General features: G+C 41.1%; 1 protein-coding gene across 1 annotated transcript; it reads right to left on the bottom strand.

The window, feature by feature from the left end:
- Positions 1 to 24,051: 24,051 nt before the first annotated feature.
- DPT (dermatopontin) lies at positions 24,052 to 60,339 on the bottom strand. Its single transcript, XM_040263564.1, has 4 exons — positions 59,954 to 60,339; positions 40,987 to 41,112; positions 29,645 to 29,752; positions 24,052 to 25,175 (listed from the first exon to the last, which is right to left on the bottom strand). Exons 1-4 carry the CDS (start codon positions 60,256 to 60,258, stop codon positions 25,109 to 25,111), a joined length of 606 nt encoding a protein of 201 aa, XP_040119498.1. The 5' UTR covers positions 60,259 to 60,339; the 3' UTR covers positions 24,052 to 25,108.
- Between the last annotated feature and the right edge of the window lie 11,750 nt (positions 60,340 to 72,089).

The following is a 72,089-nucleotide window of genomic DNA, read 5'->3' as shown; positions in this document are numbered from 1 at the left end:
GAGCAACTGAACTGAACTGAACTGAACTGAACATATATATGGAATTTAGAAGATGGTAACGATAACCCTGTATGAGAGACAGCAAAAGAGACAGAGATGTATAGAACAGTCTTTTGGACTCTGTGGGAGAGGGAGAGGGTGGGATGACTTGGGAGAATGGCATTGAAACATGTATAATATCATATAAGAAATGAATTACCAGTCCAGGTTCGATGCATGATACAGGATGCTCGGGGCTGGTGCACTGGGATGACCCAGAGGGATGGTATGGGGAGGGATGTGGGAGGGGGGTTCAGGATGGGGAACATGTGTACACCCATGGCGGATTCATGATGATGTATGGCAAAACCAATACAATATTGTAAAGTAAAATAATAATAATAATAAATAATAAAAGAAAAACAACAACAAAAAGAATTAAACAAAAATTCTGGAACTGAGGGACACAAAAATGAATTGAAGAACTTTATAGACTGTTTCAAGAGCAGGCTAGAGCAGGCAGAAGAAAGAGTAGGTTAACTCAAAGACAGATTTAAATTATCCAGTTAGAGAATTTTAAAAAAAAAGCACAAAAATGGAAAAGGGAGAACAAAGCCTACATAATCAATAGGATAACATCAAAAGAACCACTTGCAAATTATCACACTTCCAGAAGGAGAAGACAGAAAGAAAAAGATAGAAATCTAATTTAAAGAAATAATGAAAAAAATTAATCTAAAGAAAAAAAAGAAAGAATGGCTGAGAACATCCCAAATCTGGGGAGAGATTTGAATATTCAAGTTAATGAATCAGGTCACAGACAAAATAAACTTTAAAGAGATCCTCTCCAAAGCATATTATATTAAATTTTTAAAAAATTAAAGAAAGTCAAAGAAAGAATCTTAAAGGCAGAAAGAGAGAAAAGCAAAGACTTGTAATTCACAAGGGAACTCCCAGAAAGCTATCAGTGGACTTCTCAGCAGAAATCTTACAAGCTGTGAGAGAGTGGGATGATGTATTCAAAGTGCTAAAAGAAAACAAAATTGCCATTAAAAATACTTTAACTTGAAAAATTGTCCTTCAGAAATGAAGGAGAGATAAGAACTTTTCTAGACAAACAAAAGTTGAGGGTTTTCATCACTAGAACTTCCTTAAAAGAAATGTTGAGTGGAGTTCTTCAAGTTGGAATGAAAAGATACTACTTAGTAACATAAATCATATGAAAATATGCAACACACTGGTAAAGGTAAACATATAGTCACATTCAGAATTCTAATACTGTAATATTATGGAGTACTCACCATGTAACTCAAGTATAAAGGTTAAAGAACAAGACTATTAAAAATAACTATAGCTATGAGAGTTTGCTAAAGGAAGTAAAAGAGATAAACTGTGACATCAAAACTGTAAAAGCTCAGGGAGTAAAGGAGAGAGTACTTGCATGTGATCAATTTTTTAAAATCGGAATAAGATAAACTGTTATGAGATGTTTTATGTTTGACAGGATGGAAGAAATAGGGAGTTGTTGGGCCAAGAATTAAACTTGCAGTTATAATATAGATGCATTCTGGGAACCTAATGTGCAGAATGATGATTATAGTTAATAAAACCATATTATACACTTAAAAGTCTCCCCTGGTAGCTCAGTGGATAAAGAATCCACCTGTCAATACAGGAAAAATGAGTTTGATTCCTGGATTGGGAAGATTCTCTGGAGAAGGAAATAGCAACCCATTCCACTAGTCTTGCTTGGAAAATCCCATGGACATAGGCGCCTGGCACATACAGTCCATGGGGTTGCAAAGAGTCGGACATGACTTAGATACTAAACCACCACCTATACTTAAAAGTTGCTAAGAGATCTTAAATGTTTACACCACAAGAAAGAAATGGTAATTATGTGATATGATTGAGGTGTTACCCAGTGCTACTAACTGTTTTACATAATATGAATATATTCAATTAAGACCTTGTATACCTTAAATTTATACAACGTTATATGTTAAGTATATCTCAGTAAAGCTGAGAGGAAAATGGTTATTTACAAACAGGTACAAAGAGGGGAATAGTTAAGGAATTAAGGTTATTCATGTGATGTACCATTTAAAAAAGAAAAAAAGGTTTAACCCATGGAGGATCCACTTCCAAATTACTCATATGGTTGCTGGCTACTCTCAGTGTCTCATTGCTTGGTCCTCTCTATATTTACCTTCAAATTCTTCTGACACAGCTTATGTCTTCCCTCTGAGTGAGTGATTAAAGAGAGAGAGGAAAACAGAGTACTCAAGCTGATAGCTACAATTATTTCATAACCTACTTCTCAGAATTAACACACACTACTGCTACAATATGTTATTCATTAGAAGTGAGTCCAGTCCACACTCAAGGGGAAGGTAATCAATCTCCACTTCTTAAAAGGAAGGGTATCAACAATTTTCTGCACTTGTTTTATTAATCTACTACAGTCACATAATCGGTTGAAAGGAGACCACACAAAGATGTTAAAATATTGGACTGCCATAAAATATTTTTCTATGGCCCACAACAATAATAGCCATCTTTTAGAGACATGTCTAAGAAGGCTATCTTCTTTTATTTTCCATACGGTAAAATATCTCTTTAAGTGTTTCTGTATACTGAAAGGAAACAGTAAATTGACCAGAAACTTTCATTATGAAAACCACAATTTCACAGATAGGAAATCATATCTGCTTTTAGCAGTGTTGTGTATAAGGTATATATATGTAGTAAGAAGATCTTTCCATTTTCTTTGGTATAGAAAATGGATTTTAGTAAAATTTACATTTTCACTGTCTGCCAAACATGCAGGTACATGAGCAAAGTCTAGTTTGTGTTTGGATAAAATATTAAAAATCTTTAAAGAAGAATGTTTTCTGTGGTTTAAAAGCGTCTTCATAAAATTCAAGAAAATGATTGGCAAATCCATTTTTTAAACTGAAATACTGAAGACACAGAGGGATTCTTTTTCTTTTTGTCATTGTTGCCTTGATTCAACTCATCACTTGATAAACTGTAGAAAGCATGGTTTTCAGTAAAATTGGACAGAATCAAGTCTGTACTACTCCCTATTATCCAAATGTTCTATATTATGCGACAAAAGCCATTTCAGTTGTAATCAGTGAATCAGAACATGTAGCTTTTCTCAGTTTCATAGTGAAATCAAGGCAAAGATATGATAATGTATGGTCATTGGTGTGGTGTGCCTATGCTAATTTTCTACTGGAAATTGGTATCTTTTTAGTAGACAAAACAAAAACAAAAAGTCCTTTAATTGAAAGAAATACTTTTCTGTCTCATTCTGGACTAGATTCAGTCTCCAAGTTAGTGCTTTCACCATAAATGCCCCTTTGCCATGCCAGCTCCAGATTATTTTCTCAGATTGTGCCCTGCTTTCTATTTTGGTTACTTACACCCTCCCCCGCCCCCAACCCAGTTGCTCTTGTCCTTCCAACTAACATTAACACAGCGCAGTAAGTTAGACTTCTCTTTTGGCAATGCTTGGGTCATATTGCTGTAAGTACTGCCATCATTCTCATTTTCATTATCTGATCGCTTAGGAAACATGGTCACAACAATCACGATGTGATAGAATTTACCTCTGTTTTGATACCACGACTTCCCTGGTGGCTCAGTGGCAAAGAATCCGCTGGCAGGGCAGGAGACCGAGGAGATTCACTCCGTGGGTTGGGAAGATGCCCTGGAGGAGGGTATGGCAACCCACTCCAGTCTTCTTGCCAGGGAAATCCCATGGACAGAGGAGCCTGGCTGGCTACAGTCCATGGGGTTGCAAAGAGTTGGACATGACTGATATGACTGAGCACATACACGTATATTGACACAAAGTACAAGTGATCTATGAGTGTGAAGTCACATCAGTTGTATCCAACACTTTGGGCCCTATGGACGGTAGCTCTCAAAGCTCTTCTGTCCATGGGATTCTCCAGGCAAGAATACTAGAATGGGTTGCCATTTGCTTAGGTAAAATTAAAAAAAAAAAATGGACTACTAATGTTAATGATTATCATGCTTTTAAGTTGCACAGTTCAGTATTATCACCTGGAGTAATGCCACAGTGGATGACTGTTATAGTGAGCTACAAATACATAATCATTGCCAAAATCAGCAGTTGCTATGATTTGAATGACTGTGTCCCTCCCAAATTCATGAGCTGAAACCTAATGCTCTAGGTGAGGTGGTTGTCTATACAATCTAGACAAAGAGGCTTGTGACTGTTGGTAACAAGGCAGAGATGAGCCTGTGCCATGGATAATCTGATCACTGACCTCTTCCATATATTCGGATACATGCAAAGGAAGGAGCTTGTCCTTTTGAGCCAGAGTTGTCTGTGAAAAGCTCCCATTGAGGCCAATAAGAAAAATAGGCTCTTTTCCTCAGAAGGGTCATTGAATGTAAGCACTTCTAGCTCTATCACTAAGAACCACCTTTGTTCTTCACTTCTCTGTACCTTTTACGGAATTCTTTGTTTCTTAAGTCTGCCTACAATTGGTCCTCACCACTCATCTCCAGAAATGAACTTACCCTGATTTCATTACTGATGAGGTCCCAATCCCACCTCTCCATGTAGGGGCTTAAGTCAGGATGGAGTGTGCTATGTGACACTTGCTTGACTATTTGAATTTGAGGTATGGTTTGCTTATATGACCATTGTACACATCTTCATGCCTCTGCTCATCTTTTTACTCCTCTATTTCTGCTTATTTTTACTCATGGTGATTACTCACCCTTCTTCACTGCTCAGCTCCTACCGAGGTGCACAATCCAAGGAGGCATTCGGAGCTCTAAAATCTTCAGATTCAGTTGAGTGAGAGGCTAAATTTTGCCCAATAGGCCTATTTTTCTACAGCTGCCTGTGACTGAGAGGCACTGCTTACATTTCAGAAAAAACTAACAAAAAGCCTAAATGAGGACTTCAAGAATGCTAATTTTTTTTTCAGGATTTAAAGAAAATTATTATCTTCTCTGATTTTGTCCTGGGGGAAAAATACTTCCCCTTAATGACTTGCTGTCTGAATTCCCCCCACTTTTCTGTGTTGTCCCTTTATAAAGGTATGTGTGTGTGCTCAATTGCTTAGTCATGTCTGACTCTTTGCAACCCCATGTACGATAGCCCAGCATGCTCCTCTGTCCATGGAATTTTCCAGGCAAGGATACTGGAGTGGGTTGCCATTTCCTCCTCCAGGGTATCTTCCCAACACAGAGACAGAACCCACATCTCCCCTGGCTCCTGCATTGTAGGAGGATTCCTACCACTGAGCCACCAGGGGTAGCCCCTTTATAAAGGTACTTCGTAAAATCAAAATGTTTATGCAAAACTTCGACACTTTTTTGAACACCAAACAGAGTGATCTAAAACAGCAACAAAAAAGGACATAGAGTTCTTGAATAATATTTCAGCCACACTCAATTACACCATGACTTATGAGCATGTTTCTGAAACACAAAAATACCTTCAGGGATGACAAATGGCATCTGGGTCAAATGGAGAGAGATGTTGTCTAACAAGCCTCCAAGCCTGTGACTTTCATCATCCCCATGACATGAGACTGCTCAACCTAATGCAGCCTGCATGCAGCTTTCACACAGAGGAAGAGCTGTTGTGGCTAGGTGGAAAGCTTTTCCTTTGTTATTGGGAGATTTTCAGTTTCGTGGTGGGGACAGAGGTGGAAATGCCCAGACTTGCCAGCTAGAACTCAGCACAATATTGAGAAAAGATGTTTGGGTTGTTAAAACTGTATTTTACCCACATGTTGTTAATAGAGAGTAGATCTCACAAACCTAGCAGGGCTTTTCTAACTGCTGCCAGGGATCCTAGCCCTTGGCATTGCAAAAATGCTAAAGAAGGCCTCTTACTTGGCTTCCAGGAATGTTCATGGTGCCAGGCAAGGATCCTTGCTTCTGCCTTTCTCAGAGTTTTTAATTTGGTCACCAGTGGTTTTCAAACCAAGGAACATTCCATGTCTGAAATGTTTAATGCCCAAGTGTTCAGTCACTAAAATAGAATAATGAAGGTTATATCCCAACTCATAGAGAAAACAAAATTACCAAATAGCTATCCAATTTTATATGTTTCTCTCCTAAATGTTTCCTGATCTTTGAACATCTGAAAGGACCAGTAGCTCATGAAAAAATAAAAGAAAAAAGATGCATTTTTAAAGATGATTGAAAACATGTCTCTTGAAATCCTCACTCTGCCACGAATGCAGGCAAGTTAATCCACTGCTTTAAAGCTTCGGTTGGTTTTATCATCAGTAAAAACGGAATATAAAATTTAACTCACTGGGTGGTTATATTAAATTAGATAACATATGTTTGATAATATCTGTAGAGGTCTTAGTACAGTTATCTTGCACATGTTACAGACCAGACTCAAAAAATGTTCATCATTTTAAGCTAGACAGAGAAGGAGAAATACCAGATGAAATCCTTTATAAGTGGAATCGCGGACTTATAGGCTTAGAGAGCCAACTTATAGTTGCCAGGGGGAAAGATGGGGGAAGGGAATAGTTAGGGGGTTTGGGATGGCAATATACACATTGCTATATTTAAAATGGATAACTAACAAGGGCTTACTGTATAGCACATGGAACTCTGCTCAATGTTATGTGGCAGCTGAATGGGAGGCCTCAGTTTGTCCTTTAGCCCTGGTCTCAGCTCGGGAGTGGATCAACTAAAGGGTGAGCTTTCCCACAGTTTAATCTGTCCAGATGTCCACATCTGCACCCAGCTCATATTCCTCTTTCACAAATCTTTGCCTCATCACTGTCTACTCTCCACCTCTGCTATGTATTTATCCATCCATGACGTTTCATCTAATTGGCTTCAAACCCACATTAGCCTGATTTGTTGAGTTTGTGTTTCTTTTGTATCCATATCTTCTCCATGACTATATCATGCATGAGGTTCTTAAGATTAGGGTTACCATATATTTGTTCCTTCATTTATTGTTAATCCTTGTAGTTCCTAGCAGAGGGTGGGACTCAAACTTGGTACTCAATGGATAACTGCTTACAAATTCTTCCCTATTCAAAGGGGAAAGCATTTAAGGGATCTGAAAAGAAAGGTTTCCTCTGGCACTCCCGAAAGGCAGAGCAGAATGTAACAGTACTAATAATGAAATCAGCGTATGGTATTTACAGCCTGTTTTATCATATCTAAATTGGCTCGCACATCAACTCCGTGAGGCAGGGAGGGATTAATGCAGTTATCTTCGTTTTACAAAGACTTTGACTCCCGAGGACTGAGTTACTTTCCCAAAATTGGCAAGGCAAAACATTATTGAGGCAGAATGAGACCCAGGTGTCTTGACTCCGTATCCCATACTCTCCCAGTGGTGCTGAACTTCTCCCTTCCCAAGTCAGCTGATAAATTATTTCCCTATAAAACCAAGGGAAACCAAGTTTATATGATCCAAGGCACAGAGGAGCCATACTTTAGAAGCAGGAGCTCTCATTGTAAATAAATTGTTTTCCTGCTTTTCTTTCCTTAACTAAATTTGTATAAGACTTGTGGTCCTGGTTAAGGATGGATTGTTTTCACTTTTGGTTAAAATGTTGTCTTTCAGAGAATAAGATTGTCTTAGAATGTAGCAACTAAACCAAGTGTAAAAGCTTGAAAGTCAGGCCAGATGTTTAGAATGCAGCTGACAGATACTCAGGGGGCATCTTAGTAGCTGCAATCCAACACAAAGTTGTTGAAGGCAAAGAGGCTGATACCTGAGCGGTACACTTAGGAGGTCTCTCTTATTGTGGTATTTAAAAATCATTCTCACTGATATTTATTATTTGAGGAAGCAGGGACACACCCTAGGGGAAAAGAAAGCTGTAACTTTGCCTTGAACATTTGACACTGTCTTCCCAAATAGTGTGGAACTAGAAGCCCCAGAAGGTTCTCTTCATGGCAATTCAGATTAATAGTCGTGTCATAGAAAAGTGGAACATTCTTGTGATTATTTAGTAGTTACATAATGTTCAGGTCATAGTGATATTAATATATTCAACAATGTATTAAAAATTAAAGAAATAAATAATAGGATATTGTGTAAGAGTACAGAGATATGAAAGAAACCAGAAGAGACTATCTGAATATTTTTGAGTAGCCAAAGTACTTTTTTTTAGAACCTCTAATAGCCAAAATGCAGTTTTAATGAGGGCATGGTGCTCAAAAGGAATTCAGCATATTATTTGTCATAACACTGAAGGAATGAAGTCATATTAAGTCTGGCTAAGACTATGGTTTAGTTTCACTCTTAAATGGTGTAACTGTTGTGGTTAAAACACCCAGTTAAGAAAGTCAGATATACTGTTTATTTCTTCATTGCCCTGGTAGGTTGGTTGATGGAGCAATTCAATCATAATGGCTGCTTTATGGCAGAATTGGTGCCCATAAATACGGTCTAGAGAGGACTAGAGATTAGAAGCCATAGTATATACTTCCTTGTCCACTATCTGTAATCAACTGTGCTTTTACAGATCTCATCTATAAAATCTCATGCTGGAAGGGATTTGAAAGGACTATCGGCAAAATTTGACCTTTGCTTCTTGCATGATGCTTGAAAAGAGCTTGGGCTTTGAAGTCGGAAGAAGTTCAAAGTCTTGGTCCTTTCTCAGTAACTATGTAAACTCGGTCAAGTCACAATCGCTGGGTGTCTACTTCCTCGTTTGTAAAATAGGGGTAGTAATACCTACCACACAGGTCTATTGAAGAGCTATATGGATGTGTCTTTTTTCGGTTGCATTATTTTTAGATTCCACATATAAAAATTATCCTTTAGTATTTTTCTTTTTCTGTCTGATCTACTTCACTAAGTATAATATTCTATAGGCCCATTCATGCTGCTGAAAAAGGCAATATTTCACTCTTTTGTGGCTGAATAATACACACACACATATCTTCTTAACCCAATTGTCTGTTGATGGACACTTGGGTTGTTTCCATGTCTTGAATATTGTAAATAGTGCTGCTATGAACATTGGGGTGCATGTACCTTTTCGAATTAGAAGATTTTCTTTTTTTCTGATTATATACCTAGGAGTGGAATTGCTGGATCAAATGATAGGTCTATTTTTAGTTTTTATTTATTTATTTATTGGTTTATTTTATTTTATTTTTACTTTATTTTATTTTACAATACTGTATTGGTTTTGCCATACATTGACATGAATCCACCATGGGTGTATACGAGCTCCCAATCCTGAATCCCCCTCCCATCTCCCCCGCCCCCCATATCATCTCTCTGGATCATCCCCATGCACCAGCCCCAAGCATCCTGTATCCTGTATTGAACATAGACTGGCACTTCGTTTCTTACATGATAGTATACATGTTTCAATGCCATTCTCCCAAATCATTCCACCCTCTCCCTCTCCCACTGAGTCCAAAAGTCCATTCTATACATCTGTGTCTCTTTTGCTGTCTCGCATACAGGGTCATCATTACCATCTTTCTAAATTCCATATATATGTGTCAGTATACTGTATTGGTGTTTTTCTTTCTGGCTTACTTCACCCTGTATAATCGGCTCCAGCTTCATCCATCTCATTAGAACTGATTCAAATGTATTCTTTTTAATGGCTGAGTAATACTCCATTGTGTATATGTACCACAGCTTTCTTATCCATTCATCTGCTGATTTTTACTTTTTAAATGAACTTCCATACTGTTTCCCATAGTGACTGCACCAATTTACATTCCTATTAACAGTGTAGGAAGGTTCACTTTTCTCCCCACCCTTCCCAGCATTTACTATTTGTAGACTTTTTCATAATAGCATTATGACCATGTGAGGTAATAACTCATTGTAATACAGAGTTTCTTTTCTCTAACAATTAGTGATGTTGAGCATCTTTGTTGGTCATCTGTCTTGTTTGGGAAAATGTCTATTTAGGTCTTCTGCCCATTTTATCAGAGAAAACAATGGCACCCCACTCCAGTACTCTTGCCTGGAAAATCCCATGGGTGGAGGAGCCTGGTAGGCTGCAGTCCGTGGGGTGGCTAAGAGTCGGACACAACTGAGTGACTTCACTTTCCCTTTTCACTTTCATGCATTGGAGAAGGAACTGGCAACCCACTCCAGTGTTCTTGCCTGGAGAATCCCAGGGAAGCGGGAGCCTGGTGGGCTGCCGTCTATGGGGTTGCACCGAGTCGAACACGACTGAAGTGACTTAGCAGCAGCAGTAGCCCATTTTATGATTGAGTTCTTCATTTTCTTGATGCTGAGTTATACGACCTGGTTGTATATTTTGGAGATTAATCTCTTGAATCTCTTGTTGGTTGCATCACTTGCAAATATTTTCTCCCGTTCCATAAATTGTCTGTTCATTTTGTTGATGGTTTCCTTTACCAGGCAAATAAAACTTTTAAGTTTTATTAGGTCCCATTTGTTTACTTTTGCTTTTGTTTTTTTTTTTGGCCTTGGGAGACTGATCTAAATAGATATTGCTACAATTTATGTCAGAGAATATTTTCCTGTGCTCTCTTCTAGCAATTTTATGGGGTTGTGTCTTATATTCAAGTCGTTAAATAATCTTCAGTTTATTTTTGTAAATGGTGTGAGAGGGTGTTATGATTTCATTGATTTACAGGTAGCTATTCAGGTTGTTATGCCTGTGTTCATTAGTGATAATCATGAATAGAACACATATGACTGTGACCAGACTAGCCCTTGGAGGTGGAGATGAATTTGCACTGGACTCTTAGTTTCAATGTCTATGTGATAAATGAATAAAGAGACAAACAGATGAAGCATATATTGACTCTCAAATCCTATAAAATATTTTTTTTTCTATTTCCACCTATCCAAATCACTTCCACTTTCTCCATTCAGCTTTTAGTGACTGCCTCCTCTCATCAGATTTGCAGTGGTTAGCTTCTGAGCTTTATATTTATATATTATCTTTTATTGCTCTTGGGGAACTCCTTCCACCCAGATTATGAGCTGCTTAAGTGCTGTTATTTCATTATTCCCCCACTGTGACCACGTGGTGCTGTCCCCACAAGATCCTTTTAGTAAATTCTTGTTGACCAATTGACTGGAACCTTGCCTGATGAGAGGGGGCCTTGTGGGGTGGCAAATAGTGAGGCAGAGCATGTAATGGAATGCAGTCAGCCGCTGTTTATAGTAACCAATAAATGCAGTGATGCTAATGTTATGTGTTATTAGTTTTGAAACTAACAAACTAATATTTTAATTTTCTACTTATTTTTTATGGTATAATCAAATTTCAATTTGTGAAGCAGATTGTCTTCAGTGGAAAACCTTTGATGAGAAATACAAGTCCCTTACCATTCTGAGATACATTAAATTTAAAGACTCCTGGAAGGCCTGATCTTTGTCCCAAAGTTTGCTTTCCTTTGCAACACTTTTCTGGCTATCTAACTACTGTGTCTATTTCAAATATTATTAATTCAGTATCCATTGATGAGTACATGCTCCAACAGAAGCTGTAGTAGCTACTAGGGATTCAGAGATAAATGTGACACAGTCCCTGTCCTAAAGGAATTTGTTCTGGGAATGGGAATATCACTTTAAGTAGTTGCCATAAAGTATCAGGAGACTCAGTTTCAACCCCTGGGTTGGGAAGATCCCCTGGAGGAGGAAAATGGCAACCCACTCCAATATTCCTGCCTGAGAAATCTCATGGACAGAGAAACCTTGCAGGCTACAGTCCCAAAGGTCACAAAGACTCAGACATGCCTGAAGAACTAAGCACAACACACTGTGGCAAAGGCAGGGAGGGTGTTCTGCACACAGTATTGTGGGGTCCCCCATGAAGACCTCCTAGCCAGCCTGGGAGAGATCAAGGAAGGCAAGGAAAACTCTGATGCTTTATTAGGAAATGGAACTTAACCCCATGCACTCTAGGGAGCATATAAAGTAAGAGTCAAAGATCACTATGTTAGATCACTCCCCTAGCTGTGTATAGGTGGCATTTGAAGGAGGCAAGTCAGAATAGGGATAAGGAGACCTGATAGAAAAATGTCGCAATAGTTTGGAAAAGAGAGGATGAGTTCTAGTTGTAGTTTTTTCATGGAACTATAGAAACTCTCTGGTGTTGGAAGGCGCTCCTTTCATTGTTTAAATATTTGTATAGCTAATAGTTAACAAATACCTACAGTAGGTGGGACAGTGGATACAAAGAGACAAAGAGAACATTTAGTTTTGTCAAAACAGGAAAACGCAAAAGTATGACAAGTGATGTAAATTAGGAATTATGGCAGCACCCCAGAGGGACTTCTAACACACCAGGAATCAGGGCATATACCACTGCGAGTCAGCCAGGGAAAGAAGGCCCAGGTACAGAGGCTTCCAAGTATGGAAAATAGTATATAAAGGGTGCAAAGGCATAGAGGAAAATGACAATGTCTCTTCAGGGAAATGTGAATTATTTGGCATGACTAGCACAGATTTATACCTGGTGGGCAGTGTGTGAAGGAATATATGTCTTTAGAAGGAATGTGTTTAAGAATCATGTGAAGATTTTAAGCAAGGACACAACATATTAGATTTACGTTAGGAAAAATCTTCTTACAGCTGATGGATGGATTTCCAAAGTAAAGACTGTAGCTAAGGAGACCAGGAAACAACGATAAGTGTTTTTAAAAAGTAATATTTTGAGATTAAATAAAATAGATCAAATCCGAGAATTGCTCAGGAAGTGAAAATTATAACTGCTCCGATGATTCCATAGTGCTTGGAGCATGTGAGAATGCCTGGTCCCCACTAGAGAAATGCAGGGAAAACTAGGATTTACTTAAAGCAAGGAGGTAGAGCATGAATCCATGAAAACAATGGAAGATGTATGGCTCTTTATTTTCTTTTACTTTTTTTTTCTTTTTTTAAGCTTTGGGATAGAAGTTCTAAGAGCCTGTGTGTGTGTGTGTGTGTGTGTGTGTGTGTGTGTGTGTGTGTGTGTGTGTGTGAGTCGCTCAGTCGTGCCCGACTCTTCGCAACCCCATGGACTGCAATCCACCAGGTTCCTCTGTCCATGAGATTTTCCAGGCAAGGGTACTTGGAAAGGAAATGGAGTGGGTTGCCATTTCCTTCTTCAGGGGATCTTCCCAACCCAGGGATCGAACCTGGGTCTCCTGCATGGGCAGGTGGATTCTTTACTGACTGAGCTACAGGGGAAGCCCTCCAGTATAATGGCGTGGGGATGTAAGAATGAAAGGAATAGCTAGAGAATATGATTGGAAGAATATTAATAAAGAGTATGGGAGAATGGCATTGAAACACGTATAATATCATATGTGAAATGAATCGCCAGTCCCGGTTTGATGCATGATACAGGATGCTCGGGGCTGGTGCACTGGGATGACCCAGAGGGATGGTATGGGGAGGGGGGTGCTAGGGGGGTTCAGAATGGGGAACATGTGTACACCCATGGTGGATTCATGTTGATGTATGACAAAACCAATACAATATTGTAAAGTAATTAGCCTCCAATTAAAATAAATACATTTATATATATTTTTTAAAGTATGGGAGAGAAAATATAAAGGGGCTGCTGCTTAGTTCTTCAGCAAAGAATATTCAACAGAATCAGTCATTCAATCATTCAACAAATATATTTTGATCTCCAACAATGTACTAGGTACTCCACTAGGTGTTGGGAATACAGTAAAGGACCATGTGTATCAGGCAGAGACTGACTGCCTTCATAGTTTCATTTGTTGTGTTGACTTGGTGCTCATACTGGCTGAGGCCTCAGATGGGGTGAGAAAGGATGAGATTAGCCTTCACAGCATTGCCTACAGAAGGCAGCATAGCTCAGTCTACATTGGAACGAACACACATGCACTGGCCTCAGCCAGGTCTGGTGAGTAGAGTGTGCGGTCTTGAAAAACTAACTCAATATCTATGAGTCATTTTTCTCATTTGTAAAATGAGATTAATGAGAGCCACCTTGTAACTCAACTTACTATGAGTTTTCAAATGAGGTTCATTTAAAGGTCAAGTAAGGTACCTGGCTCAGAGAATGTATAAAAATAATTGTTATCATAATCATGATTTGATCTCTATTTAGAGATACAGATAAAGCAAAGACTTGGTTACTTCAGTACATGAAGATCAACTGTGAATTCATGGAGGCCTGTGTGGATTGAAGCTTCACATAAAGTCAAAGGCCGCAGCATCCTTAATGATGACTGACTTCATGTGGAAGGACCTCAAAATTGCCACTACCTATAAATTTGCTTATTTTCTACTTTTCTTTTAGAAGTGAGATCCTTATAATATCTGATGAAACTGGGGCACACTATTTTACTTCCTGAGATTAGGTGTCCAAATTCCTTCATTGGGAATTAAAGATAATAAAAAATAATTTATATGTCTATTGAATTGGTTGTGATGACCAAATACCAGTGATAAATTTGATTTATGATGCAGGTAACCTTCATCCTTCAAGACAATGTTGGAGAAGAGCCTCAGGAGATGAAGTGAGCTAGAGCTTTGATATCAGCCCAACACATTTCTGCTAACAGACTGGGTATCCTGGGGTTTAATCAACTGAAGAGAATAGTAGTGCTTATTAAGCATGATGATGATTCTCTAGGCAGAAATCTTCCCGGGGCACGTGCAGCAAAGAGAAATGAGTCTGAGACTCTGTGTGGAACTGAAACAATTATGGAGGCTGGGAACAAAGAAAAGATGAGAATGTCTCAGCTGTCAGAGTAATTCTGCCTAGCTGGGTTAGATTGAATTTACGGAATTGAGGGTTTGTGATGTAGGAGTCAATACAGAAGGCAGACAACACAGAGGTATTGTAACTACAGGAGATGTTGAATCTGTTCCTGATTTTATTGGGATGGGTAAGGTCTAAAGTAATATGAAAAAGCTGAGTAGTAAGGTTATGATTTTCAGGCCACCCATCTGACTTTCTAGACCTCCAACAATGTTCTCTCACTTACCTTACAACGTACCTCTCTCTCTAAAGGTAATATGTAAAATGTTGGAATAAAGCTGTAAGTCTTTTCTATTGTAAAACATTTAGCTATGGAATAATAAGCAGTTTAAAAACTTTCTTCCTACTCTCAGTGGAAACCCTTGGCTCCAGGTTGACATAGCAGAGAGAAGCTGGGCTTCACAAACAGCCAGACTTGCATCCAAAGTCCACTCTCACTAGCTGTGTGACCTTGGGCAAGTAGCCTTCTATTTCAGAAACTTTTGAACTGAGCTATAAAATGGCAGTAAGAAAGCCTATGCAGAGTAGGTGCAAGTGTTAAATGGGAAAGCCTGTTAGAGCACAGAGTTCAAAGGCCTGAATCTCCCTTTCATGTTACCTCACTAAACCACTGTGCAGGGACCCGGAAGCATACATCACCGAGCTAATAGCCCAGAGCCTTGAATTCTAGATCTGACTGTGCCACTTACTCATGGGGTGTCCTTGAGCAAGTCATTGACTTCAGTGGGCTCCACTCTCTCGTTAGTAAGACGTAAGAATTGCACGCATGGTTTCCCTCAGCTCCTTGAGAAGCACCTCGCTTCCATAGGTCTGCCCAGGCAGTCTCCACTACTGAAATGACTCTTACTCTTCTTTCACTTGTTCTGATGACTTCTGTTTCATCAGCCTGAAACTGTTTACCTCAGATAGGGACTTGAACCCATGTGCCAGGACTCAAACCAGGCCTAAACTTGAACTGGGACTTAAACCCACATCTTTTAATTAGAATGATTCATCTGGCATGTAGATTTACTGAGGCTCAGGTTCTTTGTGTCTCAGCACAGAAGGAATTCAGCCAGAGGCAAAGTGATAGTCGAGAAGTAGATTTTTTAATATAGGATGCTTGTAAGAGATCCAAGTTGGCAGGCAATGGAGCTCTGCCCCCGAGGATTAAGTGGGCTATGATTTTATGATAAAAGGAAAGTGGGGGAGGGGGAAAAACCACCTTATTCAAGAAGATGTCAGGCTTACATCACTAGCTCCTCCTTTATACCAGGCAGGAGAGTGTCTGACCCTATGAGGTCAACTAGGATTTTCATAGTGCTTATTCAAATCAGTAGAAGGGTGGTGACATTTTTCTAGCCCCTAATGGCCTGGGCATATCGCATGCTTTTATTTATGGCTTTATGGTTAAGTAAGACTGGTTCCTTCCATGACATTCCAAAAGTTTCTTGAGTGCTCATTAACTCACAGTAGTCTCTCCAAGTTTCCTGGGTTTACCTCTCTATCTGTAATCCCCTACTGAGACTTCTCTAACTACCTGTATAGCTATCTGATTCTATTCCTATCAGGCACATAGTGATCTTCCTTTACAGTATGTCACTCACTATGCCTTTGATTGTCACTCACTAGGCCCTTGATTGTAAACAGCTTTCTTTTGATTTCTAACCTTCCTGGATTTTAGGCCTTGGCTCCCCAACTAGAACAAAATTCTTCCTGAGGAAAGAAGTATGTTTTAGGTTTTGTGACTTCCTTCAGAGTGTTCCAGGAACACAGTAAGAGATTAATGATACCTTGTTGAAGTTACAGTCGACATTAAATGTACAAAAGCCCAGATGTGTGGAATTATAAATTTGGAACAAGCAATGGTGCTATTCTGGGAAGGGCTGAGTCTGATGCCCCCACCACCAATAATCCACTCATCCACCTTTTTTTTTTTCTATCCCTCTGCAAAGGTTTTTATCAAGGCTTACTTATGCACGTAGAGAATTAAGCTTGCCTTGGCTCTGAATCTCTGTGAAGTCCTTCTCCAGCTTGAGCTGTGCTGTTTTACACTGTGAGAGGTGTTTGGCGCCTTTCTCCTGGAAGCCATGGGCAGAACTAATTTGCATGACATTGTACTGTCAGTGACATTATACTGTCTCGGTAGGGGACAGGCAGGTATGACTCAGAGCATGTTTGATTTCCAAAGACATCTTTCCAAGGGGTAATGGCTAATGAGCTCAGCTTTGAGTCTGCCAACAAAAGAGACCTGGGAGACACTCAGGTCAGCTGAAATATACCAGACCCAAAGAGGGAAGACGTGGCGCACAGGCATGGTCTATGGATGCCTGTCAGGCAACCTCATGAACAGGAAACCCCGACTCTCAGAAACTGGCTTCACTGCTTCAGCCCAGCTAATCACCAGCTAGTCTCACAAGTCAACTCTTTGTGGGAATAACAAGGAAAAACAAGGGTCATAAAGTGTATATTCACAAAATTTTAATCTGTGTTATTGTTTGTCTTAGGGCTCTACTTGTGTTTATTTATCGAATGTTTGTTGTATAGGGGATACGTCAAACAAAAATCACTGCCCTCCTATTCCCTGGAACTCATATGCTATTATAAGACTCAAATGCATCCAAATTCATACAGAGCTTACCAATTTACCAAGTGCCCTTTTGCCCTCAGCCCCTCAGTCTCTTCAAGGGTTAGTTACCTAGGCTCTACCTCATGTTTACAAATGCCTAGTCCTGTGCTTCCCTGGTGGGTCAGTGGTAAAGAATCCACCTGCCAGTGCAGGAGACTTGGGTTCTATCTCTGGGTTGGGAAGGTCCCCTAGAGAAGGAAATGACAACCAACTCCCTTATTCTTGCCTGGAGAATCCCATGGACAGAGGAGCCTGGTGGGCTATAGCTCTTGGGGTCACAGAGAGTTGGACATGACTTAGCAACTGAGCAACACCAACACGTCCTGTACTTGTTGCTCAGATGTTGATTTCAATATAGTTGAAAAGGTCATAAAAACACTAAAATTCACATTCTGGTTTTTAGTATGGTGACACACTTTCTGAACATGTAAGTAACAATTGTGACTGACTGGTATGCTTTCCAACTCATTCATCATTAGTGAATAGCTCTTAGAAGGATGAAATTAATGATTACCTAATGATGTTGAAGAGAAAGCGGGAAATGGCATTGCGTGTATGAATGCTAAATTGATTCAGTCGTGTCTGACTCTTTGCAACCCCGTGGATGGTAGCCTGCCAGGCTCCTCTATCCATAGGCTCTCCCAGGCAAGAATACTGGAGTGCATCGCCATGCCCTCCTCCAGCAGGAGAGAGCCTTAACTCCCTTCTAAACCACACATTATCAAAATACCATGCTTCTTAGTACAGCTATGCAATTTTCAAAGTGCTTTTACACATTTCCAGTTATTGATTCCTTAAAGCTTTGAGTTTGTTGTTGTTTTAGTCGCTAAGTGGCATCTGACTCTTTTGCAACCCCAAAGACTGTCGCCCTCCAGGCATCTCTGTCCATGGGATTTCCCAGCAAGAATACTGGAGTGGGTTGCTATTCCTTTCTCCAGGGGATCTTCCTGACTCAGGGATGAAACCCACGTCTCCTGTATTGTCAGGCAGGTTCTTACTACTGAGCCACCAGGGAAGCCCCAGAGCTGTGATAGGTCTTCCCAATAAAAACTGAAAACCAGCTGGAAATCCAGATTAATTTTAAAGCATAAGTCTTAGATGCCCACTATATGTAAAAACATCCTGTGAAGCACTAGAATAATGTGTGGTTTAGAAGGGAGTTAATGCCCTCTCCCGCTGGAGGAGGGCATGGTGATGCACTCCAGTATTCTTGCCTGGGAGAGCCCATGGATAGAGGAGCCTGGCAGGCTACCATCCACGGGGTTGCAAAGAGTCAGACACGACTGAATCAATTTAGCATTCACACACACAATGCCATTTCCTGCTTTCTCTTCAACATCATTAAGTAATCATTAATTTCATCCTTCTAAGAGCTATTCACTAATGATGAATGAGTTGGAAACAAATAAGTCAGGACCTCCTCCCTTAGGGGAATGCAAACAAAGACTGGATTACTGAGGAACCAGGAAGGGACCCTGAACCAGTCTTAGCAAACACTGCAAATTTTCTGGGGAAGCTGAGTCCCTTGCTTGGTCCTGAAGGGCAAGCAAGAGCAAAGGCACTTCAATGAGTAGAGTTTTAAATATTTGTTTCTCATTGGCCATATGACAGAATGAACATCTGTTCCATTGTCTCTGGGGATTGTGAGAGACGTTGGAAAGAGCAGGTAATTCTGCCTATTAAATTATAACCCACTAGGCGGACTGTTAGATGAAAGAGTCTGGTTTTATAATCTCTCTCTTTCCATGAAGTCACCATATGCTCACCTTTCAGCTGGAGCAGAGTCCTAAGGCTGAACTGTTTAGCAGCTGGTGACTGTTCTTGTCCCATAAGATTAAAATTACTTTAAAAAAAATTATAAACCCAATCAATGGTAATTGTTTTTCAACGTTAGGAAAGGCAGAGAAGTATTAAAAAAAGAAAGAAAGAAACAGTAATGCTACCATTCAGAGAATTCAGAGGATATAATAATTTATATTTTTTAAAAGATGTTTCTATTCAGCAGTTTTCACTGATGTGGATATTCATTCACATGGATAACTGGGCTTCTTCAGGGGGTATTGGGAAGAGGAGAAGAAGGTTACAAATGATACATTTCCAGTGCTTAAGAAGGCACAGAGGAACCTAATAAATAGGTTTTAAAATACACAGGTAAGGACCTCCCTAGGGTCCAGTGGTTAAGACTATCTCACAATACAGGGGACGCAGGTTTGATACCTGGCTGGAGAACTAAGATCTCACAGGCCGCAGGGCCAAGCCCTGTGCATTGGTAATGGATAAACACCCCAGTTAGATCCAGACCCCATTTTGCAAAAGATTTCACTTACCTTCATGTCTCTGGCTCCCAGAATGGTAACCAGGCTCTGGTAGTACTTCTTAACACAGTGGTTTAACTTCACAAAACTAAACAGAAGGTATAGCTAAAATGGACTGGGTCTTTGTAAGATCTTTTTTTTTTCTTTTCTTTGATTTTCTTTGTGAGAGTAGATGCTGTAGACTCTGTGGCCTTTGCTTGTGTTGGCCACCTGGTGTGCATACCCGTTTGGATGCAGGCTGTACTGAGTGACAGTTTCCTTCACTAATAGGGGGAGAAGAACCTGGGAGTGTAAGGAGAGAACCAAGTAGGTTGGAAGCTAGACAAGGGACCAGCTTGAAAGAGGGAAAACCCCTGACTACATGATGAACAATAAATAAACATGGAAGAAGGAAATTATTGAGTCCTGCCCCAAGGCCACCGAAGCAGAGCCTAGAACCAAGGACACCTCTGAAGCTAACTGAATCCCTTTACAACTACCACCAAAAGCCTCCTAATCATCACTAACAAGCCTCCTGACTCCAAATTAGGCAAAGATGTCCACTCCAGTAAATTCCCTATAGTGCTCCCACCAATCACCTAATGCCAACCTTCCAGCAGTAATTTTCTTTGTCTCGAGGCTGTAAAAATCGGCTACTTATCCATGAAAACTGTCAGCTTTCCCTGGTCTGTCAGGAAGTCAGTCTAGTGCATTCACAGTGGTCACATTATTTATGCTCTTTGTTCTTAATAAACTTAATTCCTTCTGAAATGCCCTGTGTTTGGAAATTCTTTTCAAACCTGCGTTCAGACTGCCTCAACCAAAATGTCTAAATTTTTGTTTTTTGCTTTTTTAGTTTGAGTTTGTACATTCATTAATGCTTTTATGAGAATACATTCTTCCGTAGGAACTAAAAAAATGCTGAGTTTCTAGTCTGGGTCGAAGCAGTTGACCCATAAAGATAATACATATGGATGAACACCCAGAATGGAGAGAAAACTCCCCAGGCCATGGCATTGTGCATCTGGGTGCATGGAGCAGAGAGAGGATTTGATAAATTCCCTCTCCCTAGATTTCTAGGAGGCCTCAGCTGCAATCTGAGTTCCAGATGCCATAATTGTAATTATTAATATGCACACATAATGGAATGCTTTATGGTGCTGATGTGAGCTACCTGTACATCCTTAGGGTATTTGTGACTCTGTACTGTGCCTCCCAGACACTTTGGTGGCATCAGTGTTTTCTACATCCTTTAATGCCTTCCATGATGTTGTTCCCATTGCCTGAAACACCACTTTCCCTTTTCCCACCCTAACCTCTCACCGCTCTCTCTTGCACCGCTACCTATTCTTGACTCACCAACCTGGACTGTAATGATTTGTTTGCTTGTTTGACTCCCTTAGTTTATAATCCTCTGGAATGCAGGAACTCTGCCTTGTGAAGTGGCTGATATATAATAAGCCTTTAATAATTTATTGGTTGAGTGACCGAACGTGAATAAATGAATAAATAAGTGAATGATAGCAAAGCTGATCTCACCTCTTCTATGAATTTTCCTATTCTTCATCTATACCAATATCCAGTTCACACAAGGAACATTATTTCTAAAGTATGCTAATAAGTTTGCATTCCCACCAACAGTGTAGGAGGGTTCCCTTCTCTCCACATCCTCTCCAGCATTTATTGCTTGCAGATTTTTGGATCGCAGACATTCTGACTGGTGTGAAGTGGTACCTCATTGTGGTTTTGATTTGCATTTCTCTAATAATGAGTGATGTTGAGCATCTTTTCATGTGTTTGTTGGCCATCCGTATGTCTTCTTTGGGAGAATGGCATTGAAACATGTATAATATCATGTAAGAATCGAAATGCCAGTCTAGGTCTGATGCAGGATATGACACGCTTGGGGCTGACGTGCGGAGATGACCCAGAGAGATGTTGCGGCGCCGCCCCCCCGCGCGGGGCTCATGTTTGGGAACGCATGTACACCTGTGGTGGATTCATGTCAATCTATGCCAAAACCAATACAGAATTGTAAAGTAAAAATTAAAAATAAATAAATAAATTAAAAAAAATAAAAAAAGATAAAGTATGCTAATAATATTCTATTTCTCTTACATTTATTGGGTCCTTATTAGTGCAAGACACTATGAGATCTTATTTAATCCTTACAAGAACCCCACAATATGGGTACTACTATTGTCTTTGTTGTTGTTTAGTCACTAAGCCATGTCTAACTCCTTGTGACCCTATGGACTGTAGCCCACCAGGCTCGTCTGCCCATGGGATTTTCTAGCCAAGAATACTGGAGTGGGTTGCCATTTCATTCTCCAGGGGATCTTCCTGGCCCAGGGACTGAACTCACATCTCCTGCTTTGCAGTGGATTTTAGTAACTTTAATTATAGAGTTAGGATTCCAAAGAAAAAAAGGTTTTGTTGTGTTGTTTAGTTTCTAAGTAGTGTCCAACTCTTTTGTGACCCCATGGGCTGTACTATACTTCTCTATCCATGGGATTTCCCAGGACACTGGAGTGGGTTTCCAGTTCCATCTCAAATTATTGTCTTTACTGGTAAGGAAATAGAGTGTTAGGGAAAGTAGGTGATTGAGCCTTGGTCATGCAACTTATAAGTGATGGAACAAGGATCTGTGCCCTGACTGTTGGAATCCAGAGCCCTCTTGCACTCCCTTGACAAGTTCTATGGGTCCTTCAGGGCCGACCATGGGCTTGGCTTCCTCAGGAAACTTTCCTGCACTTGTGTCTTCATTGTCTGTTTTCTCATCTCTCCTTGTCAGACTGTAGGCCCTGTGAGGCAGGAATCAAATCTCTTTTCTTCCCATTTTTTTGGTGACCACCCTCTTGTGAAGTTACTGGAAAAGGGACTCCTGCTCATACCAGGCAGATGAGAAAAGAGCGGGCTTAGGGATCTGTCTAATATTACACAGCCACTTGTTGTCAGAGCCAGGGGCAGGACCTAGGTTTTCAAATCCCATCCCAGGCTTCTTCTCTGGAAGAAAATGCCTTAGGAATTTGTAAACAATCTGGGACAGATTGTTCAGCATTCACAGGATTTCTGGGTTGCAAGAAACCACAATGTCACCTAGATAAATTCTTCATAGAGTGGGGAGGTGGTTTGTCCAAGGTTGTGCGCAGGTTACTAGAAAGATTGGAGTAATGAGAGCACAGAGGGAGATCACAGTCAGAAGATCCTGGATGAAGCCTCAGTCTGGCACTTAGCTTCTTCTGATTGAGGTTAACCAAAAAAAAAAAAGTATAAATTCAGATTTGAACCAACTTGATGATGACTTTCCTGTTATTGTCCTTGGCCTATATGCAAAAATAGCTTTTCTCTTAGTTCTTCTCTCCATTTATTCTACTTGGCATAGACATATTGGATTGCTGTATTATTTTTTTTCCTTGACTCGTGGTGTCTGGCAGTCTCCTGGACTGCTCATCCCAGTTGTACCTCTCCAACCCGAGCCTCCAGCTCCCTGGTGCCCTACTCCCCCACCTCCTCCCCAGCCTTTGGTTTCCTTCATGGCTGCTAAGTCAGCCAGTCTGCATTGCTTGTCTCTCTTCCAGCTGTGCTCCACACATCCAGCTAAGTCTATTTCCTGGCTGCCATCCTGACCCAAAGCTGTAATTGCTAAAATATTAATGGTGCCCTTTGTGAGAAAAAACACAGGGAAGCTTGGTATAAATGAAAATTGCCAGAGACATGGAAACAGTGAAATGGAAGAAATAAAGCAGAAACATAAGGTGAAAAGGGGCCTCAGCGTTAAGTCAAAGGCGGACATCCTTAGCTCTGCCTTTCTCTTCCTAACACCAAGGTCTCACTGGGAAATGCCAGCTTCACTGGCTGAGATTCACTGTCTTGGCCACTTGGATGGGTTGCCTAATAAGGTAGGTGATCCCTGTGGATTTGCCTGCCTGCCTGGGTCTCCTGAGAGAGAAGAGAAGGGAAGTATGGCACAGATCTGGAAAGAAAAGGCAAACTGTGTGGATAAAGAAAGTAGAGGCTCCCTGTGGTCAAAAATTATGTGACACATTGGCATGAGGAGATCCGTAGGATGCTGAGGACAAGTCAGGCTAGATTCAAAGGCAAAGAGATGTGATTCCGCCCTTTATCCAATCCTTAATGAAAGCACTTAGCACTTTATGCTTTATTTATTGGATTTCTCATACTCTGTCATTATCATTATTGGATTCCTGGTGCCCTGCATGGTGCTTGGCACAAATCACAGTGAGAAGCTATATTTTCTGAATAATCAGAAAGGGGAGGAGTAGAGAGCAAAATGGAAAAGGAAAGGGCAACTCACTGCCGTATTCTTACCTGGAGAATCCCATGGACAGAGGAGCCTGGAGGACTACAATCCATAGGAGAGCCAAGAGTCGGACATGATTGAAGTGGCTTAGCACAGAGAGCAAAAAATGACCCTTAACATTCGCAACATACTGAATGTTAATATTTTTATTCTTTTTGTGATAAAGAGAGTACAAAGGGCTGGGGATGGGGACATCACAGGAGGAGGAAATATAGCGCCACATCTGCAAGAGACACCCCTAAACTACACGTTGAAAAGAAGTAGATCCCCGGAGCAGCCGGTCCCATCCGGAAACCGGAAACCAATCAACATGAGTTTGCCAGTAGCTTGCAGTAGGGCATATGCCCGTTTTTCCAGGTGCTGGCGAGTCAAACTCTTTTCTCGGTTTTCCTCCAGGTTCCTAACTTGAGTCCCATTCTCTGACCTCTCTCATCCTCCTTGTTTTTGTCTTACTTGAGACTGATTCTCACAGGTTTCTCTGATTCCTGTGCTCATTTTCATTACTGGGCATGCTAACACTCTTCTTCCAGTTTAGCAGATTCTTCCAGTCCTCAGTCTTTCAGGCCCAAACAATTTCATCTCCCCACTTCACCTCCCAGTCTCCTCCCTCCTGGAGCACAGAGCTCTGCCCTTGAACTTCTAGGCAAGCATGGCTTACATGGAGTGGGAGAGTGGAAGCAGGTCGCCCTAAGGCAGAAGGTCTGTTCTCTGTGAATATCCTAGGTTTCCTTCAAACAGACAGAGCTCCAGAGAGCATTCCTGGCCCCCTTCTTCAATTTCTGCCCCTTCATTCCACTACTGAACCTCCTCACAGGTACTGCTCAGCACCAGGCAGCTCACTGGGTAGTAAAAGCAACAGCAAGGCTGAGACAGGTGCTCAAGCAACTAGGCTTGTTTTCAGGCTGTGCATGTGCACACAGAATATATGGTGTGCAACAGAGCCATTGTCACTCATACAAAAGGGTTTCTATGGAGCATGTTGAAAGTGAGAAATTAGGGATTTTATTGTAAGCGTGATACTAATCAGAAGGCCCAGAAAACTGGCATTACAGCGACCAACCAGCTTGAGCAGAAGAAAAGAGAGCGATAGAAACCACTTAGGAGTCCCTGCTGATGTTAACATCTGTGGAGTCCTCAGGCCTCCCTGACCTCTTCCCTTCACTCAGATTGGTAGGTTGCAGGTTTAAACATTTGCAAATTCACAGTCATAGTCAGTCATTCGGCACATGATGAATTTCCACTGGCGATCCCTGTAGGGAGAGAGTCAGAGAGCTAATGTCAGTGAGAAAAGACACCTTAGGAAGAATAAAGCAATGAGCAATCTTTGGAGAATTTAGGAACTTAAGGGACACCTAATCTCACTTTCCTCTCAGGAAACATCTCTAAGAAGTCTCAAGAAAACCTATTGGTAATTGTCTATGAGGTCAGGACTCCTGGACACCTCTTCACCCAGTTCAAGGTGCATCTTGGAGGGGACTACCTAGGTTGCCGGTGTGTTTAGGTCCTGTTTATCACCAGTGATCAGCGGATCACTGCTCAGTCTCAAAGCACCTTCTTGGACATACAGGTTAACAGCTTGGGATAAAAGCATTTATTTAACATTTTCTTCATTTCATTGTAAAGAATCATCTCTTACATAGGCTATCCATCTGCTCATTCTTTCTTCTTCTGAAAACGTACAATGTGCTGGGCTCTGGGCTGTACCCTCTTCAGAAAACACTATTACAGGGAAATGGACACAGAGAAAACAACTCTAAAAGCCTTAACATGAAAAGGAAAGTGCCTGTTATTTTTGCATAACAGAAACTGAATTGCATATTTGTTTAGATGGTCAGGCATAGGTATGGTATGAGGAAACATAGAATTGTTTAGTTTTGAAAAATATAGTGTGGATGCATTTCAAGGAACATTCTTTGCTAAGGACTAGCCCAAGTCTTTTGTTCACCTATTTAACAAAAATATATTGAAAGCCTACTCTGCATAGCACTCTTCTGGTCTGATATTATTTAACAATGATAGCAGTGATGGTAATGACAACTGTAACCACTATTTGCTGAGTCCTCCAATATGTCCCGCATTGCACTAGATGCTTTACATATTTTCTCATTTAATCCTCACAATATGTCATTGTTTAGGTGGAGAAGTGGACTCAGAGAAACATGAACTTTATTAACATAATTAGGTGACAATTTCAAGTTCCAAGTTTGTGGAACTCAAATCTTGCTCTTTATCTGATACCACAATGACTCCGTGACTTGACACCCATAACTCCATTGAGAACACAGCTGTCCTATCTTTTGCAAAGTCTTGATGAAGGGCAAAAAAGTCATTCTACGTATAACCACGAAAATGTTTCCCAAGCACAGTGGGGTCATTTAACCTTAGAATATTCTTCTTCCTCTTCAGTCTGAAAGGCCTCTTGCCAGATCAATTTTTCTTAGACACCAACACTGCTAAGATCTTCATCAAGCTGCAAATCTGGAAAGTGGGACTGACCACTCTCAAGTTCTGGGAGGTAACTCTTGCCAACAGCTATAGAACAGGCTGCTCACACAGTAGGGCAGGCTTTGTAATTTGAGTCTGCTGCTCCAGGTTGTTTAGAGTGATAGGGCATAGGATCTCCAAGTATAAAAAGTTTTCAAGAGCCTGGGTAACCAATTATTTATTAGTATTTATTCCTTCAGTTGTTAATAGAGAACATGGCTTATTTTAGATGGAGGTTAAGAAATCGGTGGCATGTGAGTTTATGAAATAAAGTTCATTATTGTAGACAAGTCTGATTTATCTCTATGCCAACAGACATAGCTAAATAAGATCTTGAGCCAGGCATTCACACTGCTCTTTCAAAAGGCTTTAATTGATGCTAAGCAAAATTTAGACTTGGTTGTAAAAGAACCAAGTTATTCGAATCAGGCTTAGTCTCTGATTTCCCTCCTGGATGGTGGTTTTCAAGAAGGGGCAGTTTTGCTCCTCGGGGTTTGTAATTGTTGTTGTCACAACTCTGGGGGAGGGGAGGTTGCTATTGTCATCTAGTGTGGAGGGGTCCGGATGCTGCTGAACATCTGGAATGCAGAGCAAAGGCTCCTCCAACAAAGAGCTATCTGTGTCCCAGCTGGGCAACTCCATTCCAGGAGAAAACCACTATGATCTGCCTGTGGAGGAAAAGCTCCTGCCCAATGAGTCCTACACTGAAAATATTTCTTGAAGGTGATGACCTCAGCATCTTTCAGCAGAGCAGGAGAAATCCAAGTTGTGGATCTTCACACCACTGATTGTTAGTGACTGTGGCAAAATTGCATGGGTATATTAATTGTAAACAAACGCATGATATAATAGCTCAGTTTTCCAAGATTTTAGGTTAAACTATATAACTGAAAATGTCCAAGTCAATAGCCAGTGGACATTTTAACTGTCAAAATATATTTATTTTGAGGAAATTTTGGATGGTGTACTCTCTTTACTGTATTCCTTCCTGTCTCCTTAAGCAGAAAATGCCGAACTAATTTTCTCGTTGACTTGGAAACATCATTAGGAACATTGAGCACCTTCTATACTGTTGTCCAGTGTTGCCCTTCTGGGCTTTGAGTTCTTAGGTCTTTCCTTTTCTTTTTCTTAAATATGGTTTTGTGTGTGTCACATCATTCAGCTGTTTTATTTTAACTGGTGAGAAGTAATATCTTCCCTATTTGTTAAAAAAATTTTTTTAATTGAAGGATGATAGCTTTACATAATTTTGTTGTTTTCTGTCAAACATCAACATGAATCAGCCATAGATATACATATGTCCCCTCCCTCTTGAACCTCCCTCTCATCTCCCTCCCCATCCCACCACTCTAGATTGTTACAGAGCCCCTGTTTGAGTTTCCTGAGTCATACAGCAAATTCCCATTGGCTATCTATTTTATATATGCTAATATATGTTTCCATGTTATTCACTCCACACATCTCACCCTCTCCCTCCATAAGTCTATTCTCTGTGTCTGTTTCTCCATTGAAAGTGAAAGTGAAGTCACTCAGTCGTGTCCGACTCTTTGCGACCCCATGAACTGTAGCCTACCAGGCTCCTCTGTCCATGGGATTTTCCAGGCAATAGTACTGGAGTGGATTGCCATTTCACTGCTACCCTGCAAATAAACTCATCAGTACCATTTTTCTAGATTCCATATACATGCATTAGTATACAATATTTATCTTTCTCTTTCTTACTTCACTCTCTGTAATAGGCTCTAGGTTCATCTACCTCATTAGAACTGACTCAAATGTGTTCCTTTTCATGGCTGAATAATATTACTTTGTATATATACACCACAGCTTCTTTATCCATCCATCTGTCGACGGACATCTAGGTTGCTTCCATGTTCTAGCTATTGTAAATAGTGCTGCTATGAACAGTGGGATACATGTGTCTTTTTCAATTTTGGTTTCCTCAGGGCCTATGCCCAGGAGTGGGATTGCTGGATCATATGATGATTTTATTCCTAGCTTTTTAAAGAATCTTCAGACTATCTTCCATAGTGGCTGTATCAATTTACATTCCCACCAACAGTGTAAAAGGGTTCCCTTTTCTCCACACCCTCTCCAGAATTTATTGTTTGTAGACTTTTTGATGATGGCCATTCTGACTGGTATGAGGTTATAGCTCACTGTAGTTTATTTTTAATTTGCCCCTTCTAGAAAATAATAACTAAGCTAGATAAAAAGGTATGTAAAATGCAAACAATTAATGTGTGAGAATTGAGGGGGTTTTCTGTGAATAAATGCAAGGGATTTTGTTCATGGAGCCTGAAACCTGTATTGCATCTTTTCAGATTTCCTTCATGTTTGTTTCTTTGTTTAATTTTTTTTTAATTAAAGGTCATATTAAATAAGTTAACTCCAATTAGGTATGATATGATTGCACTTAAAAACATAAATATACACAAAAATGTCCCACCCAAATTTGTCATTCTATTCTTTAATGAATTAATGAGTTAGGTTTTGTTCTATTTGCTAAACAGTTACTGGTAACTTTTCAGGAATTCATTTGCTGTGTAAAGTGATGATCACCTAAGTATAAGTAGGTCAAATCAACCTTTTAACACCTGAATTTATTCATATCTCTTTCTTTATTAGCAGGGAGAAGAATTTTTATTTTCTTCTTATTGTTTTGCTTTGATGTATTTGTGATAAAATCGGGAACTGATTGTGAGAGAATGGGGATTAAAAAAATTAGTACTGTCTTTCTCTGAAGTTCTCCTTTTTTGTTTCTAAATATCGTTGGTGAGTTTTGTGTGTTTCTCCTCTCCAGTCCCCTCTCTTTCTCTTTTCTCTCCCTTCCCGCAACCCAAAGTGAGGACCATATAGAGAAGTGGTATTGGAGAGGGTTCATTTCGACAGTGGGCACTCTTTCAATCACTTTTGTCCTCTCTAACACGTTTGGTAGGAAAAAAAAATGCTTTTTGAGACTGAATAAAAGGAAGAGCATAAACGATCATGGAATACCAACTTGAGCATCTCCTGCTCTGAGCAATCTGGAACCCATCCTCATCTCCAAGGGTGAGCTGCTCCATGAAGTAGGTTCAATTCCCATTGTTTTCCATTGTCCTGTCAATATTTTAGTTAACCTAGACCAAGTAGGAAACTAAAATAGGGAAAACCCCAGATCAAAAATCCTGCTGATATGACCCTTGCAGGGAGCTGGTCCCTGACCACTCTAACCTTGCCCATGGGGAAGGCTCACCTTTCCACTGCAGAGAAAGTGGTTGTTGCCCCTCGCATATAATAATCATAATTGTAGGAAATCATGTCCATCTCCTCACCATAGTGGCCTGGATATTCTGTTGTCAGCCTGTGTGGGAAGAACAAAAGGTTAGAGGGAAAAGGTAAAACTACTACTGTTGGGAGCAAACAGGAGACATGCTATAGAGAAGAGATACAGCTTCAACATTATGGGGGACCCAAATCAGAGCTGGATGGCCTCTGCTACACCATTCCAGGCTGCAAAAAGACGGACAGTTTTCTCGCACGTCTCATGTTCCTTCTTGCCACTAAACTAGACACTAAAAAAGATATAGCGAGCTCCTCAGGCCTTGAGGAAACATTGACTAATATCAGTATTAGTTCAATCCAATCAAGTCAACCAGAACCAGGCTTTCAAAATGTGGGTTGTGACTTACTAGTAGATCATGAAATCAATTTATTTGGTTAGGACCAGCTGAACTTTAAAAAAGAAGAAGAGATTGAATAGAAAATATCAGAGACTGCATTGTACATACTAAAGATAAGTTCTGGTGTACATACTAAAGATAAGTTATTGTGTATGCAGATAAAAACTTTGTTTCAAATATATGTGTGTGCATGTATTTATATATTATTTGTATAGTCTGATAATATGCACTTTTTTTTACTGTATTTGAAAAATATTAAAATAAAATATAAGCTGTATAAAAGTAGTTTTTACCTAGTCTGCCATTGTTTCTTTGGCACCTAAAACAGTTCCTGGTACATAGTATTTGTTGAATAAATAAAGAGCCTTGACAGAGTCATTTAATCTCAGCTTCCTGGTCTATAGAAGAATGAAGGTTACCCTATAGGTTTGTCATTTGGGCTAACACAAATAAGTATGACACGTGGTAGGACTTGAATTGTTAGGAGAAATTTTGTCTTCTTCCTCCACATTTCCTTCTTTCTCCTCCATTATTAAGTCAAGCCCTGGCCTCTCCCTGGCTCGTTGTGGTCCACTCTGGAATAAATCTAGAATTTCCTGGCTCTTACAATGCTTCACTACCGGGGATCTTCAGGATCAAAATAGTCCTTTTGGTATGATATGTGTTCCCCAAAGTCTTTATCTGCACCCTCAAACTGCTTGGGAAACAAATAGTGTCAGTAATTTAATCTGATTTGGGGTCATAAGTCATTGTATGTTGATTATATAAAGATCTCCCTCTATGTAGACTTAATACTACAAGGATTGTCATGAAATCTTAAAAAGCCAGATTCATAAACTGGAAGGTCTCTTAGAAGATTCTCAAGCTTTGATGCAACAAGTTAACACAAGATAACCTGAGTTATTGAAGCTGAAGTTGCTCAGTCGTCTCCAACTCTTTGAGACCCCATGGACTATAGCCTACCAGGTTTCTCTGTCCATGGGATTTTCCAGGCAAGGATACCAGAGTGGGTTGCCATTTCCTTCTCCAGAGGATCTTCCCAACCCAGGAATCAAACCCAGGTCTCCCGCATTGCAGGCAGACGCTTTACCTCTGAGCCACCAGGGAAGCCCAAACCAGAACCTAAAACTTCACTCTCTTTGTTCATAACCATTTGTTTTCCCACATTATGCACTTGTTCTTCTTCTCTGATTCTTCTCAAGACATAATTATGCTCTATCAGAACGTCAAGCCCTATCTAGAGTGGGTTTCATGTGTTTCTGCTTAATATTTATGGAAGGAAACAGGCTAAGGCAGAACCGTATTTTGTGCTTCCCAGGAGACTCAGAACAAGGACTTTCTCTTCCTAATGAAAACATTAAATGACTCATAAATGGCCCTAATAGGTTTTCATTTGGATTCTGTTGGTTGTGATCCCTGAGGATTCTAACAAGTGCTAGATTCAAGTTTACCCAAAGGAGGAAGGATTTGTTGATAAAGAAAATTAGGATTAAAAGAGATGGAGTAGAATGTATTTTTTCTTACATCAGGGAGCACAAAATATTTTCCAGAATTTTTAGAGCACTCTTTAGATACAATATATAAAAGTTAATTGCCAAACATTTTAAGATGTGCTGAGGCAGAAATCTACCTAAGGTAATAGTGTGTGGGAGTCACTCAGTCGTGTCTGACTCTTTGTGACCCCATGGACTATAGCCCACCAGGCTCCTCTGTCCATGGAATTCTCCAGGCAAAGATACTGGAGTGGGTTGCCATTCCCATCTCCAGGGGATCTTTCTGATCCAGGGATTGAAACTGGGTCTCCTGTTTTATAGGCAGATTCTTTACCATCTGAGCCACCAGGAAAGCCCCAAGGCAATACTACATTAAGCTAAATCCAGTTCCCAGAACTATTGGAAGTCATTATGCTAGACTGTTATTTTTTTAAGTTTTTACTGATCTACTTTCAAATTATTTCGATAGTTAAATACATTTGGAATGAAATGGGAAAGAGAGGCTTGCATTTTTTTAAAAATGACATTTTAAGCTTCAAAGGGGGACAAAAGTTATCCATTGCTTTTTTCAACTAGCAGTTCCTATGGCTTCATTTTTGGTAGTGACCAAAAGTCTCCTGTTCAACTGACAGTTTGACTCTAAGGTTTCTCTGTGGGGGACTGCTGTTGAGTAAATTTCTAGAATACCCTCAGGAAGGTGTCATATATGCTTATTTGTGTATTTCCATCTTGGTCCCAGCCAGTTTTTTTTTGTTTGTTTGTTTTTACCTGATATTGGGGATTTTCATGCTGTTTTGTTTTTGTTATAAAATCATAAGGTCAAGTGTAGATTATTTTACAGAATCTTTGATTAAGAGGGTAAGGCAAGAGTTTGGGTTTTGGTAAAAATTACTTCTACTTTATGAAAGTTAAAAATACAGAGGAAGAAAGAACCCCAATCAATAAGCCTCCCAAACACCATTCATAGAGGGAACTGCTGCTTCAATACAGTCAGGATTCTGAATTTTAGAACAAGATAAGTGTGCCTCCATTTAGTTTCTGAGGATGTCATGCACACACAAAATATTCCAATAAGTGAAAGCCCTAGTAATAACTCCTCAGAAGGAAAAAATAGAATTTAAATGTTCAGAACAAGACACGGGGACAAGGGCATAAGGACTTGTCAGGAAATTAAAAGAGACTACAAGGAAGCACAAGATCAGGGTTTCATAAACTATGGTGATGGGCTTCCTGAGGGCAGAAGGGGAGGAGTTCAGTGTGGTTCCAGATTCCTTGTGGATTACCAGGTCACTGCAGGCAGTTTTATGGCAAAGTACACTTCATATTGAGCACTGCCATACATTTCCAGACCAATTAAAACAATCAAACAGGCTTTCCCTTGCAAGAAGAAGAGAAAGTTCTGTCAGTAACATTGCTGTTGTTCAGTCACTAAGTTGTGTCTGGCTGTTTGTGATCCTATGGACTCCAGCATGCCTGGCTTCCCTGTCCTCCACTCTCTCCCCGAGTTTGCTCAAACTCATGTTCATTGAGTAGATAGCATCATTGGATGCTATCTAACCATCTCATCCTCTGCTGCCTCCTCTTCTTTTTGCCCTCAATCTTTCCCAGCATCAGGGTCTTTTCCAATGACTTAGCTCTTCACATTAGGTGGCCAAAGTACTGGGGCTTCATCTTCAGCATTAGTCCTTCCAATGAATATTCAGGGTTGATTTCCTTTCAGATTGATTGGTTGATCGGCTTGCAGTCCAAGGGACTCTCAAGAGTCTTATCCAGGACCACAATTCAAAAGTATCAATTGTTCAGTGCTCTGTTTTCTTTATGAACCAACTCTGACAATCCATACATGACCACTGGAAAAACCATAGCTTTGATTATATGGACGTTTTTTATGCAATTTACTGAAATGAGTTTACTACTGAAGCTCTTCTATCAGGATCCTTATATATCCATTTACAGAGTTAATTGTCCCTCTGTGTGTGTTTCCCCTATCACTTTTAGATGAGTGGCTACTGGTGCATACTTTCTCACTTTAAACTACTTTTAATGCCATCTGTAAGCAAGAGTATGGCATCACTGACTCATTGGACATGAGTTTGAGCAAGTTTTGGGAGTTGGTGACCAACAAGGAAGCCTGGCGTGGTGCAGTCCATGGGGTCACCAAGAGTTGGACACAACTGAGTGATTGAACTGAACTGTAGGCAAGGGGACAGGACCAGAAGGTTGTTTCAAAACTAAGTAAGAACTTGATAACATAGAACCACTTGTACAGTTTCTTGTATTAGATAAGTTTGAAGAAGATAGAAAGAAATTAAATAATGTCTTGGTTATGAATTGAAAAAGGCCCATGCAAATGGAGAGGATTTTTGAAACAGATATAGGATTTTCTCATCTAAGATTACTAAAGCTCTGAAATTATCAATGGATTCAGCTAGAATCAATAAATGATTGCTGTCCAGTACGTTACCACAAACTGAGCCACAGCTGACAGGTGGCATTCTCCTGTTCTATGAGAATAGGACATGTCACAGAGCTTACTCATATATATGTCATCACATTCATTTTAAAAAGGAGAGTAGAGATAGAATTTAAAGAGGACAATTTACTTATTGTTGGAGGTTTGCTCGAGAACTTATGCAATTTTTAATAGTTAAAGGAAAGGGTTTTGACTCTTTCTTAACAGAAAGTGACTCAGTATAGATTTTATCAAACTTCACCTTTATTATTGATTTATTTTGTTTAGTTGCTAAGTCATGTCTGACTCTTTTGCAGCCCTATAGACTGTAGCCCACCAGGTTCTGTCCATGGGATTTCCCAGACAAGAATACTGGAATGAGTTGCCATTTCCTTCTCCAGAGTATATTCCCAACCCAGGGATGGCACCCTCATGTCCTGCATTGCAGGCAGATTCTTTACCACTGAGCCATTCAGGACGCCATTTATTATTGATTACTGAGACTTGAACACAAGGTCAGACCTTGTAGCACCAGCATCTATTTGTTACAGTCTGAACTGCCAGCAAGTAGGACAACTGGATTCTTTGGGGGTCATCCTAGAAGCTCCACTTTTAGGCTGTGTACCTCACTGGTGTGCACAAGAACAAATGGGGCCATGCCCTATGGTCCAGCATCAGTTAGTATCATATCCTCAACCTTATCCCACTTTGTGGGATACCAGAGAAGCACACACCACAGATGTCCTACCCTAAAAACTGGAAGAAAACCCAGAATCTACAGGTTAACAAACCAGAAGGGGGTGCCTAAAGAAGCCATACATCAGCTTTTTTCAAAACAAGAGTGAACAGTGTTTCCCATCCCATTCTTTAGCACTCAGCCCATCCTCAAACAACATTTTAGAGAAGCTTCTTCTGGTCAATCCAACCTCTAATTCTGTCTTACTTCTATTTTCTATGCTTCCCAGAATTCCCTGGTGACTCAGATGGTAAAGAGTCTCCTGCAATGCAGAAGACCCAGGTTCGATCCCAGGGTCAAGAAGATCCCCTAGAGAAGGAAATGGAAACCCACTCCAATAGTCTTGCCTGGAGAATTCCATGGACAGAGGAGCTTGGTGGGCTACAGTCCACGGGGTCGCAAAGAGTTGGACACGACTGAGCAACTAACACGTCACTTTTCTGCTTCTCAATTAACACCTTGTTTAAAATACCCTATTCTAATGTTCTGGGCCTTGCAGGTGGCTCAGTGGTTAAAAATCTGCCTGTGGTGCAGGAGACATGGGTTTTACCCCTTGGTCAGGAGGATCCCTTGGAGAAGGAAATGGCAACCCACTCCAGTATTCTTACCTGGGAAATCCCATAGACAGAGGAGCCTCCCAGACTATAGTTCATGGGTTCACAAAAGATTCTAACACAACTCAGTGACTAAACAACAACATTCTAAAGTCCTATTACTTGTCAACACCACATATTTAGCTTTTGATTAAAAAACAGAATACTGTATAGCATCTTGTTTCACAATGGTGATCAGTACAGTGAGCTCTTTGAGGGGTCATTAGTATATGACAAGCATATACACTTTTATAATCTAGTTCAGCTGTGGACGTGGAAAAATTCAACACTTGTAGACTTGGGATATGTTGAGATTGACCTACATTCTACAACCAGTCAAAAAGAGGACACCCCTTTCTGACAGGCAAATCACTGAAAAGTGTCTTAAATAAACAGAATCTGCTTGTGATCAATCCTCTTGCTTAATAAATGCTTTGCTAGGTAAGCTACAAAGAATGAGAAAATTGTAGGTGAGACTAATTTGCCAGTGGCCTGGCATCCCCAACAGGTGCTATATCTGGACCTATTTGAATTAATTTTGCAAAAATGAGAAAAGCAAAACCCAATTGCAGTTATGCATAAAAGAAAGCAACCTCAGAGTCAACTGGCTTCTGCAAAGAGCTGGGGGAAGAGTTCAAGTGGGACTAAATGACTCTGGAGTCACCAAAGTGCCCTTCTCTGCAGAGAGGCCCTGAACTCTGGGGGTAGGAGAAAGAATTCAATACGGTCATGTCTGTCCTCTTGTGGCATTTTGGAGCACTATATATCAAAGTGTTCAAGTATGTATCACAACAGGGGAAACACAGTTCTAGAGATATCTGTGGTTTTAAATTAGAATAGGAAAGTCCCTAAGTATTTTCCAAATTGCTGTCTTGGAAAAGAATTTCCAGCTCACCATTGCAAGCCCAGGGCTGGTTAGTAAGCACATTTGTTTTGACTCATGTTAGTTTTCACTGGCCACACTGCGTCATGGTTGCCCTGATCCTGCAGTTGGTGGAGACAATTCCAGCTGCAGTGTCTCCCCTCCAGCTTAAATAACCACTTTCTTCTCTGTTTTCACTATGAGATGCCCACTGTATTGTTACCTAATACTCCATCTGTCCAGGTCTTATTTTCTCATCGAGATTCAGAGGACTCAGTCCTGTGCAAAGCATGTGGGACCTGGAGGCAGATAGACCTGTTGGAATTGAGTTCAGAACTTTGAACAAGTCACAACTTCTGCACCCTGGTTCTCTCATCTGGGCTATAGATCAAGATTTCTGTGCATCAGAAGTAAATGAGCTAACAGGGTAGATTAATAAATAAAATAAATAAAAATTATCATCATCGTTAGGAATTGAATCAAAGTCTATGAACTGTACTTATATCCATTTATATTCAGTCTGATTAAGTGAATTAATGAATAGAGGAATGAATGATTATTTCTAGAATACAATAAAAGAGAGCAGACAAGAAAGTATAGAGCCACAAATTTGGAATTGTAAGGTTTATTTTGTTCTAAGCAGCAAGTAGAACCTGGTCTTATGTTACCCAATACTTACTAGACAACCAGCCACATCTCTGAAATTTCTACTCTTGAAGGTTGAGCATAGGAAGGGAGGAAGCACTGACATGCAGGCAGCAAATACATTTCTAAATTAGATATATGGCACAATGATTACAACAGCCACGCCACCCCAACTGATGACAGATATGATTGATTTTGCTGAAGCTCAAAGGGTCCATCGACCCCTAAAATGAGTGCTTTGTGCTTCATGCAGTGCCAGGCAATGGTTGATCTAAGGCCCAGAAGCATCTAAACTCATGGCAAGCTGCTTAAAAATGTGACATCCAGTCTTACTTTCTCAAAATGTGGGTGTCTCCATCTCTATAACAGCTTCCAACCTGCTCAGAGGAAGCATCGTAGAAGCTTCCCTTCCCACCAGGCTTCTGGGAGTAGTGCTGTAGTAGGCATCGGAGTAGGGGTTGGGGGGGGGCAGATGCCACATGGAGATGTCTATGAGGTCATCCTTGTCCCTTGTTCCCTTGTCTTGTGGGAAATGGGAATGCAAACATTATCCATTTTGTATTAAAGCAGTTAAAGTAGTTAAAGATAAGCTTTGATGGAGTGCTTTGGGTAGGAAGAGAAGAATATTCAGATGAGCTGGTTTTGTTGTAGTTGTTAGCCAGAACTATCTAGGAATTAAAAAAAAAAATCTCTGGCTTATGACTTGAGCATAATGGAGGGAGAGACCAGATAGTGGAGAATAGAATGCAGTATCTGAGATTCACATAGAAACTCAGTAAAAATTCATTATAGAAATGCAAGGCTGAAGGAAAACTCATGGATTATCTATGCTGATTCTGAGGAAGGGCTTTCTTTCTTTCTTTTTTTTTTTTTTTTTGTCAAAACATATTATGCAGTGAACCTGAGGAAAGGCCATGAATCTGGAAAAGAAACATTTAGGAAAGGAAACACATGCTCAATTCAAAACTGTTGGTCCCTGGGACATGGTCTTTGCCTGGACAGCCTCAGCGTGCTGACGGGGGACAGCCTGGTGCATGGCAAGCAGCCACTGGAGCTGCATGGAGACTGGGGAATTATTCAGTCTCTGAAAGGTTGTGGCTTCCTCAGTGACACGTGTTTGTGGTTTGCAGATGAATGGACTAAGAATGCATAGTCTCACACATAAATAAATCTGTGTAACAACATTTACATCTGTACCCAGTCCCAGTGGGGACTCGTGCATGCTGCCGTGTCTGCTTCTGTCAGGAATTTGCTTTCTTACCAGACTTCGCTGATGCTATAATATCTCGTGAGAAACTGCAGAGACTGAAATGGGAGAGGCACCTTGGTCCCCAGCAAACAAATAAATCCCGCGCTTATGTGGGAGTTGCTTGGATGATTTACTTTTTTCTCCTGTGCACAGGGTGCTATTCCTGAATCCCTAAAAGCTTGCAAGCTCAGAGAGGATAGATGCTCACTTCTCAGTGTCAGGCTCAGTGCTATAGAACAGCCTTCCAAGTGGGAAGAGAAAAATGTTTCCACCCACATATGCCCAGTTCCCTGGGAGGTGATTCAAGTTAGTTAAAGTGATGTGAGGGAAGGTTTCGAGGAAGAGGGTTATCAGGAGCTTTCACTGTGGGAAGGTGTGGGAAAACAGTTCTCGCTCGAAGGGCTGTTAAAAGGATCGGATAAAATAATGCACTTGAAGGAAGACTTTTTCCACTATAAAACCTCCTCATATCAATGTCAGGTTTCCTCCCTGTTACTGTTCCAAGGGGCCTGTGATGCTCAACTATTCATTTGAAAAATTTATTGCCTACTTTGTGCCAAGCAATATGCTGAGATGCCAGAGAAATAAGACCTAATTCATGCCCTAGAGGTTTCATGCAATTTAGAAAAACATAGAATGTCATGACTCAGGAAACTTAAAGATGCCACTAAAATGTCTAGACGTGCCGGCGGGACAGTGAGTCATGCCCTGCATACCACAGTGCCTCGTGCAATCTCATTGTGCTATTCCAAGTGTCCCTTTGGAAAAGTACTATTTCCTTGACAACCACAGTAGTTCTCAGCTCTAACACCACATAACCAGGAAGAGGTCCAGTCAAGTGAAGCCTTTCTTAGCGGGACCACTTCAAAGAGGACTTCCTGTGTCTTTCAGAGGAATTCTCTCCTCCATTCTTCTCCTCTTTCTCTCCACAGTTTGATTCTACCAACTATCACTGTCAGGTTTGGGTGATGGAGTAGGATGAGGAATGGGGAGAGTGGGGTGGTGGGAGAGGATGAGCAGACCATTGCAGACCACGGCCAAGGATACATTTTGTTACCAGAGATTTTAATCTTGGGTAACTTAAGAAAAGTTGCTCATCTCTGCCAGCCTTTGATCTCAAGACTTTGTTTCCACATACACGGCTCCATGCTCGTGAAATTCTCAGCCTTTTAGAAACTGGGGGGCTCCTGCTTCTCTACTCCAAATGGAAGACCCTTTAGGTCTTGGATTCAGGAACTTTCACAGTTATAACCTACACCCTAGCCATGTCTGTTCACCAACCATGGTGGAGTAAGACCGCGCTTTATGGAGGCATCTGGTCCCATCACTTCATGGCAAATAGATGGGGAAAAAGTGGAAGTAATGACAGATTTTACTTTCTTGGGCTCCAAAATCACTGTGGATGGTGACTGTAGCCACGAAATTAAAAAAAAAAAAAAAAAAAAGCTTGTTCCTTGAAAGGAAAGCTTTGACAAATCTGTACAGCACATTAAAAAGCAGAGACATCAGTTTGCTGACAAAGTTCTATAAAGTCAAAGCTAAGGATTTCCCAGCAGTCATGCATGGATGTGAGAGTTGGACCTTAAAGAAGGCTGAGTGCTGAAGAATTGATGCTTCCAAACTGAGGTGCTGGAGAGAGATTCTTGAGAGTTCCTTGGACTGCAAGGAGACCAAATAAATCAGTCCTAAAGGAAATCAACACTGAATATTAATTGCAAAGACTGATGCTGAAGCTGAAGCTGCAATACTTCACTGCCTGATGCTGAGAGCTAACTCATTGGAAAAGACCCTGATGATTGAAGGCAAGAGGAGAAGGCGACAACAGAGAATGAGATGGTTAGATAACATCACTGACTCAATGCACATGAATTTGAGCAAACTCCGGGAGACAGTGGAAGATAGAGGAGGCTGGCGTGTTGCAGTTCATGGAGTCGTAAAGAATCAGACACGACTGAGTGAGCAACAACAACAACAGTATGGAGACATTTTGGACAGCTGGCTGAAGTCCCTGCCCCATCAGAGAGCTACTGCTATCAGGTGACTTTGAGCTCTGAATTTACCATTCATCACTGCTTCAAACAGAAAAATGCTGCCTATCCCTAGAGACACTATGCCCTACTTGAGCATCTGTGGAGTTGTTTGGTTACCGAGAATAAGCGTGACCCACAAGGCTGTTTTTCCAAGCATCACATCACACTGTGGAGAGATATGTCACTTGAGTGAGTCAACCTTCAAATGTTGACACTTATTCTTTTGTTCTAAGTAGAAACGTCTGACTTGTTTCCAGACTGAACAAGTTGTGTTGTCAGCATCCAATGCAAGTTATCAGAATATACATATACATATCTATATTCTCCTAGTCAACTCAAAAGCTAGGTCCTTTTTTAAGTCTATGATTATATACTATGTTTGGCACTCTGACCTGGAGAAAGGCTGGATCTTCAAAAGAAGTCCTGCAAGAAAACATAGGGTCCCAGATATGTCCAGTGTCCTTGGACGTGATGAGACGTTATCATGATAGAGATAGAAAAGAGCACTGAAACAGGAGTCTGTAAACTTCAGCTTAGAGGTGAACCACCATGAAATAAGCTGGCTGGTCTGGGGCAAGTCACGTTTTTGCTGTATTGCTCTGTTTGTTTGTTTTTCTACCAAAAGAGGGATGTAGGAACACTGAGTTGACCTGTAAGGTCCCTCCCAGTGTGAATACTACTCTGGCCTTTTCTTTCATCTATCCATTCCCTTCTATAGGCTAGCTACTATATTTAAAACGTGTTTGTGATGGCTGATGGTTATCTGAAACTAGAAACGTGGACCAAAGCACACTCCCCCAAGCTCCCCTCCAGTCCCGGTAGCCGTAAGGGATTGCGTTTGGCTGCCAGGCTCACCAGCAGGAATATGGGCATCTCTTGCTGTAGCGACAGCAGTAAAATTGCCACTCTCGATCCAGCACTGACTCGAAGTAGCGGCTCTGGAACCCTGCCACCAGTCCATTGTTGGAGCATGTCTGGTACCTAAAAAGAAGAGAAAACTCCAAATAAACTAACACAATGGTGCACAAATTCACCCCCTCCCCAAGATCTTAACACCCAGTTACTAAGGCAAGCCACTCTTTCAAGGACCTAGATTCCTTACAATTATTCTATTTATGCAAATAATAAGGACTTTGTCTTATTGGTAGGAATGACATATACTCACCATTAAAATTCAAATGATTCGAAATCTTTCAACTGGAGGAAAATTGGGAAACTCTGCTCTTGTTAGACCTCTGAGAATATGTTGTTAGATGGAAGAATGCATAAATGGATGGATACAGAGGCATCTAGAATTTTTACAAATGCAAGATTGTATTATTCATGCCGTTTAAAATGAAAGATAATATAATTCACTTTGTCTGAATTGAAATAAAATGAAGACAAGGAAAAACACAATGGATTGATGAACTTCAAATAAACATTTCTTCTGCTTAAGAGTGGGCGGATTCTCTACCCCTGAGCCACCGGGGAAGCCTTGAAAGCTTTCAAAAGCTCTTCCAAAGTGAATCTTAGCTCACTGTGTTTTTCTGCATTTTTACCCCCCTGGACATTGATCCTGTTCCCTCTTGTGAGGAAACAGAGCTGGAATTTGTCTCTGTGTCACTACCTGGCAGTTGTTGGAATATATTCATGCTTTCCAAGTAAAGATAAGTTTCCAGAAAATATAATAGATAAAGTAAGAATTAAATACTCAGTGTTGATAGGTGAGAGAGACCTTGCTGACACACAAACTATAAAACCATCAATGACTGAACTTCATTTTGTTCTTTTTAATTATTGGAAATGATCTTCTGGATCATATATATATATATATATATATATATATATATGCATGAATGAATAAATGAATAATGATTGGGGGAAAAAAGATGCTTTCTGACCAGACATGAAATATATTTAGTATCTAGTTTGATCAGATTCAAATAGGGACTTCCCAGGTGGTTCAGATGGTAAAGAACCCGCTTACAATGCAGGAGACCTGGGTTTCATCCCTGGGTCAGGAAGATCCCCTGGAGAAGGAAATGGCAACGCACTCTAGCATTCTTGCCTGGAGAATCCCAAGAACAGAGGAGCTTGTGGGCCATACTCCATAGGGTCTCAAAAGAGTTGGGCATGACTTAACAACTGAGCACGTATTCAAATGTGTTTATCCATTCATCCAACAAACTTGTACCTCCTCACTATTCTGTATCAATCTCTGTGCTCCTATGTTGAAACAAAAATCAAGAAATGGGCTTGGTACTCAGTCAACGGGCAAATTGGCTCAAAGTCCCTGTTCCCAGGACTTGCAAGAAGTTGTGACAAACCTTAGAAAGCTCAGCTATAAGATATAAATAATGCAAGTTAAGATGTACATTGAGACCTATGCCTATTAATGACCTAGCCTTCTTTGCTCTACCATTGCTCACATCTCAGCTTTGGAAAGCACCTGGTACATTTCAGGAAGCCATACAATTGGAATGGATGACTAAGGCCTGAAGGGTAGCCTTGGGGGTTGATTTTCCACAATGGTTTATCCTATCCTAATTCTAGCTTTGCTAGTGAGATGCAACTTCAATAGAAAGCTCTAAGAGTTGTAAACAAAGCTCATATGTGTCCAAAGAGTGATGGTGCATCAAACTGGTACTCTGTGATCTTTCTCCATCACTAAAAGTTTGCCTCCCTCTAAATCTGCCCTGTCAGAACTGAACCAGCCTTTCCTGGAACTGTTGTTCCACTGTCTTGGTTTGTCCTGGGCACTCAGACTGTCACAGGGATGCATTCCCATGATGGTAAGTTCCCATAAACAAAAATAAATGCAACAAGATAAGCTGAATGGTTTCAGTACCAGTTCTGAAGCCCATCCAAGTTCCATGAATTCTCTGCTGGCTGCCAGCCAGGCAGCTGACCCCACAGTCCTATATGGGAAGTGTGCGTGTGTCACTCTCTCAAATGCCACCTAAAATAACACTGCCTTGTGAAGATTATTTGGACACTACACGCCCAGGGCCCAGGGCATAATAACAGTATGTACTTATTAAGGTTATTATGAAGACAAAATGAAGCAATGCATACACAACTCTGTGGCTCAGATAGTAAAGAATCTACCTGCAAAAGAGGAGATGCTGGTTTAATCACTCAGGAGGGTCAGGAAGATCCCCTGGAGAAGGGAATGATTACCCATGCCAATATGATTGCCTGGAGAATACCTCATGGACAGGGGAGCCTGGAGGGCTACAGTCCCTGGAGTTGCAAACAGTCAGACAGAACTGATCGAGACTAACACTTTCACTTTCATATACAACTCTCTCCAGTTGAGATGTGCTAGTTCCATTGTCCTACAGCATGTGGGATGCCAGGTCCCTAATCAGAGATTGAAGCTTCATTGCCTACATTGCAAGATGGACTCTTAACACTGGACCATCAGGGAAGTTCCCCAGAATGCACTTGTAAGAGTCCATCATTCAAATCCAGGAGGGACCTTGAAACTCTCTGCAAGCAGTTCTCAGAAATGCAGGTGAGCGATACATCTTCCCACTTCTACCCTCTCCTTCAAGAACAGAGCCTACTCCAGGATGAGGGTGCAAAATGAATCTAGTTTTGGGCATTCCTCTCCTCCACTCTTCTCCCTTTCAATCACCTTTTCAAAAAGTACTTAATAAGATCCACCTAAAGATTTTTCCACAAACTGCAGGATTTCAAACACAGGAACCAGGCAGGTGAGAAGGGGAATGAAGGCAGCTTATCAACAGGATGGGAGGGAGGGGGAGTTGGACAAAGCTTGCATTACCTAAGTGATTCAAATTCAATTTTTTTTTAAGTTGTGGAAAAGACATCCCTGAGGCTCTGCTTCACTGCCCAGTGCATGACTGTTGTTCTTAAATGGTCTGCAGAAAAGAAGATGGGCCCAAGACTGCAGTTTTCCTGGTAAAGGATAATAGGACCCAGCTGAGCCCTAGGCACAGGTTCCATGAGAACATTCCCTCATAGTCTGAGGGCCCTGGGGTTCCTCGCCTATGGACTCTCTCCTCTCCCTTTGAAAAGACATTCTTTCTCATCAACCCTTTGAAGGCTGGAGGCTCAGATTCACAAACTCGAGCACTGTGAGCCCTGCTCCACCTGATGCTGGAAACTTTCTAGAAGGAAAATCACCAGGCAGTTGTTCCTCCTCTGACAACAATGGTCATGGACATTTTCTGAGAAAACGGCCTTTCTGAAAGTGAATTCTCTTTTGTCTGGGCCATCACCCTGGGAAAACTTTCTTCTGTATCCACAATAGCAAAATGTGGAAGCAGCAGGATTCAGGGGAAAGAGTTCTTGTTGAGGGATTGGCAGGCATCGAGTTCTGGTCCTAGCTGTGACCTTCACATTGCATGTGGAGCCTCACCTAGGTCACTGTGAGAATCAAGTGAAATAACACCTGCAAAGCTCTTGGCCAAGATAGAAACAGGAAGAGCAAGGATCCGAACTCAGATTTTTCTGAGGCCAAAGCTCCTGTTCAGGAACTCTCAGGGAGCCCAAGAAGGTGCTCCATGATTGTCCTTCTGCTTTCTGGTCCATTCTCCAGTCAGGCTTTCTCCCTGCTGTGGTGTCCTTCCCTGGGTCCAGGGCCATCGGTCAGGCTCAGTGACAGTGGCCAGGATGGGAAGCTGTGCACGTGTCTGGTTTTGCTGGTGAACTTCTCTGTGAAGTTTTAGTCTCTCTTTCCAGTCTCTGCTGGTCTCAGTCCAGACTCACAGAAAACCCAGCAAGTTGGAGGTGGCATTGGGTTGAGTAAGGAAAGCAGCATCAACTTGGTGAAGAGCTATCAGAATCCCATCAAATGGATGGGCCGGTTGTGCTCGTCTCTTCTTCCATCTCCACAAACTGTATCTGCAGGTCTGCTAGCCAGGCTTCAACTCCACGACAAACATGGAATAAAAACAACTTTTCCCATCATCCAAGCTGGTGGCCATTCCTGTGACTAGAAAACCACATGGCTCAACCTCTTACTCCCCAGCATTGCTCTCCCAATCCAGGTGATAAGGGTTTAAATTTCACCAAGGAAGAATCCTTCCTTTATTTATTTATTTATTTATTTTTCATTTTAGATAATGTATCTTGTGAAAATTAAGCTTACGTGAACACAAACAAACATGAATTTTCCACAGATTTTTTTCTTTTTAAAAATATTTTTAATATAAATTTATTTGTTTTAATTGGAGGCTAATTACTTTACAATATTGTATTGGTTTTGCCATATATTGACAAGAATCTGCCACGGGTGTACATGTGTTCTCCATTCTGAACCCCCCTCCCACCTCCCTCCCCATCCCATTTCTCTGTGTCATCCCAGTGCACCCGCCCCAAGCATCCTGTGTCATGCATCAAACCTGGACTGGCGATTCGTTTCACATATGACAATATACATGCTTCAATGCCATTCTCCCAAATCATCCCACTCTCGCCCTCTTCCACAGAGTCCAAAAGACTGTTCTATACATCTGTGTCTCTTTTGCTGTCTCACATACAGGGTTATCATTACCATCTTTCTAAATTCTATATATATGCGTTAGTATACTGTTTTGGTGTTTTTCTTTCTGGCTTACTTCACTCTGCATAATAGCCTCCAGTTTTATCCACCTCATTAGAACTGATTCAAATGTATTCTTTTTAATGGCTGAGTAATACTCCTTTGTGTATATGTACCACAGCTTTCTTATCCATTCATCTGCTGATGGACATCTAGGTTGCTTCCATGTCCTGGCTATTATAAACAGTATTGCGATGAACATTGGGGTACACGTGTATCTTTCAATTCTGGTTTCCTCAGTGTGTATGTCTAGCTGTGGGATGCTGGGTCAAAAGGCAGTTCTATTTCCAGTTTTTTAAGGAATCTCCACACTGTTCTCCATAGTAGCTGTACAGTGTAAAAGGGTTTCCCCACACCCTCTCTAGCATTTATTATTTGTAGACTTTTGGATAGCAGCCATTCTGACTGGTGTGAAATGGTACCTCATTGTGATTTTGATCTGCCTTTCTCTGATAATGAGTGATGATGAGCATTTTTTCATGTGTTTGTTAGCCATCTGTATGTCTTCTTTGGAGAAATGTCTGTTTAGTTCTTTGGCCCATTTTTTGATTGAGTCATTTATTTTTCTGGAATTGAGCTGCAGGAGTTGCTTGTATATTTTTGAGGTTAATTCTTTATCAATTGCTTCATTTGCTATTATTTTCTCCCATTCTGAAGGCTGTCTTTTCACCTTGCTTATAGTTTCCTTTGTTGTGCAGAAGTTTTAAATTTTAATTAGGTCCCTTTTGATTATTTTTGCTTTTATTTCCGATATTCTGGGAGGTGGGTCATAGAGGATCCTGCTGTGATTTATGTCGGAGAGTGTTTTGCCTATGTTCTCCTCTAGGAATTTTATAGTTTCTGGTCTTACATTTAGATATTTAATCCATTTTGAGTTTATTTTTGTGTATGGTGTTAGAAAGTGTTCTAGTTTCCTTTTTTTTTTTTTTTACAAGTGGTTGAGCAGTTTTCCCAGCACCACTTGTTAAAGAGATTGTCTTTTCTCAGTTGTGTATTCTTGCCTACTTTGTCAAATATAAGGTATCCATAGGTGTGTGGATTTGTCTCTGGGCTTTCTATTTTGTTCCATTGATCTATATTTCTGTCTTTGTGCCAGTACCGTACTGTCTTGATGACTGTGGCTTTGTAGTAGAGCCTGAAGTCAGGCAGGTTGATTCCTCCAGTTCCATTCTTCTTTCTTAAGATTGCTTTGGCTATTCGAGGTTTTTTGTATTTCCATACAAATTGTGAAATTATTTATTCTAGCTCTGTGAAAAATACCATTGGTAGCTTGATAGGGATTGCATTGAATCTATAGATTGCTTTGGGTAGTATACTCATTTTCACTATATTGATTCTCCCAATCCATGAACATGGTATATTTCTCCATCTATTAGCATCCTCTTTGATTTCTTTTGGAGAAGGCAATGGCACCCCACTCCAGTACTTTTGCCTGGAAAATCCCATGGACGGAGGAGCCTGGTAGGCAGCAATCCATTGATTTCTTTCACCAGTATTTTATAGTTTTCTATACATAGGTCTTTTGTTTCCTTAGTTAGATATATTCCTAAGTATTTTATTCTTTTCATTGCAATGGCGAGTGGAACTGTTTCTTTAATTTCTCTATTTTCTCATTATTAGTGTATAAGAATGCAAGGGATTTCTGTGTGTTGATTTTATATCCTACAACTTTACCATATTCATTGATTAGCTCTAGTAATTTTCTGGTGGAGTCTTTAGGGTTTTCTATGAAGAAGATTATGTCATCTGCCAACAGTGAGAATTTTACTTCTTCTTTTCCAATTTGGATTCCTTTTATTTTTTTTCTGCTCTAATTGCTGTAGCCAAAACTTCCAAAACTATGTTAAATAGTAGTGGTGAGAGTGGGCACCCTTGTCGAGACTCATTCTTTTAGAGTAAAGCTTGCTACTAAGTCGCTTCAGTCATGTCCAACTCTGTGCGACCCCATAGACGGCAGCCCACCAGGCTCCCCTATCCCTGGGATTCTCCAGGCAATAACACTGGAGTGGGTTGCCATTTCCTTCTCCAATGCATGAAAGTGAAAAGTGAAAGTAAAGTTGCTCAGTCATGTCTGACCCTCAGCGACCCCATGGACTGCAGCCTTCCAGGCTCCTCCGTCCATGGGATTCCAGGCAAGAGTACTGGAGTCGGGTGCCAGCTTGGACTCTTGCTAATTCTCTTTTCCCCAGAATATTCTTTGAGTTGCTATCAGACATGTACAACATGCTCCACAGACTTTCAGAATATTTGTTAAGTCAACAAGTATTCATTAGAACCTACTCTATGACAAGTGCTGTACTTGGTCCGGAATGCTTTCCAGACAGCTGTACTGGTAAGGGACATCACAATGATACAGATGTTGGAAGGAAGAAATAGATTGGTACTAAAGACAAAGATGAGAAACAAGAAACTGACTGGGGATGGTGGGGCAATGAAATGGCAAGGGACAAAGACAAATCAGTTGGGGGCAAGTTTACCTATTCAAAGGAGCTTTACAAGTTTTGGATATTTCTCTCAAGCCCCAACAGAATGACTCCATGTCCTATCTTGTTCTTTGTGCTGATGTTTATGCCTACCTCCACATAAATGGGGGCTTCTCTGGTAGCTCAGACAGTAAAGAATGTGCCTGCAATGTAGGCACATTGATCCCTGAGTTGGGAAGATCCCCTGAAGAGGGCATGACAACACTTCAGTATTCTTGCCTGGAGAACCCCCATGAACAGAAGAGCCTGGTGGGCTGGAGTCCATGGAGTCGCAAAGAGTCAGACATGACTGAGCAACTAAGCACAGCACAGCACAGCCACAAAATGGGAATGACAACTTCAAGCCTGATAGTATTGTATGAAGACTAAAGAAATGTTATAAGTCAAGTGTCTACCCCAGAGCCTGATACAAAATATGTTATGAAAAGACAGAAAAGGTAGTGGTTGTTACTATTACTGTTATCATAAATATTCGCAATTAAATGGAAGGGAAAACTACATCTGGGCCAAGAATTGTTCTAGGTGCCTTCTACAGTCTTCCAGGGAATTGAAAATTCTTCCATTAGGAGAATTTTGTAAAGACTGAAGTAAATAGAAATCTGAAGGTACAATGTCTGGTGGATATGGGAATGAATCAGAACTTTCCAGCCAGGCTGTAACAGCTTTTGCCTGATCATCAAAGAAACATTCAACCTTTCAGTATCCTGATAGAAGGTTATGGGTTTTCTGTTGACTAAGTCCAGACACCTTCTGTCAAGTGATGCTTTCAGTTGGTTTAATTGGTAGCAGTACTTGTTGAAATTAGTCATTTATTTTTCCAGAAGGAGTTCATAGTAGAGGACTCGCTTCTAACCTCACCATATATACATCATCAACTTCTTTGGATGAAGACTGGGTTTTGGTGCAGTTGGTGGTTTTTCATTTTAATTGCTCAATATCTCTTTTGTTATGTATTATTGTACAGTACCCACTTTTCATCTCCCATAACTGTTTTTAAAATGGAATGGTTTAGTTATGCCTGAGTAGAGAATCGTATGAGGAAATACTGTCAAGAAGGTTTTTGTTTTTGTTTTTGTTTTCTGTTTAACTTCCATGGAACATCAAAGCAATTAACATAACCAAGCTGGTGCAAATGATTCTCAACACTTGATTTGGATATTTTGAGTATGTAGATTATTTCCCACATGGTATAGCATTGATTGTTCTCAACTAATGTCTCAATTTGATCACTATCAAATTCAACTTGTCCCCTTGACCATGGAGCAATGTCCTATGAGAAATCTTCAGCACAAAACTTCACAAATCACTTTTGACATGTTCCCTCAGTCACAGCATCTTCTCCATACACTGCACAAATTATTTTTTTCCATTTCAGCTGCTTTTTTTTTTTGCCTTTCATGAAATCATAAAGCATAATATGTTAAAAATGTTGCTTTACTTCTTTCATCTTCAATATTAAAATGGCTGAACAAAAATCTATCAATTTTGATATGTTTTTTTTTAAATCCAAACTGATATGATAGCTGTTACAATACAGCCTAACAAAATTGCTTCAAGTGAAGTTAAAAACAACTAAGCACTACTAGAGACATCTTATGGAAAAAACTGAATGAACTTTTTGGCCAACCCAATAGTAATTTTGCCTTGCAGTATTATTGTGAAGCTCAAATAAGATTAGACCATGACTAACTCAGGGGCATAGACTGTATGTTATTCATTTCATATTTCTGGAGTCTGGCAAAGTTTGTGATAATAAGTATTTGGTAGTGAATAAATAGGCAAATGAATGAGGAATATTTTATAAATTATACAGCACCATATCAATTAAAATTAGGGTAATAGCACTTATACTTCATACCTGTTTCATTGCTTTTTCAGTTGCTTCACTCTCACCCTTGTTTTTGAAGTCTGTGAGTTTGTTTCTGTTTTGTAAAGAAGTTCATTTGTATCACTTTTTAGATTACACATATCAGTGATATCATATGTTATTTGTGTTTCTCTGTCTGACTTACTTTACTTAGTATGATAATCTCTAGGTTCCTCCATGTTCTGGCAAATGGCATAAGTTCATTCTTTTTCATGGCTGAGTAGTATTCCATTGTATATATGTAGTGGGGAGAGGGGGTAAATTAGGAGTCTGTGGTTAACATATGTACACTACTGTAATAAAATAGATAATCAAGAAGGATCTACTGTATAGCACAGGGACCTCTACTCACTATCCTGTAACCACCTATATGGGAAAAAAAAATGAGAAAGAAGGTATTATCTATCTATATATATATACATATGTAATTGAATCACTTTGCTGTACACCTGAACCTAACACATTGTAAATCAGATTTACTACAATATGAAATAAAATAAAATAATTTAAAACTGTAACAAAAGTGGTTTCCTGTTCAGGAAGATCTGCAGGCTTCTTTGTCGAGGGCACTGAGGACATTGGCTGGGATTTCGGCTGCTTGATGAACTAACTAGTCTTTTTTTTTTTTAAGTTTTTTTTTTTTTTTAATGTGAACTGTTTTAAAGCCTTTATTGAATTTGTTACAATATTGCTCTTGCTGTTTATGTTCTGGTTTTTTGACCATGAGGCCTGTGAGATCTTAGCTCCCAACTAGGGATCGAATCCACACCCACAGCATTGGAAGGTAGATTCTTAACCACTGACTGTCAAAGAAGTCCCTCAGTTCAGTTCAGTTCAGTTCAGTTGCTCAGTTATGTCTGACTCTTTGCCACCCCATGAATCATAGCACGCCAGGCCTCCCTGTCCATCACCAACTCCCAGAGTTCACTCAGACTCACGTCCATCAAGTCAGTGATGCCATACAGCCATCTCATCCTCTGTCATCCCCTTCTCCTCCTGCCCCCAATCCCTCCCAGCATCAGAGTCTTTTCCAATGAGTCAACTCTTCACATGAAGTGGCCAAAGTACTGAAGTTTCAGCTTTAGTATCATTCCCTCCAAAGAAATCCCAGGGCTGATCTCCTTCAGAATGGACTGGTTGGATCTCCTTGCAGTCCAAGGGACGCTCAAGAGTCTTCTCCAACACCACAGTTCAAAAGCATCAACTTTTCAGTGCTCAGCTTTCTTCACAGTCCAACTCTCACATCCATACATGACTACTGGAAAAAACATAGCCTTGACTAGACAGACCTTTGTTGGCAAAGTAATGTCTCTGCTTTTGAATATGCTATCGAGGTAGGTCATAACTTTCCTTCCAAGGAGTAAGCGTCTTTTAATTTCATGGCTGCAATCACCATCTGCAGTGATTTTAGAGCCCCCCCAAATAAAGTCTGACACTGTTTCCACTGTTTCCCCATCTACTTCCCATGAAGTGATGGGACCAGATGCCATGATCTTCATTTTCTGAATGTTAAGCTTTAAGCCAACTTTTTCACTTTCATCAAGAGGCTTTTTAGTTCCTCTTCACTTTCTGCCATAAGGGTGGTGTCATCTGCATATCTGAAGTTATTGATATTTCTCCCAGCAATCTTGATTCCAGCTTGTGCTTCTTCCAGCCCAGCATTTCTCATGATGTACTCTGCATATAAGTTAAATAAGCAGGGTGACAATATACAGCCTTGATGTACTCCTTTTCCTATTTGGAACCAGTCTGTTGTTCCATATCTGGTTCTAACTGTTGCTTCCTGACCTGCATATAGGTTTCTCAAGAGGCAGGTCAGGTGGTCTGGTATTCCATCTCTTTCAGAATTTTCTGCAGTTTATTGTCCCTAACCAATCTTATTTGATATTTCACTGCATATTTAGTGGGTCCCACAATGTGCCAGTATTATTCTAGTGCTGAAAAATAGTCTATACAGTGGTGAATGGGACAGACTCCATACATTCATGAAGCTTATATTTTGAAGGGAACAAACTATAAAAATACAAACCAGGTAACGACAAGTGCACCATAAGAAACGTAAAGCAGATAGGTAAGCAGAGGGTGAAAGACATTGGTGTAGAGGAGCTGATCTGAGAAAACCAGGTGAGCACCGTGTGTACTTAATGACCAGCATAATGAATCAGGAAGGACTGCTCTTTACTAGACAGGACCTTGGTCTCAATTAGAATTACACTGTGGAAAACTGAGTTCCTACTGTTAAAAAATTAAATAGAAATCTCAATTAAATAGAGTCAGGAGATGGACCAGAAGGGGGAGCTCTCATACCCTGTGATGCTGCTCAGCCAATGAGAGTTTGTCACAGGGAACCAATGAAAAACCATGGACTTTATGCTTACTGTAGCCCTCCCAACTCCTTTTACCCCCGCAAAAGCGTTCTCTCCATTTCATAGGGACTTGCACATGCCTCACCATGGTTGTAGACCCCAAATTGTAATCGTTTGCTCATCCCAACCAAATGCATTGTTTTCTGGAAATATAACTGGCAGTCTATTTAAGTCAACATTTTGGTGTTCCATTGGGTTTCCAGTGAAGATCTTTGATCACTTTGAGGCTTGTGAGCAAACAGATGTGGTACCCACATTGAATTTGTTGATGCTCACTGCTTTTCTAACTGACGCTGAGATTTTTAAGCAAATCTTTCTCCTGGATCTGAGCTTCACCCTCATTGCATTTTGAAGATTTCCAGGTTTTTTCAGGATCTGTTTTAAGGTTTCATCTTTTCCGGTGAAGACCTTGTTCCCCTATGAGAATATTCATTTGGCACTTTGACTCAATTTTTGAAATCAGACTGATACAGCTGGAACTGGCTGGCCATCAGCCCATTCCTTTAGGAAAGTGGGGCTGTCTTATTGGAAGTATGCTGAGTAGCTTCCTGTCTCTCTCGGGGCCAGACTGCTGTCTTAGAACTGGCTGATAGTAGACCTGCATGCAGTGTGGGCTATTCGAGCTAAGTTGTTTGAAAATAATTCTCTTACTCAAGAGAAAACAGCTCTGAGAAAATGGGATCCCAGTTATTTAAATATTTTGAGGGTACCCCTTGCCTACAGCGATCCTGGTCCATTTTATGTTTGAAAACCAAGGTTATTCTTCATGTTTATGTCTAACTAAATTGGATTGACCTAACCAAAGGCAATTTAAAATACCAATGGCCATTCTGGGGGAACTTTTGAAATCCCTAAGCATACTTTTCTCAAAACCAAATTGGAAAACCATCGCTCTAAATTTTCCAAAGCTAAGTGGAAAGCCTATTCTGATGGGTATTTTGAGGCTTCCAAATATTATCAGGAGACTAAAATTGCATCTCTGCAAAATAAAATGTTCAGACTAACTGAGGAAAATGTTTAAAGAAAGATAACATGGCTCCCAAATCCTCGGGTTCTTCTTCCTCGGTTCTCTGTCTCTCACTCTACCTCTGTCACCCCGTCTCTGTCCTTCGGCACCCCCTTCTCAGGGCCCACCCTCAGTGCCACCTTTCTCCTTCTCTATCTTGTCGTCTACACCTCCTGTATGTGTTTGTGTGCTCAGTCACTTCAGGCATGTCTGACTCTTTGTGACCCCATGGACTGTAGCCCACCAGGCTCCTTTGTCCATGGGATTCTCCAAGCAAGAATACTGGAGTGGGTTGCCATGCCCTCCTCCAGGGATCTTCCTGACCCACGGATCAATCCTGCATCTCATGTGACTCCTGCATTGCAGGTGGATTCTTTACCACTGAAGCCCTGGGGAAGCCCCTATATCTCCTGTACAGACCCCCAATCCCTCCATACTGATTCTCTTGCCAGACTTCCTCTTTTCTCTGAAGGTCTTCCCATTCCCTTTTCCTCGGAACTGATCAGAAACTGTCCCTTTCAAATTAAGCCTTTTGGGGACCCAGAGGCTCAACCCTTAATCTCTAATATTTCCTGGACTAAAGCTGAACTGCAAGACACAGTCAAACTTTTTCCCAAAGTAACTGAAGATCCTCATAGATTTGCTGAGTACTTTAGTCATTCAAACTTATCAACCTGGTTTCTTCAACATATATCAGCCAGTTCATACACTTGTCAGTGAAGACAACACCCAAGTTTGAATGAAAATAGCTAATACAGAAAAGCATAAAAGGTCTCCAGAATTACAACTGTGAGACCAGCACACTAACTTACTATGTGTTCAGGCTCAGGCAATCACTAGACATATTCACTGAGTTATTACAAGGGCTTTTCTAAAGACTGTTGATTGGAACAAAATTCAGGCTGGCACACAAAAATTTGACGAATGTGTTTATGACTATTACAACTGACTTCAGATTATTTTTAAAGCAAATTCTGATCTTTCTCCAGATGTTGATTCCATTTGGGTTGCTCTAAACTCTATGTTTAGTAACAGGCTGATCTGGGACCTCTCCCTTCTAGTAAAAAGAACTAGCATGGAATAGGAAACTGTGTCCACTCCAGACTCAGTTAACCTAATAAACCAGCACTCTCTTACTTTAGATGAGTTACCTAGAAGGAAGACTGCCAAAATTCTTAATCTTCAACTTCAGCAAATGAAGGCCCCTAAGTGAACCCCTTCCCCTAAGTTTCTGCTATTCTTGCAAAAAGTCAGGACATTGGAAAATAATTTGCTACAAATTTAAGGGCTTTAGTTGCCTTCAGCTCTTTAATCAACCTTTCCAACATTCTCCCAGTCCTCAATGACTGGACTCCTGGGAGCAAAAGGAGCTCGTCCCAATCATCCCTCTTAAATGACTTGAAGAAAATTTGTCCAGGTTGGGGGTGAATCTCTTCCAGGTCTAACTGACACTGGAGCCATGTTCAGGGTACTCAACTGCACTACTTAAATCAGCCCCTGCCTTGCAGTACTAAAACAATTCAAATAGTGGGAAATCTCTAATAAACCTCATGAGGTTTCTGTCTCTGAATATATTCCCTTTTGCTTAGGCCTTTTAAGAGGCACATACCTTTTCCCCTTAGTTTCTTTTCCCTTCCATTTATTAGGTGAAGACTTCTTAGAGATGTATACAGGCGCAAGTGCATGCTCAGTCACTAAGTCATCTCCAAATCTCTGTGACCTGTTGGACTATAGCCCACCAGGCATCTCTGTCTATGGGATTTTCCAGGCAAGAATACTGGAGTGGGTTGCCATTTCCTTCTCCAGGGGATCTTACTGACCCAGGGATTGAACCTGCATCTCCCTCATTGGCAAGTGGTTTCTTGACCATTGAGCAACCAGGAAAGCCAAAGAAATATACAGGACTTTTTCCTAAAAGGAGAAAATAATTCTAGAATTTGACAGTAGTAATCAAAGCAGCCCACCAGGTGAATTAAGTGACTCTTTGACATTTATTTGTTTTGCTCTTGATGGTACTAGAGCTGATTCTGGAAACAACTGAGCATCTGCTTCTGCTGAATCAATTACCACCCTCTTTGCAGCAAAATCTCCAACTGATATCAGGAAAATTAGCCCACTGCACATCCAGGTTCAAACAGATCCCTTAAAACCTCTTCCCAGAATTAATCAATATCCTATAAGTAAAGAAGCCCTTCAAACCATAAGAATCATATTAAATTATAAGGCTCTACACCTCATTGTCCCCCCCTTTTTTTTTTTTTAATCTCAAGGTTTATTTCGAGGTTTGCAAATGGACTTGGAGAAGAATACTCTAAAAATTCTTTTTTTTTTTTTTTTATGTTCAAGCTGGTTTTATTTTTTTTTATTTTTTATTTATTTATTTATTTTTTTGTTTTATGTTAGTTGCTGAGTCATGTCCAACTCTTTGCAACCCCATGGACTGTAGCTCGCCAGGCTCCTCTTTCCATGGGGTTCTCCAGGCAAGAATATTGGAGTAGGTAGCCATTCGCTTCTCCAGGGGATCTTCCTAACGTGGGATCGAACCCAGATGTCCCACTTACAGGCAGACCCTACCATCTGAGCCACAGGGGATACCAATGCTCCTATTTTACTGATAAGAAAACTTAAGGACTAAGAGTGGCAGTTTGAGACAGAACCATTTAACCATTTTTGTACATCAGTAGAAGTTCTCCTGAATTCTCATCACACTGAACATTTCTCAGTCAGCTGCCCCACCTCATAAGAAGTCCTTTGGCTAACTGTTCCTCGCACCACTCATTTAGGTTGTAATAATCTTGACTCTGCTACTCTTCTCCCCTCTGGCACTGATGAAGTTCCTCATGATTGCTTAACACTGATGGGATGACCTACTGACTTCTTGTGACGATCTTTAGGAAGTTCTCTGGGTAACTGATTATTCTTGGTTCACTGACAGTTCTTATTTAAAAGATGACAATGGCATGTTCTGTGCTGGGTATGCTATTGCAACTTCTTATATTTTTGAGGTGGTACCTTTATCTATGGCTACTTCAGCTTAACAGGCTGACTCATATGCTCTTATGTGAGCCTGTACCTATTAGCCAAGGGTAAAACAGCCAAAATTTATACTAAATAGTAGATATGCTTTTGGAGTAGCTCATGATTTTGGAATGTGGTGGAAGTAATGTGGTTTCCTCTTGTCTATCACGTGGCTTATCTTTGGTGAATTATTAAATTCAAATAGTCAGCTCCAAAACAAGCTGCCATTTTGAAATGTCTTCTTGGGAATTCTTTGAGGACCTGGGAAAAAAGCAAATGCCAGGAGACTGAATGTTCTTCTGAATTCAGACTCCATGTAAAGCTGACTTGCCTCTTTAATCAGCCTGGTCAAATTAAGATTCACAAAATCTTTGTTGACTGCCCATGATGTGCCAGGAATTTGTTTTAGATTTGTGTTAGAGTTCTCCTACACTTTGGCTTGTGAGTATCACAGTACTTCTCCCTAACAGCTTGCAATATGGGTATTACACTTTTTTTTCCAGAATGAGAAATTAATGCCCAAGACCACAGTGCTCAGAGATGATAGGAAAAAGAGCTGTGAATCAAAATTTCCTGATTCTAAAACCAGAGCTCCTCTCACCACACTCCAGCTCAGCCTCACTAACAAATTTTAGCTTCACTTTGTTCCACATGGGACCCACATGTCCTACAGCCTGGGTCAACCCAAGTTTGAGAAGATTCCCTGAGAACAACTGGGGCATGCTCTGAGATGGCAAAATGCCACTCATGGGACTAAGGTAAAGCCTCCAAGCAGTTGTAAGTAGGGGCCAGCATGCACACTTCAGAATCTGGCACCTGAAGAAGTGATTTTTCAACAGAGAAGCCCTAGCAAACAGGCATGTTACAAGTCAACTCAGACATGTCGGAAGCAATTTTTAAAGACTGTGCTCCAATTAACAAGGGTCTTTAGCAGATCCTATGTATTTTTGTCATATCTGTGTTTGAGACTCCCCCACCCCCTTTAAAACTAAGCTTGCAAGCAAATGTAGTTATACAAGGCAGCCATATTAACTCTTCCCCCAGAATAAATTAAGAGCTCACAGTCAACGGGAAGATATAATTGCCCCCCAGTTTATGAAAAATTTCTTTCCAATTTCACCAAGTTTGGAGGCTAAACTAAAAGCAATAATCATCTAACAAAAATGCCTCTGGGGTAATTGGGATCAGTCTTGGGGCAGCTGAGTCCTACTGGTTTTCATTCGTACTTTTTTTTTTTTTTTTTTACTCTGTGATTAATGGAGGAGGAGATAGAGACAACAGAGGGTGGAAAGGGGGAAAGAAAAAAAAATCATTTGACTTTGCCCAATCAAAAGTGTGGAGGAAATGACAGTGGAAGATTGTGTCTGTCCAGCTTCTCATTTGCTTCCCATTGGCCAAACAAAATCATATAATTTGCACTCCCTCTTGCACTTTTCTTCAAATAGTTTGGGAGTTGACAAACAAGTCACACATTGGCAAGTTTGAAACTAAACACAATTTGCCTTCTCTCCCTAGCAGGGATAAACACAAAGATCAACAGAATGAAAAAACAATCCAGCTGTATTTTCAAAGCCAAGCAGAGATTAGGAGCCTTGGAGCCCTACAAGATTAGGCAGTCTAACTGCTCATTTTCCAAATGAGGTGGGAGCCTAGAGAGCTGAACCCATGGTACAAGGTCACCAGGCAAGTTGTCTTCAGGAGCAGGATCCAAGCTCAGGCCTCCTGATTCAGAGTCCAGGGCTCTTCCTTTAGGATTTAAAAAATCATCTGAGTGCTGTTTTGTGTGGCTCTAAAAGGGGCCATTAGAAAGGGGCCCCACCCATCTACTGGTCCCCTAAATTGGAGGACTAGACAGACAGTTGTAATTAGGTCATCCCCAGGCTCTGTGCCAGGCAATGGCCTGCCTACGGGAAGCCACTGGAGACTGTCATTGAGGTAAGGCTGGACTCTGAGTCAGCCATCTGTCTGGAAGGGTTTTAGATAATTAAATATGCTCGCTGGAGTCAGTGGGGATGGATGAATAAGGCCTGATAAAGGGGCCCCCACCTGCAGCTGTGAACCATTACCCCCATCCCTTTTGCAGGCTGGCTAAGCCCCTCAGTCCTGGCAGTAATCAAGCTGACCCCATCCCTCCAGGACTAGCTTCTGCTGTCATCTTACAGAGCCCTCCCTCCCCAGGATGAAGAACTTCCCTGAATCCAGTCTCTACCACCCTGACCCATGTGGACTGAGCCCATGCAGTGGGGCAGCAGACTCTCAAGTAGCCCATCACCATGGCTAAGCACTTATGCTCTGGAGCTGAGACTCGCTGGATCCAAATCCTGGATCGACCATTTTCCAGCTGAGGAAACCCCTGATCTCTAAACAGCAGTTTATCTACCTATAAAGTGACTTATAGATTTAAAGCACTCAGCATGGTGATTGGTTGGGTTAAGCAATCAATGACAGTTGTTTTTATTGCTTAGAAGTCCTCTTTATTGCCTGGCTCCTCCACCCATCAGTCTTTTCCTCCTGACCTTTCATCTCTGTGCTGGTGGAGTGACACTCAGAATTTTGTGCTTGACCACCCCTAAGCCCCAATCCACCACATGCCCATGGAGACCCCTTTGCACAGTTACCATAGCAGCAACCAGCCAGCTGGGCTTCCTCCTCCCCAGGCCAGCCTCCCCCTAAGTCTGCCTTCGCCCTCTCCTTCAACCCACTCCATGGCCTTGCCCCCATGCAGGCTGATGTGACTAACTGGCCTCACAGTGCATAGCTCCTGGGATGGTCTCTGACCAAGTACTAGTGTGAGACAGTCACACACCACAGTGGAGACACAGGCTCAGGCCATTTCTGTGTCATTAACCATTGCAGAACCCAGTTGAATGAGAAGACTTCTCCCAAAGGATTTCAATAAACTATTTCCCAGCAATGAAATCCATTTTAAATGCAGACAGAGAAGGACCTCTCAAAACTGAGAGGGCACATTTAATTGGGATGGCAAAAAGCTGTTTCATTTCACTTCTCTTGGCTTAAAATTTCTTTGACCCCTCTCCCCCCTCTCATTAGCCTTAAATCAATATTTCTCAAACTGTGGTGAAGGTTCTGTTGTTTATTTTCCCCAATCTATTGGGTACCAATACTTTTTTTGTAAGATAGTCCGAATAAGTTATTACCATACTAAAGTGCCATTTGGATATCACAGCAAAATTGAATTGCTACAAAGTTTCACAAAGACTTTCAGTTTCTGTACTTATCTTTTGGCAAACTAGTAAATGTTTCACAAAGCCATACTAGTCCCTGGACCAAACTGAGAGCCACAGAGAAGTCCATCTGCCATGGACACCCCTCTACCCCATCGTGGGTTTTTGTCCTGTAATGTGGTCTGATCAGCGTCGACCCTGCCACACCCGGAGCATGCAATGGCAAGGATCCTGGTAGGATTTGCCCGGTCTCCAGTGAGCTCTATCCCCTGAGGGTCAAGCCTCCCCCAGCGAGAGGGTATGTTGCTGCATCACCAGCTGTGTGCAGCACGCTGGCTCTTACCATTCCTTTCCAGCCCTGTTGATCTCCTCCCACCAGCACTCCGTAGGCTCCCCCAGGCTCTGGGGTGTGGGCATACAGGCGTAGTTCCACTGTCTGTCGGAACCTTCCTTCTTGTTGAAGATGCTCCTCACGGCCACCACCACCTGCCCATGGGGACACTGGTAGCTGAAGCCCTGCCGGTTCAGATTCACCCACCCATCATCACTGTAGTCATGGTACTGATGATAGGAGTACCCATAGTCACCATACTGTCCCCAGGCCACGGTGACCAGTGGCAGAATCACCCACAGAAGAGTGAGGTCCATGCCGTCTGGGCTTCTGGCAAAAAATGTCACCCTGTGTCTGCTGGGCTGCTGGTTTTATACAGCTGCTGCTGACATGTGGCTTCCAGATGTGGGTGAGCAGGCTCCAACTGCAGTGTGTCATCGTTTAAGCAAAACTTTTCGGCGTGGAAATATTGGCCATAAGTACATTCAGTTTGTTTTAAGGTGGAATTCTAAGAAAATGTAAGGAACATGCAAATGGAAGAAACTCCCAGAGAAGGAAAAAATTAGCAGTTAGATTATAAAAGCAAATGGTTTCACACTCCTTAGAAACAGTGTTAGAATAAAAACAGTGTGTTTGTCCCTCCTCTCTTAGCACCTCACCTCTCTCTGCCCCCAACTTCACCCACCACTAGCAAACCCCTGTATTTATTCTTCAAACCACCAACCACCCTTCCAGGACCACATAAATATGCAGAATGAGATTTCAAAACACCAAAATAATAGGATGAAGGAGCAGAATAATTTAGATTTCTATAAGCCTGGATGCCTGCTTTTTTAAACGTTTTTCTTTGTGTGTGTGTGTGTGTGTGTGTGTGTGTGTGTGGTAAGTCCCTTAATATAAAACATACTATTTTAACCATATTTAACTGTACAGTTCAGTGGAACCAAGTATATTCACATTGCTGTATAAATTTCACCAACCAGCTCCCAAATTTTTCACTTTCCTTAATTGAAACTCTGTTCCCATTAAACACTAACTCCCCATTCCCCCTCCCGATATCAGTCCCCACCCCCTGGTCTCTGGAAGCTAACAAGGTACTTTCTGATTCTATGAATTTGACTGCTCTAGGGGTCACACAGAGTCGGACATGACTGAAGTGACTTAGCAGCAGGAGCAGCAGCAGGTATAAGTGGAGTCAAACAGTTTTTGACTATGCCTACTGTATATTGGAATGCATTTTAAGGTTAATTTAATAAATGTTCTACAAACAGATTATACCTTCTTTTTACCTCTGTGCTACACAGTAGGTTCTTGTTAGTTATCTGTTTTATTTTTTTTATCTTCCCATTTTTATTTTATTTTTTTTAGTTTTTATTTTTACTTTATTTTTCTTTACAATACTGTATTGGTTTTGCCATACATTGACATGAATCAGCCACGGGTGTACATGAGTTCCCAATCCTGAACCCCCCTCACACCTCCCACCTCCCATCCCATATCATCTCTCTGGATCATCCCCATGCACCAGCCCCAAGCATCCTGTATCCTGTATCGAACATAGACTGGTGACTCATTTCTTACATGATAGTATACATTTTTCAATGCCATTCTCCCAAATCATCCCACCCTCTCCCTCTCCCACAGAGTCCAAAAGTCCGTTCTAAACATCTGTGTCTCTTTTGCTGTCTCACATAGAGGGTTATCATTACCATCTTTCTAAATTCCATATATATGTGTTAGTATACTGTATTGGTGTTTTTCTTTCTGGCTTACTTCACTCTGTATAATAGGCTCCAGTTTCATCCACCTCATTAGAACTGATTCAAATGTATTCTTTTTAATGGCTGAGTAATACTCCTTTGTGTATATGTACCACAGCTTTCTTATCCATTCATCTGCTGATGGACATCTAGGTTGTTTCCATGTCCTGGCTATTATAAACAGTGTTGTGATGAACACTGGGGTACAGGTGTCTCTTTCAATTCTGGTTTCCTCGGTGGGTATGCCCAGCAGTGGGATTGCTGGGTCATAAGGCAGTTCTATTTCCAGTTTTTTAAGGAATCTCCACACTGTTCTCCATAGTGGCTATACTAGTTTGCATTCCCACCAACAGTGTAAGAGGGTTCCCTTTTCTCCACATCCTCTCCAGCATTTATTGCTTGTAGACTTTTGGATTGTTGCCATTGTGACTGGTGTGAAATGGTACCTCATTGTGGTTTTGATTTGCCTTTCTCTGATAATGAGTGATGTTGAGCATCTTTTCATGTGTTTGTTAGCCATCCATATGTCTTCTTTGTAGAAATGTCTATTTAGTTCTTTGGCCCATTTTTTGATTAGGTCATTTATTTTTCTGGAATTGAGCTGCAGGAGTTGCTTGTATATTTTTGAGATTAGTTGTTTGTCAGTTGCTTCATTTGCTATTATTTTCTCCCATTCCAAAGGCTGTCTTTTCACCTTGCTTATAGTTTCCTTTGTTTTGCAGAAGCTTTTAATTTTAATTAGGTCCCATTTGTTTATTTTTGCTTTTATTTCTGATATTCTGGGAGGTGGGTCATAGAGGATCCTGCTGTGATTTATGTTGGAGAGTGTTTTGCCTATGTTCTCCTCTAGGAGTTTTATAGTTTCTGGTCTTATGTTTAGATCTTTAATCCATTTTGAGTTTATTTTTGTGTATGGTGTTAGAAAGTGATCTAGTTTCATTCTTTTATGAATGGTTGACCAGTTTTCCCAGCACCACTTGTTAAAGAAATTGTCTTTAATCCATTGTATATTCTTGCCTCCTTTGTTGAAGATAAGGTGTCCATAGGTGTGTGGATTTATCTCTGGGCTTTCTATTTTGTTCCATTGATCTATATTTCTGTCTTTGTGTCAGTACCATACTGTCTTGATGACTGTGGCTTTGTAGTAGAGCCTGAAGTCAGGCAGGTTGATTCCTCCAGTTCCATTCTTCTTTCTCAAGATTGCTTTGGCTATTTGAGTTTTTTTTGTATTTCCATACAAATTGTGAAATTATTTGTTCTAGCTCTGTGAAAAATACCATTGGTAGCTTGATAGGGAGTGCGTTGAATCTGTAGATTGCTTTGGGTAGTATACTCACTTTCACTATATTGATTCTTCCGATCCATGAACATGGTATATTTCTCCATCTATTAGTGTCCTCTTTGATTTCTTTCATCAGTGTTTTATAATTTTCTATATATAGGTCTTTAGTTTCTTTAGGTAGATATATTCCTAAGGAATTGTTTCATTGCAATGAAAATAATAAAATACTTAGGAATAGTTATCTGTTTTATATATGTCAATCCCAATCTCCCATCCTAACCCTGCTTTCAAGTTCCCAGCCCAATATCTTTTAACCCTGAGTATAAGCATGGAATGGGCTTCCCAGGTAGTGTTAATGGTAAAGAACCCGCCTAATGCAGGAGACATAAGAGACACAGGTTCGATCCCTGCGTCAGGAAGATTCCCTGGAGGAGGGCATGGTAATTCACTTTAATGTTCTTGCCTAGAGAAGTTCATGGACAGAGGAGCCTGTAGGGCTACAGCCCATAGAACTGCACAGAGTTGGATGGGACTGAATGACTGAGCATGCGCATAAGTATGGAATACCAATTTGCAAGCTACTCAGAATTTTAGGTCACATATGGATATACTATGGGCCTCTGGAAAGATAAATTGGGCATTATCTCTACACTTAAGCATCCTTCTGAGCTGCTGAAACTGGACCCAGCTATACCTAGAAACTGTGCTTAGCTTTTCAATATATAATGAGTTTAACCTGAATAAAGTCACATTTTATACTTTGGTGGTTTTCCCTCCCATGTTTTCTTTTTGATGAGGTATATTTACACATAATAAAATACATCTCTTCTGTGTTCAGCATACAGTCATTCATCCAGCACCATAATCAAAACATAGAATAGTTCCATCAACCCTCAAGCTCCCTTACACCCCTTGGTAGTCAAATCCTTCCCAATATCCAGCCACTGGTAACCACTGAACTACTTTCTGTTACTGGAGTTTTGCCTTTTATAGGATATTCCATAGATGGAATCATACAGCATGCTATCTTTTGTCTGATTCCTTTCACTAGAAACGTTTTCAAGATCCATCCATGTCGTTAAATATCAGTAGTTCATTTCTATATACTGTTGGTGTGACTGTACTACAGACTGCTTATATACTACCAGTTGAAAGAATGTAAGTTTATACATAGTATCAATCGTATATATACATCAACCCCAAACTCCCAATTCATCCCATCCCCCTCTACCCCACCTTGGTATCCATACATTTGCTCTCTATGTCTGTATCTCTATTTCTGCTTTGTAAATAAGGTCATGCTGTATAGGAGAAACTAATATAACATTGTAAAGAAGCTATATTCCAGTAAAATTTTTTTAGAAAGAATGTAAGTTTGGAGATTGGGATTGACATACATACATTACTATGTATGAAATAGATAACTAATGAGAACCTATTGCATAGCACAGGAAATTCTATTCTGTGATGCTATAAATGGGAAGAAAATCTTTAACTGATTCATTTTGCTGTACAGCAGAAACTAACACAACATTGTTCAGCAACTATACTCCAATAAAATTAATTTTTTAAAAAGCAAAAAAAGAATATAAGTTTAATGCATGTACAGCTCACCATGTATTTTCAACTAGGTTATTATATTATCTTTCTCACAGCCTTATATAGTAGTGAGGCATTATTGTGATTTTTTATTTCCACAGGTAAGAAAACTGGTCAGGAAGTTTTTTGGTTCAAATTCCTAGAGCTGGAAGGTCATGATCCCCAGATCTTCTGAGTCCTAGTCTGTGATTCCTTTCATCATTTTATCAAAACTATAGTCTACCAATTACACTAGTACATCAACATTTAGAAATAATTTCCAAATAAAATATTTATAAGGTTATTAATATTAAAACACACACTGAGCCTTCCCTGGTGGTCCAGTGGCTAAGACTCCATGCTCTTAATGCAGGGGACCTGAGTTCTATCTCTGGTCAGAGAACAAGATCCCACATACCACAACTAAAGATTCCATATGCTACAAGGAAGAGAGAAGATACCACCTGCTGCAACTAAGGCCTGCTGCAGCCAAACAAATAAATATTAAAAACACATGCACACTAATTCACATTATGAATTTCTGCTATTATTGGCAAAGTATGCTCAGTAGGCCCTGGGGAACTTTGAGAACTAAGTATTAGATTAATAGTTTTCAAAGTGTGGTTCTAGGACCCACAACATCAGCATCACTTGGAAAATTGTTGGTAGCTCAAATTCTCTGGCCCTGTGAAGTGAAAGTCATTCAGTCGTGTCTGACTCTTTGTGACCCCATGAACTATACAGTCCATGGAATTCTCCAGGCCAGAATACTGAAGTGGGTAGCCTTTCCCTTCTCCAGGAGATTTTCCCAACCCAGGTCTCCTGCATTGCAGTTGGATTCTTTACCAGCTGAGCCACAAGAGAAGCCCAGGAATACTGGAGTTAGTAGACTATCCCTTCTCCAGCGGATCTTCCCGACCCAGGAATTGAGCCAGGGTCTCCTGCATGGCAGGCTGATTCTCTGGCTCTACTCCAGACCTATTGAATTAGACATGCTGGGGTGAGGCCCAACAGTATTCAGTTTACAAGCCTTGCAGGTGACCTGATGCATGCTGGAGAACCACTGCACACAAGTCATCTCAGAAAACTGTAGCCAAATTTCAGGAGTCACTTGGTAAGGAGTAATATAGTGATGCTAATGCCTATCTGACCAAAACCATTCATATTTATGCCAGAGCCCACAGTGTAACCACTGGGATCTCTGACTTCCTAGTAGTAACGGACTTGAGATGTTTAGGGGAGATTCTGCCCATGGGCATTCCAATGATTGGATGATTCTTCCTTTTTTTTTTTTTCTTCTCCTTTCTTTTCCTCTTCCTTCTTCTTCTAATATCTTTATTGAGATACACTTCATACATCATACATTTCACCATTTAAGGCACATAATTCAATGGCTTTGAGTATATTAACAGAGTTGTACCACCATTACCACAATAAATTTTGGAACATTTTTATCATCCAACAAGAAATTCTATAATTCTATACCATTAGCAATCACTCTCCACTTTTCCTCAACCCTTCAGCCCTTGGTAGCAGGAGAAGGCAATGGCAACCCACTCCAGTACTCTTGCCTGGAAAATCCCGTGGATGGAAGAGCCTGGTAGGCTGCAGTCCATGAGGTCGCTAAGAGTCAGACACGACTGAGAGACTCCACTTTCACTTTTCACTTTCACTTTTCACTTTCCTGCATTGGAGAAGGAAATGGCAACCCACTCCAGTGTTCTTGCCTGGAGAATCCCAGGGACAGGGGAACCTGGTGGGCTGCCGTCTCTGGGGTCACACAGAGTCGGGCATGACTGAAGCTACTTAGCAGCAGCAGCAGCAGCAGCAGCAGCAGCCACCAGTTTACATTCTGTCTATGGATTGGTCTAATCTGGACATTTCATGTAAGTGGAATCATTCAATATGTGTTCTTTCATGGTTGGTCTTTTACTTAGCATGTTTTTCCCCAAGCTTCTTCCATGCTATAGCATGTGTCAGTATTTCATTTATTTTTATTGCCAAACAATATTCCACTGTATAGACATACCACTGACATTTACCCATTATAAGCTGATCGACATTTGAGTTGTTTTCAGCTTTTGGCCATGAACATTGTTGCTATGAACATTTACATACAAGTTTTTGTGTGGCCATATGTTTTAACTTCCCTTGGATGAGTACTTAAGAGTGGAGTTTGGGGGGCTATATGGTAACTATTATTGACTATGCCAAAGCCTTTGACTGTGTGGATCACAATAAACTGTGGAAAATTAGAGAGATGGGAATACCAGACCACCTGACCTGCCTCTTGAGAAATCTGTATGCAGGTCAGGAAACAACAGTTAGAACTGGACATGGAACAACAGACTGGTTCCAAATAGGACAAGGAGTACGTCAAGGCTGTACATTGTCACCCTGCTTATTTAACTTCTATGCAGAGTACATCATGAGAAACACTGGGCTGGAAGAAACACAAGCTGGAATCAAGATTGCCAGGAGAAATATCAAGAACCTCAGATATGCAGATGACACCACCCTTATGGCAGAAAGTGAAGAGGAGCTAAAAAGCCTCTTGATGAAAGTGAAAGAGGAGAGTGAAAAAGTTGGCTTAAAGCTCAACATTCAGAAAATGAAGATCATGGCATCTGGTCCCATCACTTCATGGGAAATAGATGGGGAAACAGTGGAAACAGTGTCAGACTTTATTTTTTGGGGCTCCAAAATCACTGCAGATGGTGATTGCAGCCATGAAATTAAAAAATACTTCCTCCTTGGAAGAAAAGTTATGACCAACCTAGATAGTATATTCAAAAGCAGAGACATTACTTTGCTGACTAAGGTCCATCTAGTCAAGGCTATGGTTTTTCCTGTGGTCATGTATGGATGTGAGAGTTGGACTGTGAAAAAGGCTGAGCACCGAAGAATTGATGCTTTTGAACTGCGGTGTTGGAAAAGACTCTTGAGAGTCCCTTGGACTGCAAGGAGATCCAACCAGTCCATTCTGAAGGAGATCAGCCCTGGGATTTCTTTGGAAGGAATGATGCTAAAGCTGAAACTCCAGTACTCTGGCCACCTCATGCGAAGAGTTGACTCACTGGAAAAGACTCTGATGCTGGGAGGGATTGGGGGCAGGAGGAGAAGGGGACGACAGAGGATGAGATGGCTGGATGGCCATCTGACTTGATGGACATGAGTCTGAGTGAGCTCCGGGAGTTGGTGATGGACAGGGAGGCCTGGCATGCTGCGATTCATGGGTTCGCAAAGAGTCGGACACGACTGAGCGACTGGACTGGACTGAACTGAACTGAACTGAACTGAACTGATGGTAACTACTGTTAACTTTTTGAGGAACCACCAGGCTGCTTTCCAATGCAGTAACTGCACCATTTTACATTCCTACCAGCTGTGTATGAGTGTTTCATTTCTCTGCATCCTCACCAATACTTGCTATTAGGCCTGAGTTCTTCTGAAAGCTGTGGAAAGCCATAGTCACTGGTGAGACTAAGCCTGGACCTGCTCCTTCCTGGCAGCTTCCTCAGAAATATAGTTCATTCTTAAGAAATTCTGAATACACTGTTTGCCCTGATCTCAATGGGGAACCCCTACAATAGCCTTTGAATCAACACTTCCCTTCAAGTGAATTACTTTTCAACTTTTAGGACTAGAGCAGATCCCGTTGTACAATGTCAGTTGAAAGTGAAAGTGAAAGTTGCTCAGTCAAGTCTGACTCTTTGCGACCCCATGGACTATACAGTCCATGGAATTCTTCAGGCCAGAATACTGGACTGGGTAGCCTTTCCCTTCTCCAGGGAATCTTCCCAACCCAGGGATTAAACCCGGGCCTCCCGCATTGCAGGCAGAATTTTTTACCAGCTGAGCCACAAGGAAAGCCAAGAATACTGGAGAGGGTAGCCTATCCCTTCTCCAGTGAATCTTCCCGACCCAGAAATCAAATCAGGGTCTTTACCAACTGAGCTATAAGGGAACATTATCAGTTAGAACAGTGTGTATTTACAGTGTCACTCTAGAGTTGATCTAAATCTACTATTAATAGATAAAACCTGTTGGCTCCATGGATAAGGTATTAAAGGCAGAGGACATGGCTCTTCCTAGTGCCTAGAGGAAGGTGATAGCCCCAGATGAATAGATATTTAACCTAAAATATGGACTGAAAATTATTGGAGAATTCCAATTTTGCATACTTATTTTTTTCCCTTTTAACTTCTGTGTATTATGAGGATTTGGCTACAGTTCTACCGACTGGAGTGACTTCATACGTATGCAGTTCTTTGTGGCTAAATGCATGCTAAGTCACTTTAGTCATGTCTGACTGTTTGCCACCCTATGGACTATAGCTTGCCAGGTTTCTCAGTCCATAAGATTCTCCAGGCAAGAATACTGTAGTGGGTTGCCATGCCCTTATCCAGGAGATCTTCCTGACCCAGAGATCAAACCCGTATCTCTTATGTCTCCCGCACTAGCAGACAGGTTCTTTACCACTAGCAGCACCTGGCTATGCACACAGGGTCCTTATATACATACTCTCAGGAAAGTTTGTGAGTGTCTGCTGAACCATTCATATTTTCCCTCCAAAAAGAATGTTATCAGCTTCCCAGTTTATCTGAGGAAAGTCCAAATAGCCCCAGCACACCCAGGCTGTCCTCTTCCTTAAGCTTGTCTCTCTTTGTGTGATCCTTTGCTTTCCTGTGATGGAAGCCCACTTTTTTGCCATTTGAAATTAACTGTGAGAGTTAAAATGTTTTAAAAAAAAATGCTCATATTGGAGGCAGCAGAGAAAGGGTAAGAGCCAAAGTTAAGGAGAGAAGATTGGGAGGGGTAGAATAAAGTGCATCTACTGTTTGCTGGATTCTCTACCATGTGCTTCACATTGGACAGGCCAGTTAATCTTCCAGTGGTTAATCTAGGATAACTATTTTATGGTTGAGGAAAATGAGGTTCAGAAACCATTAGTCATTGGCCCTAATTTTTCATAGCTAGCTCAAGGCACAAAGGGGACTTCAATGAAATCATCAATCCTTTTCTCATAATCAGGAGATGATTAACCAAGGTAGTGATAAAACCTGAAAGCGGTGGCACAAGATCCCTAAAAGAGCAGAGGCTCAAGGACTCTAAACAAGTGGGTTAGAATCCTGGTTTTGCAAGTAAATGAAACTAGACCAGAGTTTCACGACCTCAGAGCTATTGATACTTTGAGCCAAATGATTCCTTGTTGGGGATACTGCCATGTATGTCGTGGGATGTTGTGCAGCATCCCTGGCCTCTATTGAATAGAGTAGATCTTGCCTCTGCAACATGTGACAACCAAAAATGCCTCCACATTGCCACCTGTTCCCTGGGAGATAAACTCATCTCTGGCTGAGAACCACTGAGTTAGACAAACCTGTTTCATTGTCTGTTAAACAAGAGATGATAACCACCATGAGATTGTTGTGAGAATCTCATCAAATTGTGGTCTGCCAAAGCCTTTGTAAATTCTAACGCTTGACACAAACGGAGGTTGTCATTATCACCCCAGAGAAACACAAGACACTGGATCGGAGGCATCATTATGCAAATTAGTGTGATGAGCAGCCAAGGGCTCAGCAGGCAGCCGAGTGTCCTTGCACAGACATGTGACTGGTGCAATTCATTTGGGAATGAGCAAAGCTGGGAGCCTGTTGTTTCCCCACCCTCAGGGCTGCATTAGTCCATATGATGAGTGTGGATGGCAGAGGTCACTGAGAGTGAGTTTATGGGAAGAGATGTCAGGAGGACAGGGTTGGGCAATGAAGACTGAGAGTGAGGGATGAGGATTCAGGAAATTTGGAAGCAGCAGGCAGAAGGAGGAGCCTTTATGGTGGAGAAGGAGGACTTTATGTGCACTGGGACCAAGATTGTGAAGGGGGAACCAAGCCAGATTAGTTTTGAGATGCTCATGGAAGGAAGGTGGCAGGTCTAAGTGCCTCATCAGTGCTCAGGGATCTGTGAGGATGAAGGAAGCCCAGAGACACGTAGGCTGCTGGATATATGGCTTTAGTAGATATATTATGTGCTTGTAAGTGAAACAACATAAATCAGAATACACACCATCAGGAGTTTATGATCTGCTAGAGAACATAGTAAAGAAATGTCTCATTGGGAAAACATGGATACAGATGAGAAAAAAAGATAATAATTCAATCAGAAAAACACTTAAGGGCTGTCTTCCCAAGTCAAATTTCCTAATTCAAAATCAGCCTCCTCACTGCTTAAAACTCTGTGTATGATCCACATGATCCAGCAGGAAGTGGGCACTCAGTAAACATTTGGTCTTTTCCATTTGTGGGGCTTTAACATGATCCAGTTCATCCGAGCATTGTTGAACTGGTTTATTATATCCATTTTACCAATTTGGAAACAAAGGCTTTGAGAGGTAATGCCCAAAGTTGCAGACATATGGGTGATAGGGTCTGAATATCAACCCATGTTGCCCAGTTCCAATCTGAGGATCCTGAAGCATACAACACTGCACTGACATGAATATTCATAGCTTATGTGTACATGCCAGGTTGCCATGTATGTACATGCCTGTGTACATGCCTGGCCAGGCTTGGCCAGGTTTCTCAGGTAAGACTTGAAGTCTGTGTCCCGTAGGGAAACAAGGTGACCGATCCTGGAGAATCTCGAAAGATCCAGCTCACGCACAGTTAGCAAGCCCTGAAAGTGACTTTCATCTCCAGGGAGACAGTGTTCTCATCATCTCGGCCAGTCGGTTCCCCAGCACTATCTGCCTGCTGCTTCTGATCACGCCTGGCTCCCTTCACTAAGATTCACGCACTTACTCTCTTTCCTGCAGCAGTGCATTTGGACTTCCTTTGGCTTTGTACAATCACTTCACCTCTCCGGCCTTCTCATACTGGACTTGGTCACCTAGGAAGCCTATTGTCTATCCCAAGTCTAAAAACACAAGCCCACTACACATCGGCATTTCTCAACTTCAGCTCCCCCCAGACCACCTAGATCCAAATGTGCCAAAAGCAGATTCCTGGGGTCCTATCTGCCCTACTGGAGTGCAGTTTCTGGAGAGGGGGCTCTAGAATTTGTCTTTTTAAATGAGCTCCCGCATCCCCATTCCCACCACCATGATGTTCACACATAACCAAATCACAGGCCAAGGGGCATATCCATTCCCTGGGAACAAGTCTGATTCATATTCTTCCCTAACTGAGTGAAGCACAATAAGACAAGGTTCCTCTGCCCTGTACCTGGTGTGGCCCTGGCCCCTGGGCTTGTGGGCTGTGGTCAGGGCTTGGTCCTGTAATCCTGTGTTCACGGAGCCCACTCTGCCCTCCCCCTCCTCCTCTGCCCATGCCGACACTGACCGAGCAGAAGGGAGAACCGCAACCTAGCCTTCCTCCCCTCCCCATAGGCAGCCTGGAGCCAAGCACACTGCACACTAATGACTCCTATTTCCTAGCCTAGCTTTATAAAATGCTGCAGTATTAATATCTACCCAAATCACTCAGCCCTCTTTGCAGGGTTGTGTGCGTGTGTCTGTGTGCACGCA

The sequence above is a fragment of the Oryx dammah genome, unplaced genomic scaffold (genome assembly GCF_014754425.2).
Source record: "Oryx dammah isolate SB20612 unplaced genomic scaffold, SCBI_Odam_1.1 HiC_scaffold_21, whole genome shotgun sequence".
Classification (NCBI taxonomy): Eukaryota; Metazoa; Chordata; class Mammalia; order Artiodactyla; family Bovidae; genus Oryx; species Oryx dammah.
This window is presented reverse-complemented; position numbering and strand designations above follow the sequence as displayed.

What these genes read in the sequence shown, in the direction of transcription:
- DPT (XM_040263564.1), bottom strand. Translation starts at nt 60,258, where the DNA reads ATGGACCTCACTCTTCTGTGGGTGATTCTGCCACTGGTCACCGTGGCC. An exon ending in AACAGGGCTGGAAAGGAATG is followed by an intron (nt 41,113 to 59,953) that starts GTAAGAGCCAGC and finishes TCTTCTTTTTAG; the next exon opens with GTACCAGACATGCTCCAACA. An exon ending in ACTTTCTCTGCAGTGGAAAG is followed by an intron (nt 25,176 to 29,644) that starts GTGAGCCTTCCC and finishes CTCTCCCTACAG; the next exon opens with GGATCGCCAGTGGAAATTCA.